General features: G+C 60.6%; 1 protein-coding gene and 1 long non-coding RNA gene across 4 annotated transcripts; both read right to left on the reverse strand.

The window, feature by feature from the left end:
* Positions 1-4,592: 4,592 nt before the first annotated feature.
* Positions 4,593-8,502, reverse strand: LOC142820986 (uncharacterized). Its single transcript, XR_012898027.2, has 2 exons — positions 7,497-8,502; positions 4,593-6,809 (listed from the first exon to the last, which is right to left on the reverse strand). It is a non-coding gene; the product is annotated as an uncharacterized LOC142820986 (long non-coding RNA).
* A 4,518-nt stretch (positions 8,503-13,020) lies between these two features.
* NGFR (nerve growth factor receptor) lies at positions 13,021-59,941 on the reverse strand. Of its 3 annotated transcripts, none has more exons than XM_075911716.2 (6): positions 59,921-59,941; positions 40,286-40,424; positions 33,201-33,560; positions 24,827-25,070; positions 21,443-21,603; positions 13,021-20,905 (listed from the first exon to the last, which is right to left on the reverse strand). In XM_075911716.2, the coding sequence occupies exons 1-6, from the start codon at positions 59,924-59,926 to the stop codon at positions 20,604-20,606; spliced, it is 1,212 nt and encodes a 403-aa protein (XP_075767831.2). In that variant the 5' UTR covers positions 59,927-59,941; the 3' UTR covers positions 13,021-20,603. The 3 variants fall into 3 exon arrangements, with proteins under 3 accessions (XP_075767831.2, XP_075767829.2, XP_075767832.2); XM_075911714.2 differs by lacking the exon at positions 59,921-59,941 and adding an exon at positions 47,224-47,408; XM_075911717.2 differs by lacking the exon at positions 59,921-59,941 and adding an exon at positions 45,417-45,673.
* Positions 59,942-69,242: the final 9,301 nt, after the last annotated feature.

Below are 69,242 nucleotides of genomic sequence, written 5' to 3' on the forward strand. Positions count from 1 at the left end.
CGCCGACTCCCCACGCCAGCGCCCCTTCACTTAGACGAATACGGCTTGTAAGGGGGGAAGCTCTAGCCAATGGGAGCCGTGACGCCTACCCTGGACAAAACACTAGACAGCCCCCAGCAGGGACTCGCCATAGGTGCGGCTGTGGGAGATGGACCATTTCCCCCCATGTCTATTGCGATGCTGTGACAACAGTTTCGACCAGCAGGGGGCAGCCTGAGGCCCGCGGGTTGCAATGCAGCCCATCAGGGTTCTGTGTGTGACCTGCGACCACTGCCCACGCATGGGGCTGCCAGATTCTGCTGGTTTCCAGCCGTGTCGTTTGTTTCCTACGGTTGTTACTAAAGTGACATGCACGTGAAGCCAGGGCAGGTGGAGTGAGGTGCAGGCTAATTGGACCCAGAACTGACGGTGAGAGCCGGGCGCTCCCTCTGCAGCCAGTCACAGTGCTGCTCCGGTTCAACCTGCACATTCTAGGGATGCAAGCGCAGTGGGAAAAACTGCCCTGTCCCGGGAGAGTGTCTGAGTAACGACAATCCTGCGGGCCACTGAGAATGAGGACGGACACTCCTGCTGCCCAGCACAAGCCTCGGTTGCCTATAGCTGGCTAAGAGATTGGTATCGACGTTTCCCTTCCCACTTTTGTCCATCGTGTCTAGACGGTAACCTCTCTTGGGCAGGGACTGTCTGTGACGGGGTGCCTGGCACATCGAGGCCCTGAGCCAGCTCCCTTCTAAGGCCACATGCAAGGACTAACACGTCCCAAAAGCTGAACACGGGGACCTGTGAACCCTCCACTTGTCTGAGTTGGTTTTGTTTTCCAAGGTTCCCCGACCCGTGCAGAGGACGGGCTCGAAGGCCCCTGTGCCGGATCACGGAGCAGCACGGAGCCTTGTGCGAAGCAGAGGGGGCGTGGGCGCAGGAAAGAACGGCTGAGCTGAGTGCCCGTCTCTTTCTCCCCGTTTGGTGGAAGCTCAGCTGTGCGCTGCTGGGTCTGATCCCAGGGCCTGGCCAATTTCTGCAGCATGTGACCGCACGGTTCCCCTGCAGGCTGTAGCTACAGTAGCAAAGCACACGCCCAGAGGGGCTGGTGGCGGGTCCTTCCCAGTGGGAACCAGCGGAGTCCTGCAGGCCCATGGGGCACCTCAGACCCACACGTCACTGCTGGCCTAGTTGGCCAAGCTGCGGCTCCGTGTGAGGGTGTGGCGTGAGCATGAAGCTCTGTGGCAGACAGGAATGCTGCTGGGAGGGGGGAGATTGCACGCGCGTGTGAAATGCTTGTGTAAGCTGGTGGGTTTCCATACTCTCAGGGCCTGTGTGTTGGCTTCTAGGCCTGGATTTCAGTTGTGACTCTGCCACTGAGTTGCTGGGAGCCCTTGGGCCTGTCCCCTTGCAGGACTCGCTGTACACAAACCCGTCCCCAGGTGGTGCTGTGATCGAGAGGCGGCGCAGGCTAGAGGGGTCGAAGAAAGCACAAGCAACTGGCAGCAGCGAAAGGAGCCCCCGCACCTCCACCCCAGAGTCGGCAGCTGGTTTGTATCTCACAGACTGGGCGGAATGGGATTGGCATGGCTACAGGCCTCCCTCCCCCCCCCCCCCCGAGGATTCTCCACATACAGACAAAGCCACCTGTTTCCCCAGGGACAGCGGGGGCCGGAGACACATTCCAGCTGGCTCCCGTTTAACCCGCTCGATGCCACGGCCCTGCGAGGGGCAGGAGCCAGGTAGGTTATCTCTGGCGAGCGGAGTCGCACACCAACGCCCTGCCCGGCAACCGTGGGCAGAGCTCCTGCGCCTCCGGCCGTGGGCACCTCGGAGGGGCTCATGTCGGCTGCGGCCTCGTGGGAGAAGGACACGGCTGAACTGGCCACGCGCTGGCCGTGGGGCACTCCGGCCGTGGGCACCTCGGAGGGGCTCATGTCGGCTGCGGCCTCGTGGGAGAAGGACACGGCTGAACTGGCCACGCGCTGGCCGTGGGGCACTCCGGCCGTGTTAGCAGGAGAGTCACTGAGTCGTCGCTTTGTCGCGAGCCCCCGACGCTGGACACTCGTGCCGGGGCCCTGCGCCCATTTCAGACTCTGACCTGACGTCCAGCTGCTGGGCTCAGGGCCCCCGGGGACGCATCCCATGATCCTTTGGGCCAGTTCCCAGGAGCGCTCCAAGAGATGCCGGTCGCGCTCGGTGCAGGGTCCTCGGGGGGCTGAGCGAGCCCCCTGCAGGGACAGGCCCTGGCTGGGCTGTGAGCAGAGTGTCTGTCCCAAAGACACGGGCAGGGCTTCCTGCGGAGGCCCCCACGCGCCGGGGGCAGGCCCAGGCACGAGCAACGTTGCGTCCCTCCAACCAGGGGCCTGCACCACCCGTTTCCGCCAGCGCGGGGACTTCCCCTCTGGCGGGGCTGGTGGCAGGGACCTGGCGGGGCTGGTGGCTGACGGGCTGGGGCCTGGCGGGGCTGGTGGCTGGGACCTGGCGGAGCTGGTGGCTGACGGGCTGGGGCCTACTCCCAAGTGCGCCCATCCGCTGGGGGAGGGCAGACGCCGCCTACGGCACCTGCCCCGGGATCATGAGCCCGGCTGGGCTCCGCTACCCCACGCACAGGCCCTGCAGGTGTGGGCCGAGGCAGGGCAGAAGGGGGAGCTGTGATGGAAGCAGCTGACGGAGCCGGGGGGCAGCTCCCTGGGGCACCCCGTGGCACAGGAGACCGTCTGGCCGCAGGTGCCCTGTCCGGCGGAGGCGAGCTGCCGATCTTATCTCCCCCCGAGACTCTCCCCAGTCGCCAAGCCCCGCTTTGCCGGGAGGGGATCAAAGAGCCGCCGGTGCTGACACGGCCTTGGGGCAGAGAACCTGAGCCCCTGCCCCATTGTGGGAGGGGAAACCTTAGCCGGGGAGGAGATGGCTGGGGGGAAGGAGGCCCAGGAAGGAGCTGGCAAGGGGGTGTAATTTTGTAACCCGAGCGCCTTTCCTTTCACGCCGGACAAAGGGGGCGAGCGCTCCAGCGGGTCCGGCCCCCTCCAGTGGCGCGGAGCAGCCGGCCCGCTTGTGCGCTAGGGCCGCGACCCGACCCGGCTGCTTCCCCTGTCTGCCCTCGCACACACACACACAGACGCAGACACACACGCAGACACACACACAGATACAGAGACTGACACACACACACACACACACACACACACACACAGACACACACACACAGAGACAGATACAGATAGACAGAGAGACACACACACACACACAAAGACACACACAAACACAGAGACAGACACACACACACACACAGACACACACACACAGATACAGAGACAGAGATACAGAGACAGACACACACACAGAGACAGACACACACACAGAGACAGATAGACAGACAGACACACACAGACAGACACACACACAGAGACGCAGACACACACGCAGACACACACACACAGATACAGAGACTGACAGACACACACACACACACACAGACACACACACACAGAGACAGATACAGATAGACAGAGAGACACACACACACACACACACAGAGACACACACACAAAGACACACACACAAACACAGAGACAGACAGACACACACACACACAGATAGACACACACACACAGAGATACAGAGACAGAGATACAGAGACAGACACACACACAGAGACAGACACACAGACAGATACAGATAGACAGACAGACACACACAGACAGACACACACACACAGAGACAGACAGACACACACAGATACACACACACACACCCTAGCTGACAAAACAATTTCCATCCACAGTGGTCAGAAAGTACAGAAGGACGAAGCAAGCGACATGCTGCCTGAGAAACCCTCAGTGCGTGATTTAAGGAGCTGGACTGTGGATATTTGCTGTGATGTTGCTCCAGCCGAACAAATCGCTGCTGAACGACCAGGGGCGGGCGTAGAGCTGACACGGGTTCCCCGACCACCCTCTGCCCGGGCACGCGCCCCTTGGAGCAAGCATTGGGGCTAACCCAGCTGAGATGCCGAGGGAGGCCCCGGCTGCTCTCTGCCAGTGGGCACAGTGACCACACCCGGCGCAGGCCCCGCTGGCCTGGCGAGCGGCGGGTGACACGTGGGGCCATCGTTGTGGGAGATGGGGGGTTACCGCGTGAGCGCCAAGCGAGACCCGGGGGGCCTGTTGGCTGGGTGGGATTAAAGGCTCAGGCATGAGCCGAGCAAAGGAAACGAGAATCCAGTCGGCTTCTAGCATCTGCTGGAAATGGACAGGCGCATTCGTGGCCTGGGGGGGCAGCGGAGGCTCCGTGTGGGCGCCGTCCCCAGGAAACACCTTCGACGCAGATTTTAAACTAAGGCCCTGCCGCCTCGCGCCGTAAATTCAGACGCTGGCAGGCTAGACCTGGGGCTGGCACATGCCTGGGACACGGCTTCATCCCCGCTGAAATGGCTCTGCCCCGGGTCCCGTGTGCTGCTCGGAGCTCTGGCCGGCGCTGCCAGACATCTGGGTCCCCTCTGGAGGAGGCAGGGCCGCAGAACAGGAGTAGGAAGCGGCAGGGGGTGGACATTAAGACCCAGCGGTGCCCCACATTTTCGGGAGCCCCACGCAGATGCCTATTGTGTGTATGGGTAAGGACGGCCAGAACCTCGTTGGGAGGACACAAAGGACGCCCCTTTGGGCAGTGTCCCCTGGAGGCAGAGCCCAGAATCTACCCCCAGGTCTTGGGGTGGGACCGAGGAGGGTCCTCAGGAATGCATGGCTGGCTGGCTCAGTGGGTGGAGCATGTTGTCTAGGGCCCAGCTGGGCTGAGAGGGCCGGAGGTGACTGGGGTCCCTGGGGTTTGTCTGGCTTAGCGGGAGGAGGGGAGTCCGGGGCTGGCTAGCGGCTGGGGAGGGTGGATGGCCCGAGGCAGCGAGCAAGAGGAAACCAGAGATGCGGACGAGAGGGGCAGCGCGGAGCTGGCCCAGCAGAGCAGGGGGGAGCTGGCGCCCTGGGAGAACCCACCTCCCCGCGAGCCGCCGAGCGGGCGGAGGCAGCGCTGGGTCCTCGGCCACGGGGGCCACACGGGGACACAGTGCCTGGGGGGAGAGGGCAGCCGAGGCTTGCGCAGGGCTCGGGAGGGGGCAGTAGGAAGAGCCGAGGCCTGCGGGGAAGCTGCTACCAAAACCCAGCGCCGAGTGGCCGGGCGGGGGGGACGCGCTGGAGGGGAGGCAGCGAGTCGAGACTAAATGAGGGCAATTAAATAAAAACAAGCCACCTGGAGACTCCCCGGCTCCTCCTGCGCCCTCTGCTTGCCCTGGCGTCGCCGCGCCGGCTCGCTCGGGGCCTGGGCCTGCCCCCTCGGCTCCTGCGGCAGGCGGCCGCCTGGGCGGATGCAGCCGGAATCGGGCTGCCTGGACCTTGGGCGAGTCCCTTCCCCCCGCAGACAGCGGGCGCCGGGGGGCGGTGACAGTCGGCACGTGCAGCGCCCGGCGCGACAGAAGGGTCAGCGTGGTCGGCCCTTGCAGGCACGAGGAGATTCACGACCCCACAGCGTGTCCCCTCTTCTCTTGGCTCTGCGCTTCCTCCTCTCCCGCTTCCCGGCTCCCGCTGCGTCTCCCCCGCCCCCTTTTTCAGCTTCACCCCTGCCCCCCAGCATTGCGCACGGCCCCCCCAGCAGAGCCTGGCCTAAGGGGGGGTCTGATTTGCTTTAGAGATCCCACCAATTCCCCTCTCACCTAATCCCGCCCCCAGCTCTCCGGTGCCTTGGTAGCCCCATCTCCTGACCGCCTGCCGGGATCTGCCTCCTGCCCCCTTCCACATGCAGTGGGTGTTGGGGTGGGTGGCTGTGGGGCCTGTTACGTTAATCACAGAGCGCATTTGAACCACAATCTCAACACACAATGGGCCCAGTTAGTGGGCTGGGGGGTTGCTGTTCGGTTTGGTGCTGAACGCCGCAAAGCAAACCCATGTGGCTGGAAAGGCTTTTCCTGGGACTTTGGCCTTGGCTCACTCGTGCACGGCCCGGCCTTTGCACTGGGGTGTAAAACGAGGGTGTTTCAAGGGAAGCGGTTCGCTCGCCCCTCGCGATAGCTGCCCTGTCAGCCCGCCCAGTGTCCATTCAGAGCGGGGAGCGCAGCCAACGGTTGCATGATGAGACACGTCTTGGGTTTTGGAGTGCACTTTCAAATTCCTGCTCTGCCACAGGCATCTTGGGTGACCTCTGGCAAATCACTTACTCCCCCACACTGTAAATAGAGGATTCATATCTGTCTGAGCTGCCCCTCGCGTCTCACAGTAGCTGACTGCGTCGCCTTCTTTAACAGATTCAGCCTCACACCATGCAGGTGGGAAACCGAGGCCCGGAGAGGCTACGTAACCTGGCCACATTCTCACGGGCCTTGGAGCAAGGCCAGGACCCCAGCCGATGTCTCCCAAGGCCAGGCAGCCCCCGAACCTCTGGGCTGTCCTTCCCAGGCTGGCGCCACGAGGATCAACGCGCCATCGGCGGTGACTTGCTCAGATGCTGCCGGGCAGCGGGGGAGTGGAGAGGGGGGTTCGGTGCAGGCCGTTCGAGGGCAAAGGCAGATCCCTGGTCACTCCCAGCAACATTCGGACGGTCCTGCAGAGTCACTGTGGGCAGCCGGCTCTGCCCCTCTCTCTGCCCCACGGGGGCCAGGTGCGGGGCTGATCAAAGGGAGCCGAGGCTTTGTGCCGCAGAGCGAGTTCCTGCATTTTGATTATCCTGGCAAGAGTCCATCGCTCTCTGGGAGCTGGCTGGGGGAGGGGCGCCGGCCCAGATGTGCTGGAGTGGGGGGGGGGGGCAGCGTCTCCTGGGCTGGGCCTGGCAGAGAAGGACGACGACCCCTTTAAAGACAAAATACTCCAGGTGGGTAGTCGACAGGGGGGCAGGGTTAAGGGCGCGTCTGTCGCTAAAACCAGCAGAGAGAAGCTTTGCCCTTCCCCTGAACTAATGATTCCTTGTGATTCCTTAATGCCTGTTGGCTCAGTGCTTTGAGCACATGGACAGGTGAAACCTCCCAGCGCCCCCTCCCCTTGGGGCAGGGAGTGGTTTGTGAGCTGGCCTTCCTCCACAGCCAATTGCTAGATTAGATAATGGAGATTGCCTGTCTCCTAGAACTGGAAAGGACCTTTGTCATGGAGTCCAGTCTGCTGCCTTCACATCAGGACCAAGTACCATCCCTGATGAATTTTTGCCCCAAATCCCTAAATGGCCTCTGCAAGGATTGAACTCACAACCCTGGGTTTAGCAGGCCAGTGCTCAAACCACTGAGCTATCCCTCCCCCTCCTTCACACCCTCCTTCCCCCTCTGTGACTTCCTGTAAGGGGGCAGCCCTCACCTCCCGCGAGTGCCCCCCCGGCCGAGTGTGTGAGCCTGCCCCCCCCCCCTTCGGTTTAAAAGCCTCTCCAGTGTCTCGGTGACCTCTGCCGTGTCTCTCTGAGTCTGCTCCCTCAGGCTGCTCCCCAGAGAGTCGTGTCCCCAGGGTTTCTCCTCCTGGCAGCAGCATCCTCTCCCTTATCTCAGGCTTTACCTCCGAGTCCCAGCCTAGCCCATCAGTCTCCAATGAGCCCTCCACTCGGCACTATCCGTGGTGCTGCCGTCCCCTCAGCCAGCCGGTCTCCCGTTCTGCCCACCTTCAGGTCTCCAGAGCTACTGGCCCACTCTGGTCCTGCAGCTCCTTTTATAGGGCCTGCTTGGCCCCTAGTGGCTGAGTCCTTGCAGCCACTCTAGCCTCCTGGAGGACTTCTCTATGGCCTCTCTGGGATGGGGCAGGGCAGGACCACAAGGTCTCCAGCAGGGGCCTCAGGGCCCGATCCACCCCCTCATACTTCCTCGTGGCCACACAGGGACACAGCGAGTCTCAGCACCTTGGACGACCGGGCTCAAACTAGCGTGGCAAAAACAGCCGTGTGGAAAACCAGAAGGCCTTTCCCTCCTCTCTGCCTAGGCTCTGTGCCCCTGTCTGAACCCGTGCACCACACAGCCATTGTTGAGCACAACGACTTGAACCCCAGTCTGCTGACACGGCCTCGGAGACGCCCTACCCCGGGCTGCTGCTGGCTGCGTGCAGGTACCCACAGGCCGGAGCCCCGGTTCCCGCCAGGGCCAGACGGAGCGTTGATCATCACGTGGCAAAGGCAAGGGATGCAGGAGCATTTCTGAGCCGAGGTGCTGAGCGCCTGACGTCCGCTGCCGCTGCGGGTGTGCCGCACGCTTGAGAACCCTGGGTCTGTCTGAGCAGCCTGGCCGGGTGGGCGGAATCACTGACAAGGCCGGGAGATCCACTTCTGAGAACAGAGGCCCCCGTGGCTACGTGTCGCCTAACGCTGGCTGGCTGGTGGCAACTGCTCAGGGTGTTCCTGTGCCAGCTCCGTGGCTCAGCCCATGCTCCGGGGGAGCGCTGCAGAGGGAGAGAGCGGAGGGCGTTCGCCATGGAGCCGGCTGCCCCTCCCGCAGGAGTCACGGAGGGGAAACAGCCCGTCCCCACAATTTCTGCAGTGCAAAGCGCCCGAGTCGGTGACACCGAAACACGGTGCGAATCCGTGTCCGCTTGGCTGACTTGTCCACTGTCGGCAGACAGGCTCCTGGGCTAGATGGACCTTTGGTCTGACCCAGTACGGCCGTTCTTATGTCTTGTTTCAAAAAACCAAACCCACCCCAAAAAACGGTTCCCCTTTTAGTTTGGAAATTTCCTTCCATTTTATTTCATTTCTTTTTTAAAGAAAAGTTTGACGTGCAAAGGGAATGGTTTTGTTCCACCTGGTCCGATGCCTTTCCAGCTTACTCCGTTTGCTGAAGATGTAAGAAAACGATTTGTTTGGGGTCAGGCAGATGCTAATTTTTTATTTGTATTTTTTGACCTGCCTGTGACCCCCAAAATTCAGTTATTTCCACCTCCCTACTCAGAAGTAACCTGAACCTGACCGAGGGGCAGGGCGCACATCTGGGGTGAGTTTTACCCACTCTCTGCCAGGCCTTGGGGCTCTCTGCTTCTAACGTGACATACGCTGCTCCCTCCCAGGCCGGGCTGTGTGGGATTGCTTTGGCTGTGAGATCTACAGCGCCAATGGCGGGGTTTGGCGCTCGGGGGCAGGGATTAATCGTCTCCCTGTCGGGTCTGTACGTGCCTCGCACGAGGCAGCCCTGGTCTTTGGCCGAGCTGCCCGAGTGTTAGCGCAGACCAGCTCGCCCAGGCAAGGCGCACACAGGTTGCACTTTGCCCTTCTGCACGGGGTCTGTTCATTTTCCCTGCAGGCCTTGCATGGCCCTGCCGCCTCCCTCCCCTGCTCCGCTCCAGAGATCTGCTCACGCCATGTTGTCCATCACCTTCGCCTCCCCTTACTGCACCCGCTGCAGCCTGGGCGCACTCTGTACCCGTGTCCTGCAGCTGTGCTGGCCGGAGGTGCCAGGGTAAAACCCAGCCCCGGAGCCAGCGCCCGCCCAAAGGGGGGAGTGTGGGGAGAGGTGGGGGATGCGCCCTCAGAGCTCTGTCCTCTCCCTCTCGCACGGTGGGAGGGGCTGGACCCCCAAGAGACCCACCCAGTGCCCCATGGAAAGGGACGTGCACTCGGCCGCATGCTAAAGCCTCTTTCTCCGGCCCTGCCCGGCTGGCCTGGCAGCCCTTGGCCAAACTGGGCGTTTGTCCCAATCGCTCTCGTCTCATCTCTGGGCAAGAGCAAAGGGAACCCGGGCCGGTTTGGCCAGGGAAGCGGGGTGCAAGCCCTGGGGGGGATGCAGAGACTGTTGGGGGGGAGGGGCGGCAATGCCAGCCGGCCCTGCTAGGCCCATTGTGCACGGCAGAGCGAGGTGGCCGGGGCCCCTCACCGTGGAGCCCTGAGCTCCCGGAACAGCGTCAGGCCCGGCGGGTTTTGCCCGGGGAGTTCCTGGCCGCCCCTTCTCCAGCTTCCAGCGGGCGGCCGGAGGGTGAGAGGAGGGAGCGGGCCGCTCTCTCCCTGCTGGTCCCCCCGCTCCTGGGTTTCCTGGGCCCGGGGGGCTCGCACTTGGCACGCGGCGCGCCCGGCTTTGCGCTCTGGGAACGCGCGCGCTGCTGCGCATCTGGCAGGCAGATTGCACCCGGGGCGGGGAGCAGGGGGGCTGCTCGGCGCCAGCCTCTGCCCCCCGCGCCCCTCCGGCCACAGGGGCGTGGCCTTGGGCTACCAGGGGGGCGGGCGCGGCCCGGCCAGCGCCAAAGGGCCAGGGACCGGGCCAGACGCTGCGGCGAGAGCCGGGGGTGCGGGCGCGCTGCGCCTTGGCCAGAGGTCCCGAAGCCGCCTCGTCCGCCTGCCTCACCGCGGGCCCGGGCTCTGGGAGCCCCGCTGGGTTCGAGACACCCCCGCGGCCAGTGTCCAGCCCTCACGCCTGGCCAAGGGCCCGCGTCCGCCTTAAGGCGCAGGAACCCGCCTCGCCCTTTCCAGGCAGCTCGTTGGAAATGGCGCTTCGGGCCTGACCCCGGCGCCCGGACATTTGGGGCTGAAGGTTTCACAGAAGCAACGTGCGTGGGGCTTGCCCGGGTCAGGGCCCCTCCTTCCCCTTCCCCTGCCCCTGGCCCTGGCTAAGGCTGCAGAGGTAATTAGCCCTCATCACCCGCCTGCCTGCGCCCCCTCAGCAATGGAGTCTAATTCTCCAAGCAGCCCCCCCCCGTAGAGACTTGTAGGCCCAGAGTGGGCTAAGTGAGGTGCCCAGTGTCACTGGGGAGTCAGTAGCTGAGCTGGGAATTAGACCCAGGTCTCTCGACTCCCAGGCCAGCCATCCACTAACGGTCTAGGCTGTCTGCTATGTTCTTGGGGGGCCCAGTCACCCTGCTGCCGTCCCCTCCCCGCTGTGCCGCTGGGCGTAGGCTGTGACCTTTGCTTCTGGTGCGGGGGCGGCGCTGGGCACAGGGACTTGGCCAATAGGGTGGGTGCCGATGGCAACGCAGGGGGTTGATGCCATGAGCAGACTTAAGGGGCATGACCAAGGACAAAGCAGCGAAGAGGTGGCATCCTGGCCTCGTGAAATCAAAGGGGAGCTGGGACAGTGACAACGCCGGGCTGTGGGGTTTGCGCTGGTGGGGGCAGGTGGCACCGACTGAACCTCTCCAACCCGGCACTCTCTGGTCCAGCAACATCCGTGGTCCGGCAGGGTGTTACTGAGCCAAATGCCCACTTAGCAGGGGCCAAATTTCCTTCAGTCCCATCAAGTTTGTTTACAGCCCCCCGGCCTGGCTCTCAAGGGTCTGTGCTGTTGTTCAGCTCTAATTGACCCTCACGTTTTCTAGGAGTCCAGCGAGCCATGGCCGTGCGGGCGGTTGGGCAAATTCTCTGGTTCGGCGCCGGGCAGGGCCCAAGGGTGCCGGACGAGAGAGGTTTGTCCGGTAGGAGGGATCTGGCGCATGAGTGGGAGAGGCTGGGGACACAGCGTTTAGCGGCGGGGTGCAGGGGCAGACCACGTGATGTAGGGGTGCAGGCGGGCACTGGCCACCAGGAATCGCCGACAGAAATCAGATCTCATTTGTAGCCTGGAATTCCGAGCTGGGGGGTGGAACATGGGGGGGTCTCAAGAGAGTGGGGGGAGGGGTCTGGTGGCGATTTGTTTGAGGCAAGGGGGGGCTGATCAGCGAATAACAGCGTCAGTTAAGGGGCCATCAGTCGCCTGACGCTGGGGCTCATTACAGCACATGTGCGGCAGAGCCGGGGGCCCGCGTCTCGCTCTTCGGGGAGCAGTAAACAGCAGAAAGGAAGTTGTCCGGCCCGCTTCCCCAGCCCCTGTCACCACTGCACGGCGAGCCTCTGGCTCCTTTCCAGGCCTGAGTGCTAATATTTTTCCTCCTGCAATAGCCATAAATTGGGTTTGTTTCCCAGCGGAATGGGGGGCAGGTTACCCAGCCGTTCCCACGCTTGAAGGCCACCTTGCTGAGTCCCGCCTCTCCCCCACTCAGGGCTCTGCATCTGGGGAAGAGATGCTGGATGTGGGGCTGCTGTGAGCCCCCCTTGGACCTTTGCCGTTGGGATCTTCACCTTTTGAGTCGGGGCACAGGAAATGGAGAGCCCAGCCCACGCACCCCCCAGCGCTTCAAGACTTCTGGGAGCCGGGCCCCTTGGAAATGCCTTAGAAACCCGGGTCACAGCAGCGGCCTATGGGGCCCGGCTCCCTCGTGAAACGGCAGGAGCCCCCAAGCCTGAAACCTGGGGGGAGGGATCTTTGCTCAGCTGCTGAGGCTGCTCAGACTCTGTCCGATGAGCCCCCGAGAGAAAAGTCTGCGTTAAAGATTCCTCCGCCCTGCGGCTTTTATTGAGGGTGGGACCCCAGGACACAGCTGACGCTCCCAGGACAGCCTCTCTCCAAACAACAAAGACCAGAATTTATTCTTCTGATATTTTTAAGGTTAAAAATCAAGCGGAGGGAGGGAGGAAGAAAAACAAATGGGCCTCCTTCAAAGACTCACTTAAATCCCCCTTTCTTCTATTAAACATGGGGAAAGAGCACAGTTCCCACTACTTAAAATCATTGGAGGGCCACCTTTAACTAATTTAGCCCAAGAGCACCATCATCACCTTAGCAGGGACACTGAGGCACAGACTGCCAAGGCAACTTGGCAGAGTAAATTTGGAGGTAAAATCGCCATTAGAATCCAGGTGCTCCCAGTTCACGAAGCCTGAAAAGCCTCATGACTGTCAGTGTTGCCTCTAATCGTTTCCATCCATGGGCGATTTTTTTTCCATCCGTGTGTGGAATATTTTTTTATGTGCACCAGGGCATGTGCACCACTGGTAGAAGCAACAAAACTGAGCTGTGGGTGCTCTGCTGCTCAGCTGGGCAGCATCTGAATCGCTCCTGAGTGGCTGCACAAGCGCCCAGCTTACAGGAGTGCAGATCACAGGCCAAGCAATAACACCAGCAGGCACATACTCCCAGTCCCAAGTTCTAGTGTGACACACACATGTGGACACAAGCCTGCACACACACGTTGTATGACCCACCAGTGCCCTCACACGTGTGTGCTGACAAACACTATTACAAGATCACGTGTCAACAAAGGCAAAACAATCTCACACAAAATGCAGCCAAGACACATCAGCGCTGTATGCTGTTTATTCATGGCTGAAAATTACACACAGATAATGGCCCACACAAGCACAAGTTCATTCACGGACATACAAACACAACCTGTTGATGCTGACACAACCACGTCAGCCAGCCACCCGAACTCCCCGGCATGCCGCTGACACTGAGCCCGGCAAAAGCCAGGGACTAATCGGCTGTTTCTGATACAGGAATATTTATTCAGTCAGAATTTGTAATCGATCGGCATTTCTCGTCTCACAGAGAAACCCGAGGGATAACAACAGGTAGTAACAAGAGGAACGTGCTGTCTTTGTACAACAAAACATTATAAAACGCAACAAAAAATCTCCACGATCATTAACTTTGGCTTATTTTTTCCTCGTTATTTTTGACTCGCACCAGGAACGGGAGGCGTCCTTACCCTCTGCGCTGCATGAGCCCTTCTGCTTGGGATGCACCGAGGGGCTTTTCCCACAAGGCAGCTAGGACCTGAGACCTGAGCACTCTGCTCGGGAGGTACGAGCGTGAGTTTTGCTCCCGGCTGCACACACTGTGTAGTACCCGGTTAAAGGAAAAGGGGACTGGAAACTGGGTTAATTCAAGGGGTGCGAAGCCCAACTCTCCCCCTGCTTCAATCCCATCTGTAGCAGTTTCGTGGTTCCGGTAAATGCAACACGCCAGCCCCCACGGCAGCACAGGCTCTGCGGCAGCGCTTCCTGTACCGAGGGGAGGGGTTCTAACCCGCCTCTCCGCGGGGCAGGCGCTAGACCCAGGGAAGGCGATTACTGACCCGCCGTCTGCACGGAGAGTTAGGCCGCGGGAGCTGCAGCTGCCGTAGCCGAGTCGATTTTAACGTCAGAGCGCAGCCCAGGCCTCGGCGAGGCCCCGTGGCGGGACGGGGGGTTGGTTTTGAAATGGATTTGAAGGAAGCCAGTGCACGGTCCGGGTGCAGACAGGACGCAGGGCGTTGGGCATCTCTGGGATTTGCACCAGGGCGGCTGGGCCGGTGGGTTTGGCATTGCAGCTTCGGGGAACCGGCTCTTCCTGGGGACGGGTCGTTGCTCCTTGTCTACAGAGAGATTTGCACGGAGGCGGGCTCCCCAGGGCTTAAGAAGTCATCCTCCACTGAGCCACGGCTGCCCTGGCGTGTCCACCCCCAGCTCCTGCATGGGTCCCTGGGCCGGGGCAGGCAGAGGGCGAGATGGAGGCTGCTTCTCTGGCTGAATCCCTCCTAGCAAAGGGCCCGGCCTCCCATGCCCGTTGGTACGGCCACGCTGCATGGAACCAGTCTCTGCCTTCCCCTGCCTGCCACAGAGCCACGGCCCCCATGGCCTGACTCCGCTCCTCTTCCCAGCCCTTTCCTGATCCCGTGCACTTAACGCCCCTCTTCCCCTGGAGACCCCAGCCTTCCACGCCCCCCGCCTGCTGCCAGGCCTGCCGGATCCTTCCTCCTTCCCGCACCTTGCTCCCAACACCCCTGAGTCCTCCCTTGTTCTGGGGGGGGGCAGGCCCTCCCTGCACAGCTGCCGTGAGCCCCCGGGGTCCCTGCAAACGACCTTCGCTGGCTTGCCGGGGATTCTGGCAGGCAGCTGGGCCATTATGTGAAGCTGCTCTTGCAAGGGACAAGCGTGAATGAGAGCCTGGCTGTAAATGAACCCTTTCACCCAGCCCGGAAGGAACTCGGTGTTTCTCCTCCATGGCTCGTCAGGATTTATGGGCCGTGAGTTATCTGGGGATCTGTGATTAACGAGGCCTCTTTTCTGTTGTCGGCTTTGAGGCATCACAGTTCACATAATATAATCGAGTCCCTCTTTGTGGTGCTGGGTGACTTCTTGTGTAAGAAGGCAGATGAACATTAACTCAGAGTATTCCTTAGGCAGCGGAACATCTAAATCGCTCTTCATAGCAAAGGGCCTCTGGAGTTCTTCCATAAATGTCCTTTCATATTTTACACCAGTAATTTAGTCTCCCTGGATCTGTGTTTCCCATCTGTAAAATGGGAATAGCACGGTCCTGGCTTACAGAGTGGGGATGATCAGATACAATGGTGACAGACATTCCTCCATTGACTGTCCGCGGGTACGTTGCAAATCCCCATCCCAACCCCCAACAGAATCCGGTTTTCATGCCAATTTCCCACGTGCTTAAAACACGGAAACAACACAAACTACTGGAGCTGGTTGAAAATCTTCAGATAAAAGTTTTGTTCTGATGTTTTGTGCAAGGAATGTTAAAAAACAAACAAACCCGCAGAGTATTTTCATTTCATTCCAATTCAAATAAAAATGTTCCCTTCTCATGCTAATTTTCAATTTGTTAAAACCGAAACACAAATGGTCCTCTCAAATGAATATTTGTGTTCGGAAATTTCCCTTTGAAAAATAAAATAAAATGATATTAAAAACAAAATCTTCCTGTGATAAATTTCATTTTTGATGAAACCCTAATTCTCTGGTGGGAACAAAATGATTTAAAGAAACAAAACCCTTCAACCAGCCCTACAGAACTGAACCGAGGCTGCATTTCATTTTCAGAGTTCTCTGCGAGGCATTTTTGGCTGACACACAACACAAGTATGTTGCAGCTAGAATGTCCCCTCATAAAAGGCAACTCAAAAATTAAAGCTGTTACTTCACATACAATATCTAAGCACCACTGAGTCCCTGTGAAGAATCCCTGATCTCTTACATCCTGCTTCCGTTTCCGCATACAAAAAGGAGCATTAAGGTCTCGAGTGACATTTGAAAGCCCTTGTCTGTGTTGCTAATAACATCATTGATTATGAAAGATACAATTTCTCTGACTCAACTGGACTTTTTTATTGTTTCATCACTTGTTGATATTTCTCTCCGTTTGACCTAGACGGCTAAGCTGCCTGTTTTGTGTCTAATGCATTAGCCCAGCACATTGAGCCAAGATTTTTGCAACTGGGTATACCTGAAAGGGGCCTGATTTTCAGAAAATGTCCAGCACCCGCCCTCTGAAAATCAGCCCTTTTCCAGGTGTCTTCACTTGAGTACCTGAAGTCACTGGTGACTTTTAAAAACCTTGGCCATTGTGTTTACATTTCTAAAACCAAAGCAGGAAGGTTTGGATCGAATCCCTCCTTTTTCCATTGTCTTTTTTTGGTGGGTTTTTTGCTTAATATATCTGGGACATTTCTACGCACATCAAGTTTTCTAAAACTTAAAAAAATATAACACTACACAGGTAAAACTTTTCAGAAGCAGAGGCCAAAACGATCCTCTCCTAAAGCCGTATTTTGACAACCAATTATGTGGCCAGATTTTCAGAGGTGCTCGTCTCACACTGACCTCATAGGGAGCTGCTGAGCCCTGAATCGTAAATCAGGCTATTGAATTGCCTGTCTTCCTAGGGCCACGGGGGTGGCATTTTCCAAAGCACTTTAAGGGACAGAGGAGTCCTGCAGCACGTTAGAGACTAACCGATTTATTTGGGCACAAGCTTTTGTGGGCAACGACCAAATGCTTGTGCCCTGATAAATTGGCTCACCCCTAGGGGCAAATCTACACTAGGAAATTATTTCGAAATAACGGAACGTGACTTAATAACTCCCGATTTTACAAAATCGAAACAGCGTGTCCCAACTACGGGAAGCCTTGAGATCACTCCGAGGCAGGCTCTATTACTATGGACCCTCTGCCCCGACGCAGAGCCCCAGGGAGCATGGGGGAGTGATTAGTTCCAATTATTCTGGGGAGTCGTTATTTCAAATTAGCGTCCTCCCCCGAGGAAAGGAGAAGTGCAGATTTCGAAATAAGAAGCCCCTTCTTTTGAAAGAACGGGCTTGGTCGTGTGGACGCGCCGCTTACACATTCGACCGCAGGGGGGTTATTTCGAAATAACGCCCTTGTGGAGAGCCGGGCTAAGGTGCCACAAGTTTTGCAGACACAGACTAACATGCCCACCCCTCTGGGAGCTCACGGGACTTGTACCCCCAGAGTAATGGAAGGTTGAAGGGAGCTGAGCTCTTCTGTCAATTCCATTCTAGAAAACCAACTCTTAGCAGACCCCCCCCTTCCTTTACAGCATAATGGGCAGCGCTTTCCAAAGCACCGACGAGAGTCAAGTACTCCACTTCCACTGACTTCCAGTGGGGCGTGGGAGCCGTCTCACAGCCGTGGGCACCTCGGAACGTTTCAGCCTGTCCCTTTAAAAAGGCCCGAGGTTCCACCCTGGATCTCTCTGCTTTGGTCAGTTACGTAGGGCCTTCCGCCTCAGCACGTCCTCCTCCAGGAGAGAACGTGTGCGAAAGCCCATTGCCCTCCCCTTCGTCTCCAGGCCGGGATCGTCACAAAACCCCTGAACTCAACCCGCCACGCAGGGACACAGGCAAACGGAGCGTTGCCACGCCAGGCAGGCCAGGCAGGCCCCAGGGGCTGAAAGGCACCAAGTATAACACGGTTCGTGCGGGAACGGGTGGCCCCCGACGCCGTGCTAAGGCAGCGTTGAACCGAAGCCTCGAGGAGCAAACCAAGGTCTCCTTCATTTCAGCATCGGGATCCACTTAGCAGGGGTCAAACCGGACAGTGGCATTTACAATTCTTAGTTCTCTCAGTCGGGGTCCCCCTTCCTCATTCAATACCAAGGGATCTGGCCGAGCGGGGGGCACGCCGCAGCTCTGGAGTGAGGTGATAACTACACGGCCAGCCATCCTCCGCTGAGGGAGGCCTGCCTCTCCGATTTCCCTCTGCAGGGACAAGGTCAGCACCGCTGGAGCCTGTTGGAATCAGAGCCCGTAGACATCCTCTCCTGGGGACACGCTGTCTCGGGGTCGGCAGGAAGCGGCCAGACCAGAGGTGTAAAAGGCAGCAGGGTGAGGGGAGTGTGTCTCCTCCCAGTTCCGCGACATTTCTTCATTAGCTTCCAGCCAACAGAGATCTGCAAGGGCCGGGTCAGCTTGTAGAACCGGAGACATTGGGAGCCCGATGTTTCCTTGTGCTCAGTAGCACAGCTGGCCGGCCATGTTCCAAAGAAACTTTTTTGCCCATTGGAAAAGGCTGAGTCTTGGAAACAGAAACCCCTTTTTTGCAGATAAGTTTTGACAAAGTTTTCTACTCAGCATACGGGGAGGGCGGGTTTCAAAACTCGTCTTTCATTTTGACATTTTCCAAATGAAAAATCACAGTTGTCCAGTTTACAGTGACTTTTCTCATAGACATTAAGCTAACTGTAGTATCCACCCCCTCACAAGCCCTTAAAAGTGCTCGACGTTACAAGAAAATGCTTCAGAATGATTGAAATAAAAGGTTTGGCCCTGGACTGAACTTTTTTTGCTGGATTTTTCAATGTGCAAAAAACCGCTGCCTGTTGGACTTTTCTTCTCAATTTGGGACGAGAATATTTTTCAATAGCTCGAAACCTTTCCTGGGATGGGGAAATCGTTCCCAAGCAAACCCACGAATGACCTCCCATCTCCGTCTTCTGATGCTCGCGGGTCTGACCAGACGTTGAAGTCACGTTTTCTCTGCAGTTGGGCTGATTTCAACAGGTCCCACGTTCTACAGTCACGTTCACATTTTGTATTTTCCTCGCTCCACGGTCTTGGTAACTTACAAGTTCTTCCTCCTTGACGCCTCAGGGGGGAGGGGGGACACCTCGTCTGTAGCTGCTGGACCCCCCGCCCCCCGCAGTGGCGTGGTCTGCAGACACTGGCCTGCTGCGGTGCAGGACACTCCCACCCACATCTGGAGTGACGCAGGATTCCCAGCACTGTCCGGTGTCGCATTATGGCTCCTGCAAAGTCATTCCCGTTCTCCTGCCGGCCACAGCGGGAGTCCGAGGGGTTCAGGTCAAACTTCCACTCGGGCAAGGGGGCGGGAACTCGCAAAGCAGGGCGAGCTGCAGGGCTGGGAGGCGTCTGCTGAGGGAACTGGGCAGGGAACTGGGCATAGCTCCCTCGGCTTCCTGCTGGCGGGGGGCTGATACGGGAGCCCTTCCGGTGAAGGACGGGAGGTTCCTTCGAGTCACCCTGGAGCCTTCTAAGAAAGGGGGCCCTGTGGGCACTTGCCTGCCAGCGACCCTGGGCTGCCCCTCGCCTAGAAAACATCCCTGGTGCGCCCGGATCCTGCAGCGGGTGGCCGTGGCCGTCTTCCGAGTCGGTGCTTTCAAGCATCCTCTTCCAAGGAGGAACCGCTAGGGAGGGCCAGGCCCCTTGCTCAGGCAGAAGCCCAGCCCAGCTTTCTCCCGAGCCCCCGTCCACCGCGGGGAACCCCCGTGGAAAACACTCCCCCGCCCCTTGTGCCTTTAGAGACGTTGCCGCGGCTGCCACACGACTCCCTGGGTCTTCGCGTCGCCGAGGGGCCTTTCCGGTTCGGCAGAGGCGCAGCCAACGCCGCGAAGGCAGCCGGGCCCAGGGCGCACGTCCAAATCCCTCCCCCCGAGCCTCGTGCCCAGCACCTCAGCTCCTACGGCAAGGAGTGTGGCCAAGAGCCGAGCGCTGACGGGGCGAGGAGGAGGCAGCGCGGCCGTCGGCCCAGGTGTTCGTAAAATCAAGACTCGGCTTCCTGGGACGGAGCGGCTGGGGCGGTCCAGGCTCCCCGCGGAGGCTGCTCTCCACGCTTTGGCTGGCTCGCCCCCCGGAAGGCCCCCGTCGGTGTGTCTGGCTTGAGGAAGGGCGAGGCACGGCAGCCGCGGCGTGATGGGCGAGGACTGGTCTCGACGGGCTTCGTCCCACCTCGTGAGCGCTTTGCGGTCCTCACCCAGCGCCAGGCAGCTCTGACGAGGGGGCGTCCGCCAGGAGAGCGCGGGGCCTGTTGACCGCTGAGCCCCACGGTGGGCAAGCCGGGTTTCCCCCTAAGTAACTAGACTGGTGCTTTCCTGCGTCAGGCAGCCCGGCTGCTCCTGGCCCAGGCGAACTCTTCCAGGCCTGGGGATGGCGCGTCCCGCGGGGGCGAATGGGCCACGCTCTGCAGCACACGCTGGGCACGTCACAATTCACAGTGTAGATTGCGCCTGCTAGAAACCAAGCCCCCCCCGCCCGCGCCAACCCCCCCAGCAGAGGGACAATGGGTGTTTCTACCAACAGACCCCCCCTTTGCTCCTTCTAATTTATACCCCTCCGCCCCCCCATCCCACTCAATAACATCTTCAGTCCAACGTTAGTCACGAGCTGCAGCCCGTTCTCAGCCGGGTCGTCCTGCCTGGCTGGGCAGGTGCAATCCAAAGGGGGAGCGAAGGGGCAAACAGAAGGGGGGGCAGAGGAAGCTCTTGGGGGGCGAGGCAGACAAAGAACGAATGGGGGGAGAGAGACCTGAGAGCGCAAACGCGGCCGTTGTTCAGCCACCGGAGACGAGCCGTGGGGCGCGTGGGGGCGGGGCCCGAGGGGCGCGTGGGGCACTCCCACGCCGTCGCGCTCCTCGGCCCCACTGGGACTGAAGGGGCCATGGCCCGTCCGCCCTGCCAGCCCCCCGCTGAGCGTGGGCGGCCGTGGCGAGGCGGGTGGCAATTGGGACAATACTGGAAAGACGAGGTCGGTGCCTACGGGATTGTTCGTACATGGCGGGGCCCCGCGGCGGGGGCCCCCGGTTCCTTCACTTCTCGCGGGGGGGCGGCAGGGGGTGCCCCTCCCCCCTCACACCGGCGACGTCGCGGTCGACTCGCTGTACAGACTCTCCACGATGTCCCCCCGCTGGATGCGGCGCAGGGCGGAGAACAGGGCGTCCATGGTGGCGCTGTCCTTGCTGGCCCAGTCGGCGAGCAGGGCGCGGACGGGGCACGCCTCCTGCCGGAAGGAGTCTATGTGATCCTCCCTGTAGCCCAGCTCCCCCGCCAGGTGCCGCCAGGTGTCCTCCGGGGAGCTGGTCAGCAGCTTCTCCACCTCCTCCTGCTTGGGCGGCGGCAGGCTGGCGTAGGGGTGCCCCTCGCCTTTCAGGGCTGCGCGGGAGGGGCAGGAGCAAAGCAGGGTCACTAGGTGGCGGGGCGAGAGGGGGCGCAAGGCGCAGACAGCCCCAGAATCGGGGGGGGGCAGTGCTTCCCAAGGCAGGGGCGTCATTTCCCCAGTCCGGGCCCAGAGAACCCCAGGGGGGCAGAGCCCTCGGGAGGCACCGTGTCCAGCCCCCGGCCCGAAGCAGGACCAGCCCTGACTCAGCCATCCCGGCCGGGACTTAAACACCTCGAGGGATGGAGATTCCCCCCTCCCTCGGGAACCATCCCCGTGCCTCATCCCCCATCCTAACCTCCAGCCTAGATCCCCCGCTGCAGAGAAATTCTTGTGCCCCCCAATAGCCCTTGTAGCATCACCCCACTGATCCAGTCCTGGGCTCCCCACTGTCCCCAGCCCCTGGCCAGCCACTCCCCCCAATCCTGACCCACCTCTCTGTCATGTCTGACCCTCCCAGCTCCTCCAGCCTGGAACCGCAGCCCCCTCTGCATCCCCCCTGCGCTCTGCCCGCGCCCGGCTGGGGGCCTTACCCTGCACCTGCGCGGTCTGCGTCTGCGGCTGCTGGTCGTGGAGGCTCTGGCTGTCCACGGAGATCCCGCTGTCGCTGTGCAGCTTCTCCCCCTCCGGCGAGGGGGTCTGGTTCACGGGGCGGTTGTTGGCGCCCTGTTTGTTCTGCTTGCAGCTGTTCCACCTGCGGAAGGGACCCGCGAAGAGGAGTGAAACAGCCGGTCCAGCCGCCTCCGGAGTTTACCGTCACTCAGCCCAGGGCCTCCTCCCCCCGCCCCGCCCCACCGGGCCCAGTCTGCCTTAGGAATGCCGACCCCAGGGCACCGTGGCACAAAGCCAGACCCGATGCCCTTAGAGCGCCAGGCTCCACCATCCTGCTTACGCGGCGGAGCCGTCACACCGAGGCCTGGACCGAGATCTGCAGGGTGCTAGGCGCTGCACAAACTCAGCACTGCCCCTTGCTGGCTGAGTCGGAACTGGGCCAGGTTCGTCTCCGCTACAGCGGCACAGCTCCCGTGCGGCAGACACTTGCTATGGAAGGGGGGGTGTTTCGCCTTCGACATAATGAACCCACCTCTCCGAGCCATCGGTCTATCTACATCTGCCGGGGGGTCCGGTCTCCTGCACTACGTCGCACGGGGCGCAAATTGTCGCCCCGACTCTGAGTGACGTAGCTAAGTTGACCTAAGTTTTAAGTGGAGACCAGGCTTAACTCTTCCACCAAAATCAGTCGTGGCCCGGAGGTGCGTGTGGCCCCCGCGCCGGCTGTGAGCCCACTGCGATCAGGAAGGAAGGGTTCAGTTTGCTCCTAGCGTTAGCCAGGATGACTCAAAAGATTTAAGCCAGAATTAGTCCTTGGGGCCGACTCGCGGCTTTTCTCCCCCGAACTCACCGGCAGGGCCTGGAGTTCCCTGTCAACGCAAACTTCCCTTTAACCAGACATGTATTTTGTTTTTAAATGGGGGATGAGAACCGGCCTGCCGGCATGTCTCTGTGCTCAGGCAGGCCTGTGTGCACACAGCTATTAGGTACCGCTCAGCAGGTGAACACGGCTTCGTATCTCAGGCTGTGTCTAGACTACATGCCTCTGTCGGCGGAGCCATGTAGATTAGACAGATCGGCAAAGGCAAATGAAGCCGCGATTTAAATGATTGCGGCTTCATTTAAATTTACATGGCTGCCGCGCTGAGCCGACAAACAGCTGATCAGGTGTTTGTCCGCTCAGCGCACTAGTCTGGACGCTCCCCTGCCGACATCAAAGCCCTTTGTCGGCAGCCCCGTTATTCCTCGTGGGATGAGGTTTACCGGGGCTGCCGACAAAGGGCTTTGATGTCGGCAGGGGAGCGTCCAGACTAGCGCGCTGAACTGACAAACACCTGATCAGCTGTTTGTCGGCTCAGCGCGGCAGCCATGTAAATGTAAATGAAGCCGCGATCATTTAAATCGCGGCTTCATTTGCCTTTGCCAAAACAACAAATCTACATGGCTCCGTTGACGGAGCCATGTAGTCTAGACGTACCCTTAGAGACGAACGTTAACGCGGAGCTGTGTTAGGTTCACACTTGGCCACTAACGTCAAGGGCAGCACCAGTATCCCACAGAGCGAGACACGACATTTAACGTTGGCAAATATGAATCCGGTCAAAATCAAGGGCCAGGAGCTCTGGGAGGGTGTGGCGTTGTGGCGTTGTGGCGTGGCACGGATTGCTTTGTTCAGAACCAGGACACACGGGATCAGGCCTGCTGGCCGAGGGGGGCAAAAGGGACAGTTGACTCAGGGCCCAGCAATTTAAAAAGGATCCGAGGCTTCAGGCCACCACCTCGGCAACCAGACCCTTTAAATTGCTGCTGTAGCCCCGCATGGTTTGGTCAGTGGTGCTGGGGGGTGTCCGGAGCAGGCTAGCCCCGAGTCCTGCCTCTTCTTCCAAGGCTCCACCCCTTTGGGGGCGGAGCTGAGTCCTCCCCCCTGCATCTGACGCGTCTAGCGCCAGCCCTGTACAGGGAGGGGCACACCGTGGTAGCAGGACAAAAAGATAAAAAGGTGAATTTTAGCTGCCTGCTTTTCACTTGCAATGGGTCTACCACCAAAATAGCTAACGGGGGTTGTAATCTGAGAAGCAAACCTACTGTGTGAAGTGCTCATGGTGCAAGAAACAGCTTCCTGGAGAGAGTGGAATGGAAACCTCCTTTTCTACTTGTCTTTGGACGCTGAGGCTGGTCCTGGGGGTGTGCAAGCACGCTCCCTTGCAGGCCTGTGACTCTGGTTTAGTCTCTTGGCTGCTCGTTAGTAATGCCCGTGCGTGTCCGTCGGATGAAAGGGCTACATTGTGAACCATGCTCCAGCTGCGATTTTGCGGGCGCCTGTCCATGCATGTCCGGCTGGGCACGCACGCATGTGAAGGCATGTGTTTATGTGCTTGGCGTGCACATGGAAATTCCTGTGAACCGGCGTGTGGGGGTGTGCACGTGAATCACTGCACCAAGCAAAGTGCATGGCCCCGGGGGTCTGTGTGCGCGCACATGCAAGTGAATGTGAATGCAGTGACTCAGTGCCGGGGGGGGAGTATGCGTGGCCCCATGCGGTGCGCCAGTGTGAACACGCTTGGGGGACCTAAGGGAATGCCTCGCGGGGGAGGGTCGCGGGGGGGCTGATCCGTGGCACCTCTACTGGGATCGCCCAAGTCAAGGGGAGCTTCCTGGGCAGCAAATTCAGCCTCCTCCCGAGCAAGGGCCGGGCCGAGGGATTATTTCCAGCGTGTGGGCACGTGGAAACGTCACAGCCCTTGGAGCAAACGCTGAGCCAGCTGCAGCCTGCATTGGCTCCAGGTGCAAATCCCAGCGAAACGGAGAGAGGGAGCCAGGAGCAGGAAGTTTGGGGATTACGATCACGGCCAGGGCCTATTTGAAATCTTCTAAAAGCCCCTCCCCAACCTTATGGGAGGGACACTGGACCCATGTTCAACTGATTGCTTGGGACAAATAATGACTAAAGGATCAAGGAGTGCGGGCTAGAGGTTCAAAATAAGGGAGCCGGATGGGGACACCAAGCAGAGAACCCCGGACAGCGCCCACTGCTCCTCAAAGCTGTCGATGGAGCCAGTGGACGCCGCCCAGAGGAACTCTGCCCGGATTCGTGACACGAGGGAGGAACGGAAATAGGCCCCACAGTCGCAGAGAACCCCCTCGTCTAGCATCCTCCTCCTGCTATTAAAGATGGCAGCTTTCGCTAAGGCCAGGAGGAGGTTGACGAGGAGGTCTCGCGACTTTCGGCCAGGGGAATGGGCCGGCTAACGAAAAAGCAGGACAGGCGGAGAGAGAAAACAGCTCATGAGCCCCCCACTCCATTGCTCAGTCTGGGCCTGGCGCCCCCCCCCCCCGTCTCTAGAGCCCCTCGGGGCCCTGCCTACCTTTTGAAAGCGATGTAGGCCACCAGCCCCACCACCACGGCGGCCAGGATGGAGCAGTAGACCGGGATGAGGTTATCGGCAGTGCCGCGGCTCACCACTGGCTGGGAGCTGCCCAGGACGGTGGTGACGGTATCGGCCTGGGTGCTGGTGATGCCTTCGGTGTTGTACGGGTCTTTGGTGACAGGCACGGGGCTGTCAGACCCCATCAGGGTCGGGGTCTGAGGTGTCCAGCGCGGGTGAAGCTCTGCCAAGGGGAAGGAGAATGGAGTTAGCAAAGCACCCCCTTTCTCCGCTCTGGCCCGCCGCAGGGGCTGGGAATAGCCCGGGCGTGAGGCGAAGCGCGGTGCCGCTAGAGGTACGGGGCCGTAAGACTCGCCACCCTCTGAACAGCGGTAGCCAGCTCTCTCCAAGGAAACTCCGCGGGTACCCAAGGGGAGGGGCCAAGACAGGGCTCCGCCCCCTCCTCACAGAGACACGCCCCTCAGGGTTAGCCACCTCTGCCCTATTGACGGCTGAGCTGTGAAAACAGAGACATTGACGCTCTCTGGGTGGGGCTCGCGGGGGAAGGAGCCTTTTTATCTCAGGTGTAACTAACCCAGCCAAAGGAGAGCTGGGACGTCCCGGCAGAGGGGGGCTCCCGCAGGAAGCCTCCAGCCCCCCAGCTTGCAGCCGAGCCTCTGTCTGCCGACCCCAAACAGGCCACGCCCTCCCGAGCGCTTTGGGGTCATCCCTGGCCAGGCAGCGGGTCACGAACCTCCCGCCCTCCCTCTCAGTCGCCCTTCTCGTTAGCGCCCGCAGGGCAGCGGCGCACCCATGGGTGTGGCATTCCAGAGAGCCGGACCTTTTCCACGCCCCGTCTCCACCCCTGAGCCGCCAAGCCCGCCTGGGGCCGCTCTGAGCTCTTCCGCGCTTGCTCTTCTCCAGATTTGTCTGGGGGGGTTTTGGCCTTTTTTTGTTTGCATGCTCCAGGGCTTTGCCGACTCGCTCGCTAACGGGCGTGAAATCGGAGACATGCCGACCAAATCGCAAAGGGCAAAGGGCTCTGGGATCGCGGCACGACGGCCAAACGCCAAGGGCGGCGTGGGAACGGGGAAGGGCTGGCGGCGGCAGGGACGATCAGTCAGCCTCAGCCACACGCCCAGGAACATCCCGTGGCAGTCGGGAGCACGGCTACTAGGCCGCCTAGGGCCTGGTCCGCTCCGCAGCAAAGCAGCTGCGTCTCCCTGAACAGACAGCACTTCTGAGAGCTTCGGGGCCTGCAGATCGCGGGCATGAGGCTGTGCCGGGGGGCAGCACGCCTGGGAAGAGATCGAAAGCGTGGCAGGGAATCAGCTCAGCCCTGTTTGCGGTAACCCAATGGCCTCCCGCCGAGCGACGGGCCGCCACCCAGGAAGGCTAAATGCAGGGAAGACGCCAGCTGCCGGCGCGCAAAGCACTGCCGATTCCTAGCAAGCACGTGGAGCAGGCTACGTAGCACTGTTCGCCCTGAAGGATCTCGACGGCCACCGCAGTTTACCACGGACACCGAAACTTGTTCACCCACCGCTGAAATGCAGCCTCCTCTGGGGTGGAGCGAAGGCCAGCTTTTGAACAGTCTTCAAAGCGGTCAGCTGTACCCCCTAACACACCTGAAACACACCTTGGTTCAGGGTTAGAACTAGGGGTCACCAACGGTATGTCTAGACTGCATCCCTCTGTCCTGGCCATTGATGGGCCTAACCTCTATGAACTTATCTATTTTTTTTAACCCTGTTGGGTTCTTGCTCTTCACAACCTCCTCTGGCAGGGAGTTCCACAGGTTGACTGTGCGCTGGGTGCAGAAATGCATCCTCTAATTTGTTTTAAACCTGCTGCCTATGAATTTCATTAGGGGTATGTCTAGACTGCATCCCTCTGTCAGCAGAGGGATGCAGATTAGGCAGGTCGACATTGCAAATGAGGCAGGGATTTAAATATCCCGTGCCTAATTTGCATAAAAATGGCCGCCACGTTTTGCCGACTCAGTACTTTGTTGGCAGAAAGCGGCCGTCTTGAGGGGGATCTGTCAAGGGAGAAAGCTGTTTTTGACAGATCCCTTGTAGCTCCTCCCTGGAGCTATCATCCCTCGGCAGGCGGACTCCCTGGAAGACAGTCAGGAGCAATCCTGCAACGGCAGGGGATTAAACTAACAGGCCTACGGCTCAGCTAGCTGTGCCATGGGTGCGAGGCCGGAACCCGGTTTAGGAGACGTGCCGCAGCCGGCGTGATTGTCACAAAGGGCCAGCTGTTCTCCTGCGATATCTCCCGCCGTAGGGCTGTTCTGGCCTGACCCAGCTTTGCTGACAAACCCTGGCTTGCTCAGAGCCTGAGGCGAGAGATGTTCCTTCTGCTGTTCCTCCTCTCGGCCCGCTGCGACGCAGAAGCCGTAGCTGGCCTGCTGGGGTTGTTTGGTGGATCGGCGCCACCCAGGCCCCGGAAGGCACTGCATTGTGCAGATACAGCAATTTGCTCTACATAGGCAGGGTGGGCTTGTGGGCATCAGAGAGGGGTTCAGGTCCCACCCTGCCTCAGCCTCTCTTTGGACCTCAGTTTGCAGTCTGTACAATGGGGATAATACCATTTCTTCCACACCACCCATCTTCCTTGTGTGTTTAAGCTGGACTTCCTCAAAGCAGTGATGCCAGCGACTGGCAACCGAGGCTCGTGAAAGAGCTGCACAAGTGGCGTCCTCCATCTCAGTGGGATGTAAGACTGCCGTAACCAAGAGATCTCCCGGGATACAGCAGTTTTGCTCACTGCGCGTGTATGCCTAGAATGTGCTGTGGGTGCAGGTTGAACTGGAGCAGCACTGTGCCTGGCTGCTGAGGGAGCACCCGCCGCTTCCCGTCATTGCTGGGGGCAATCCCCTGGCACCTCTCTTCACATGCCCTGGCTCTATGCATGTGTCACTCTAGTAACACCGGTAGGGAAAAGAACTACACGGATGGAAACCAGCAGAGTCGGGCAACCCGGGTTGATTTAGTTGGGATTGGTCCTGCCTAGAGCGGGGGGCTGGACTTGACCTTCTGAGGTCTCTTCCGGTTCTATGGTTCTATGAACCCTGCGCATGGGCAACGGTAACAAAACGACTCGTGGGCCACATACAGAGCCCCGATGGGCCGCATGCAGCCTGCGAGCTGCATGTCGCCCACCACAGTGTTATGCACTTAACTCTCACTGACACCCATGGGAGTTAGGTGCATAAATACCTTTGGGGATCAGGCCCTTACTTGTCAGGGGAAGGACTCTCTGACCCCCCGTCCATACGGGGCTTCGCGCAATAGGGCCCCAACCTCAACGAGGGCTCATGTTGCAAATACCTAGGAATATTGCGCTATCCAGCCGCTCTGGGCGTTTAGAACGCTTCCCGTCACTGGTCCATGGCCTCTAGGTACTAACGTGTCGCAACGGCACCATCTGAGCCAGACGCAACTGCCTCGCAGCAAACACACGTTTGCCGGGAGCCCTGTGTGCAGCAACGGCACCTGCCTTAGCAACACACATGGAGCCAGGCCGGGAGCGCGGGTCATCTCCGGCTCCATCCAGGTGTTCCTCCCCTCCCTCCGGCTCCATGGCACCTGCCCGCTCTCCAGAGTCGGGGAGCAGCAGCGTTCCCGGCTTGTTCTCCCCTTTGCGCCCAGGCTCTCCTGTCTTCCAGGCATGCCCAGCCAGCTGGATCACACCCTGGTCTCTGCGCTCCGGAGAGGAGAAAAACATTTTCCCCATTGGTTGGTTCCCCGTGTGCAGCCAAGAACCGCACCCAGACATGCCTGGTGAAGAAAATGTGTCTCGTCTTGTACCCGGGAAGCAGGGAGGGGTCCCAACGCTTCGTTGCTGGGGAAAAGGCAGAACGCAGGGCGGGGCTGTTACGAAAGGTGGCAGGGAGGGCGAAGGCAAGGCCCGCGGGCCTGTGCTTTTATGGTGCCTAGCAAGAAACAGTCTCTGACACACCAGTGTCCCACTGCCAGGAGAGCGCGAGAGCTGAGCTGCCATTTGGCTCCCGTCTTAGCGCTCCCCGGTGCCACCCATCCTGCCAAATCGGCTGCTTTCCTCATTGCTCAGCGCCCTCGGCTGTCTGCTCGGCGAGGATGGAGCAAGCCACAGTCTGACTCCAGCACCGGCATGTAGGCTGTTCCGCGCTGCAGGCTGTGGGTTCTAGGGCCAACAACTGGAATGTCCCACTGTAGCCTGGGGTTCTAGCACCAACCGTTGGAATGTTCCACGCTGCACCCTGGGGTTCTAGCACCAGCTGTTGGAATGTTCCACGCTGCAGCCTGGGGTTCTAGCACCAACCGTTGGAATGTTCCATGCTGCAGCCAGGGGTTCTAACACCAGTCGTTGGAATGTTCCACACCAGCCGTTGGAATGTTCCAAGCTGCACCCTGGGGTTCTAGCACCAGCTGTTGGAATGTTCCATGCTGCAGCCTGGGGTTCTAGCACCAGCTGTTGGAATGTTCCACGCTGCAGCCTGGGGTTCTAGCACCAGCCGTTGGAATGTTCCACGCTGCAGCCTGGGGTTCTAGCACCAACCGTTGGAATGTTCCACGCTGCAGCCTGGGGTTCTAGCACCAGCCGTTGGAATGTTCCACACTGCAGCCCGGGGTTCTAGCACCAGTCATTGGAATGTTCCACGCTGCAGTCCGTGGCGTTAGACCCGTGGTATCTTTCACCCTAGGCTGTTCCTGTGCACGAGAGCAGGACAGACCTCAGCAGTGCCCTTGCAGTAGCTGCCTGAGTTCCTAGCCTGGCAGGCCCAGCTCAGAACGTGCCTGCACCAGGCTGCACTCAGACAGCTGTGTCAGAAACACGCTGCCGATGAAAACTTGCTCCAAGCGAGATGCCGTTCATAGCCCTTAAAACCCCCTTTGTCCGTACTCAGGGTGCACAGGCCACTCGGCCGCTGAACTGCTGTGTACGCAGGGCACGGCGCCTGGCGAGGGCCCGATTCTTGCCACGGGAACAGTCCAGCTGGCGCACCGCAAGGGACCTGGCACAAGGGAACGAGGCCAGCCCAGATCCAGAGGGGAGTTTCTCAGCCTGGCCACGGTGCACCGATGGCTGCTCCCGGCTCCGGCTTGTACTGACTGGCAGCCCTCCCCACCCTCCGCTGGACTGGCACAGACCCCTCCTGTCGCGTCCCGCGCTGCCTCTTCAGAGCCCGGCTTGGGGAGGCCTTCGTGGCCACTTCCTGCTGGGCTCCGAGCCCGCCCCTCGTGCCCCAGAGCGTAAGTCCTGCTAACAAAGCCCGCCCTTTGTGCCTCGACTTCTGGCTGCATTTGTTCAACCCTGCAGAGGGAGCAGCCGCCCCGCGCTCCCCCTGCCTTGCCGCAGTGAATCACAGGCGCCCCCGGCACAATGGTCTCTTCTCAGCGTCTGTTCTCGGGGCAGGGAGCACGGCTCCATCTCCAGCCCAGGGGGAAATCGGTGCCCTCCCCCGCCCCTGCCACTGGCCCATTGCGCCATTCATGCTGCTAACGAGCTTTCAGAACAAAGGGCGGCCCCTCGCGGGCTGCTCCCTGGGCCCCTGCGGGCGGCGGCGCCAGCGCGGGAACGGGGGCGACGGCCGGGCTCGGCTCGTGTGCGCCGGGTTCCTTCCGCGCACCGCGTCCCTCCCCGCCCCGGCAACAGCGACAGGGCTGATCGGCACAGAACGTCGAACCGGGCCTCGCCCGAGCGTCACGCCGCACCAGGCCCACGCGCGGCTGTAGCATGGACCCGCGCGCCGTGGCCGGAGCGGTCCCAGCCTCGCCTGTCCTGGGGCCGGGCCGGTAGCTCACGCCCACCCGCGGGTCACATCTCACCGCAAACGTCCCGGGCCTGGGCCTCCCCCTTCTCTGCCCAGGCTGCCTAGCGGAGCCCCGGACATCTAGGCACCCCCCTGCCATTGCTCCTTCGAGGGGCTGTGGCAGAGCCCCAGGCTGGCATTACAGCCCAGCCGGCCCCGAGCGCTCACCCCAGAGCTCATGCCAGGCCCCGGACACCCCCCGGGCACCAGAGCAAGCAGGGAAGGAGCTGGGGGGTGGGGCCCTCAGGCAGGAGCTCGCGAGTCTGTTCTGTCCCACCCACCCGGCCCGGTTCCCTGCCCTGAGATTTGGTTTTATGGCCCCGTTCTTCCCCTGCCGCGCGCTGGAATAATCCCCTGGAGAACTGTCCCCCGGGCGCCCCCTCCTCCGCCCAGCGCCCCCCACCATGCAGCCCAGCCCCCCCACGCTGGCACGGCCGAGCCGGACGCAGAGGGCCCCAGGGAATCTCAGTCACCGACCCCGCGTCCCGCCATGCCCGGAGCCTCGCTGGACCCCCAGGGGGACCCTGCAGGGCTGTAGGCAGGGGCTGTCCCTGGGCCCAGCAAGAATCAGGATGCAGCCTCGTTCCTACAGCCGCATGCACAGGCCAGGGCGTCCCGGGGGGGTTCCACCCCATGTGCATGAGGCTGCGGCCGCACCGACGTCCCGCCTGGGGGCCCTGGCACATTGCAGCCTCCTGCTCCGAAACCAGGCCCCAGGATCTCAGAGCGGCTCTGTCCAGTCCCCGCCCCCGCCCGAAAGGAGCCCAGTAGCTGCTCCTGGGGCCTGGCAGCTCCGCGCCCCCCCCCCACCTGGCAGCCGCCCAACGCCTCACCCGAGCCCTTCGTGGTACGTTTTAAAGGCAGCAGCAGCAGCAATTAATTCCCACCAGAGGCAGCCGGCTGCCAAGCTCCGTTCTGCAGCAGGCCGGGTCGGCCAGGCTCCATCTGCCTCGAGCAGCCTCCGACGCCGCTCAACACCCCCCTTCCTGGAACTGCCGGCCCATTACTTTTATACGCAGCAGCAGCGGCCCCCGGGCACCTCACAGCCCCTCCCCCCGCCGCCGCCATGAGCCAAGATGCAGCCACTGCTGGGAAGTCACAGACCCCCTGGCACCACCCAGCGCGGCCCCCAGCCGGGCACATGGAGCCGCAGACACCGAGCCCCGTGGTCAGCGCGTGGGCTGGCTTGTCGGGCCCTGCCCGCGGAGCGAACAGCCCCCTAGTTCCCTGCGAGTCTGGGGTGAGGTCTTTGCCCCCCCCGGTTCCCCCTGGGCGCCCATGCCCCTGGCGGTGGGAGGAGACTGTGCCCCCTTCTGCCCCCGGCCAACCAGGGTCTGGGGCGGGGGGCAGGCGCCAAGTCTCCTCCTGCCCTGCCAGGAGCACGTGGCACTTCCAAGCCCCGCATGCTCCTATGAGGGCAGAGGAGACTTGGCGCCTGCCCCCCGCCCCCAGGCCCAAACTGAGCTGGGGTGGGGAGGGGCAGGGCCTCCGTGGGCTGGATCAACCTGCTTGTTGGGCCCAGGGCCACCCAGAGGGGCAAGTGGGGCAATTTGCCCCGGGCCCCACAGGGGCCCCCACGAGCATGTCTGAGGTCTATAGTATTTTTTTATGGAAGGGGCCCCCGAAATTGCTTTGCCCCAGGCCCCCTGAATCCTCTGGGTGAACCTGGCTGGGCCGAATCTGGCCCATGGAGGCCCCGGTTTAGAACCAGCACTCCGACCCCCGGCCGTCCAGGCGCCCCGGCCTAGCGCCCGCGCCGCGCACCGAATTCGGCTGCCGGCTGATCCATCCCAGCCCCAGTGAGACACGGAGATTTCCATTGGTAGCGCCTTTGCCTGGAGCACCCCAAAGCACTGGAACCAGCAGGACGGAGCACCGTTATCCGCTTTATGCACCAGGGGAAACTGAGGCCCAAAGATGCTGAGGGGAGGGTGGGCTGAGTTCACACAAGGCGCGCTCCCCTGATCTACTCGCTGGGCCGCAGGGCGAACAATGAACGGCCGCCTAAGAGCATCCGACGGCGGGGAGGTACCCGGCCCCCTGCGTCCGATACGGCGTTCTCTCTGCCTTGGGGCGCGAGTGGCCCCGACCGTGCAGTGGGGCGCAGACTCACTGGTTCCTGCGCTGGTCTGGGAGGCCTTTCTACATCTGCACTGGGGGCTGGGGAGAGCAGGTCTGGAGAGCTCGGCATGGCCCGCTTTACCGGAGCGCCCTGGGAAGCGGGGGGGGGGGGGGCGCGGGGGGCGGCCCTGTGTCCCCAGCTGGCTGGGCGGCCTAGTGGCCAAAACAGGACTCCTGGGCTCAGGGCTAGGCTATTTGAGCAGTGTCACAATCCAAGCGGGGTGCTGGGAGCATCATTCGCCTTGTGCCTCAGTTTCCCCTTTGGTAAGGGCGGGGGCTAATGTTCCTGCCCTGCGCTTGGCAAAGTGGCTGGGGAGGTGGGAACGGGCCACTCACTCCTTCCACCTGGCCGTCCCTGTCCCTGACCTGGCTCAACTCCCATTGATGTGAACGGGGCAGGACTTGGGGAGCGACCAGGACCCACCGCACCGGCCCATGGGGGCCCCTCACCTCTGCACTCGGCATCCGAGACGGGGGTGCATTCCTTGACCAGCACCTCGTTCTCCTCGCAGATGGTGCAGGGCAGGCAGGGGTCCACGTGGTTGGCCTCATCGGAGAAGGTCCCCTCGGGGCACTCCTCACAGATGGTGTCCTGCGTGTCCTCGCACGGGAACACCAGGCCGTAGCCCACCTCGCAGACCTTGCACACCTCGCACTGCTCGCTCCCCTCGTCCTGGTAGTATCCGTAGGCGCATTTGCACACGGCGTCGTCCGACTCCACGCACGGGGCCGACATGCTCTGCAGGCCCACGCACTCAGTGCACGGCTTGCACGCCGCCGTGGCGCTGACGGTGTCCGAGTAGGTCACGCCTGCAGGGGGAGAGCGCGCGAGCAAGAGATCAGTGTGGGGCCGCGGTTATGCAAGGAGCCCGCGTCCGGCGGAGATGGGAACTGAACCGGGGCTCTAGACGGGGCGACGGTCGCGCCAGGCCTCCCTGCGCTAGGCGCTGTACAAACACCACACGGAGAGACAGGCCCCAGCCCGGAGGCTTTCCCCTCCTTGCCCGGGTGGGGCTGGGTCCTGGGGGCTCCCCAGCCCCCCCCCACTGGCCACCTGGCCCTTTGTGTTTAGCTGCAGCTGGTCCCTGTCGAGGGCTGACGGAGACCAGACTCCGGAGGCAGGCGCCCCATGGAAACACCAGCTTGCCCTGCTAGTCGCCGACACTCGCCCCAGCCTTGGGCTGCGGTTTCGGTGCCAGAACACGGATTCCTCCGTGTAAATCAATCTCCCCCTCCCCCGCAGGGTCACTGCCCTTGCCCCTCCCCCGCACCTCCAGGACTCCCCGACTCAGCCTTGGAGGCCAGAAGGGACCATGATGGTCGTATAGTTTGGTGGGTGTGAGGCGGGGGAAGGCCCTGCCCGGCGTGGCCCCGCTCTCGGCTCTCCGGCTGGGTCACCACAGACTGTGCAGCTGGCAGGGGCCGGGGGCTGTCCTGGGGGCAGGGCTGGCGTGGCCCAGGCCCTGCTGGACAGAGACGTGGGGTTGCCTGCTCCCCTCCCGGCCCCCAGCCCGGCCCCACATGCAACAGGGAGGGCCGGGGGCTAGGGGCGCAGAGCGCAGGAGGCCTTGCCTTGCCCCCGCGGCTACCGGGAGGAGCCCGAAGCCGGGGAAGAGGCGTTCGAGCCGTGGCCTGTCACTGCCTCCTTTGAATTCACTTCTTCCGGCCCCGCCAGCCTCCCTCCGGGCTCGGAGCCTCCCCCTGTGCAGGGGAGAGCCGGGTCAGGGAGATTAACCTGAAGCCCTGCTCGGCCTTTGGAAAGCGATGAACCCGCAATTCCCCGGGTGATCTCCTGAGGACGCTCGCCGGAGACGGCAATTACCCGGCTGAATGACAGGACGCAAAGTACTCAGTGTGCCCAGAGCGCAGCCATCCCCGCCGCGGCGCCCGAGTCTTGGTTACACCGGCCCTGTCTGGCGCTTCGCGGGCGAGCATCTCCCGGCCTCTCGCGCCCGTTCCTCCCCCGGCCTCTCGCGCCCGTTCCTCCCATGCCCTGCTTGGCGTGTCCAAATACCTTTGAGGAGCTGAGCCTAACTGACTTGCCTAAGGCCAGGCGGGGAGTCTGTGGCAGGGCTGGGATCGGAACCCAGCTTCATTCAAAGTGAGCAGCTGTGGGGGGCTTGGTCTTTGCACCTTCCTTACGAGCTCAGGACACGGGCGCTCGAGTAAGACCTGGGCGTCCCGGTGCGGTCACAGGAGGCGGCTGCTAGATCGCAGGTTGGCTGCACTGAGGGTGATGCCAGATCGCTGTGATAGCCCTGAAATCGCCAGCTGGGGGCAGGGAGCCTGGCATGGGGCTGGGCAAGATGCCGGACTGGACCATCATGGCCGTGCCTGGCCTGCCGCTCTGCGAGTAAGGCGAAGAGGCAGCCGGCCGAAGGAGATGGACCTGCTGAGATTTGCGTGCACTGCAATCGAGCGCTGGCGCCTCCCTTGCCACCTTAGCTAAGGTGGAACCTCTCTAGTCCAGCACGCTGGTCCGGCAACCTCCGTGGTCCGGCGTGATGTGCGTGAGCCGGATGCCCCTTAGCTCGGTGGAGGCCAAGTTTCCCACGGCCCATGAGGTTTGTTGTGCTGCTATTTAGCTCTAATCTACCCCTCGGTGCCTTCCCAGAGCCGTGGCCGTGCTGGTGATGCTGCCAGACAATATCGACCCCCGGGGTCCGGCAAATTCTTGAGGCGGTGCCGGCCAGACCCCGAGGGTGCCGGCCTGGGGAGGTTCAGCTGCAGTAACCGCACCCTCTGTACCGCACCAGCCCTGGCCACGGCCTCGGTGAGGCAGTGCCTTGTCCCCGGCTGGGTGGCACAGCTTGGCAGTGAGGGGCCGACGCGCCGGCCAGGGTGGGTGTGCGTGACTGAGGGGGAGACGAGGGCAGCCACGGATAACCCATGGGGGAGGGGCGCCTCGCCCAGGCCCGGGGGGAGCTAGGCACGTCTGAGGCCCTCGCGTGATTAGCCCTTGCAGTCCCGCCCATGGGCGGGGGGCCCAGGGATGGATGGGGCAGGCGGCCAAGCGCCTGCGGCTCCGGGGTCTCGCTCTTTCAGACAGCGACATAAGTGACTGAGCAGCCTGGGTCCTGGGGCCGCAGCGGCCCGGGGAAGACGCTGCCGGCGGCGGATGGCGGAGGGGCCCCCGTGGCCGTGCGGCACCAAGCCGCTCATGGCCGTTAGCTTGGCTCTTAAGGAAAAACATCGGGGCTGGAAACCGGGGTCGGGGCTTCAGTGTGTCCGCCCGGGGGTAGCACCGGGACGGGGGCACTGCCGTTTGCTCCACCGCCCGGCACAGCTCGTTCTGCTGGGCTGGGCATCCCCACGCCGCTGGCACCAGCCTGGTATTGTCCTCCACCCCCCGGTCCTCATGTGCTGCGGCCGTGCGCGAGCGTGAGCGTGTGAGTCTGAGCATGAGTGTGTGAGCACGTGTGTGAGTGTGTGTAAATGTGTGTGAGCATGTGTGTGCGTGAGCACGTGTGTGAGCGTGTGTAAATGTGTGTGAGCACGTGTGTGAGCGTGTGTAAATGTGTGCATGTGCATGAGCGTATGTGAGTGTGGGCATGTTTGTGTGTGAATGTGAGTGTGCATAAGCATGTGTGCATGAGCATGTGCATGTGTGAATGTGAGTGTGCACAAGTGTGCATGTGCGTGAGTGTGCACGCAAGTGCCAATGTGCGTGGCGAGAGAGATCGCTGCCCCCTACTGGCCCTTGGCAGATGCTTCCATTCCCCGGGGTCTCCACCCGGGACATCCTCCACTCTGTGGCTTTCAGCACCTCCCCCCCCAGCCTGCTCAGGGAGCGTGGAGTGGCAGCACCTGTGCCTTGCCAGGCGGAGGGGCAGTGGGAGGGGAGGGCCACGCTGTTGATTCAAGCTTCCCCCACTAGCACTGAGCGGGCACAGCCCGGCCGGACCCCTCCCGCCCTCCCCCTCGCCTGTGCCACAGCAGCACCCGAGTCCGGATGGAGCTCAGAGCCCGCCCCAGTCTCCTTTACTGCAGCCTGGCCCCCACAGCCCTCCCCCACCGCTCCCATTAACCCGGGTCAATTCCCCGCCTGCCTCTGAATTATTGATGGGCGCCATTAGCCGGGCAGGAGACGCGTTTGGGCCGCGGGCGCATTTCCCAGCTGAGGATCACACAGGCCGGCGGGGCGCTGCCTGCGGGGGAGGCGGGTACAGAAATCTGGAAAGGCCCGGCCTGGTGGGGCGGGGGGTCTGCAGCCCCCTGGGTCTCCAAGGGATTTGCACGCCCGGAGCCACGCTGGCTGGGAATGCCCCACGCAGCCGGGGAGTCATGCGGAAAAGAGGGGGCCCAAAATCCGGCCTGGATTGTGCAGCCTGGAGCAGGTGTCGCTCCCGGGCTCCTTAAGGGGCCAGCGAGAGCAGGACCAAGGCAGGGGGCTCCCGACGGGCCGACCCGGAGCAGGGCCGCCCCATCTCCCATGGGGCTTGCACTCTGGGATTGCGCCCTGCGGGAGTCTCCAAGAGCGGCCCATGGAATTAGAACTGCCCCCGGGCTCGGAGACAGGCCCCCCCGGAAGCATCAATGCTAGGAGGTGTTTCCTTTGGTGGTTTTAAATAGGGACCTCCGATAGTTGTTACACCCCCAACACCTGCCCCCGCCTGTGAGGCACGGTGTAGATCATTAGCCCCCTCTGAAGATCCACACCCTGAAGATTTTGCAGTGCACACAGACATGTCAAACAAAGGGTGGGGAAACTGAGGCACCGAGCGGGGAAGTGACATGTCTAAGGTCACCCAGCACATCAGTAGCAGAGCCTGGCCAAGATGCAGATTCCCTGTTTTCCAGCCTGGCGCCTTATGGCTGGCTCAGTTGCTTGATTTAGGAGAGGCTGAGGGATTTGGGCTTATTCAGTCAGTGGAAGAGAAGAGGGAGGGGGGATCTGAGAGCAGCCTCCAACTCCCGGAAGGCGGGTTCCAGAGAGGCCGGCGAGAGGCTGTTCTCAGTGGGGCAGGGGGCAGAACGAGGAGCGATGGGCTCCAGCTGCAGCGGGGGAAGTCCAGGTCGGATATTAGGGGAAGTGCTGGGCTGGGTTCCCTAGGGCGGGGGTGGAGTCTCCATCCCTAGAGGCTTGACCAAGCCCTGGCCGGGTTGATTGAGTCGGGGTTGGTCCTGCTCTGGGCAGGGGGCTGACTCGACGACTCCTGAGGGCTCTGCCCAGCCTGGGGCTCTAGGGTCTGGACCCTGCGGTCCCTCTGCCGGAGCCTCTGCTCCCAGATAGTTTTGCGGCACAGGGCTGGGGAGGGGACCCCGCAGGCCTCGGGGCGAGTGTTCTGTGTCCCAGGGACGGAGCAGGGAGCAAAGCCAAACTTCCACCCGGCTTCCCTGCAGCGGGGGTAAAGCGGGGGGGAGGGGACAGGACCCCCAGCCTCCAGCCTGGGACGGGGCCTCCGCAAAGACATCGCAAGGTCAGCCAGGCCAATAAACCAGCCCCGCCAGTATTTATACACACGGATTAACGGCCTTCCGACCCTGCCCCCTCACCGCCCCCTCCATGCTGCCCGCGGGCATCGCACAGCCGGGCCGGGGAAGGCTCCGCCCCCGGGGGACAGCGCGTGCCAGCCCTGCCGGAAAGGGGGGGAGGGGGATTAGCAGAAATCGACACGTCTCACGCTGAGCCCCTCTGGCATTGCGAGGCTGGGACAGACTCGAGAGCCCAGAGCGGAGAGCGAGCGCGTCGGTGATGACAAATACCGACATCTGGGCAAGAGGCCGGAGCCAGGCACCCAGACAGGCTGCAGGCACAAAGCTGCCTGCCTGCCCAAGCCAACAGGCTGCAGCCACAAATACTGCGAGCGGCTGCAGAGACAGCCTGTCCCCCCTGCCCAAGGAGCCACCCCCCGCAGGTCCATCCCACAGACCTAAGCTGAAGAAGCCACCTCACTAACCAGCAGCAGTAGTAGGCTGCTACCCTCAGAGGACCCACCACACAAAGGGGGGGGCACATCTCACACTTGTGCAAGCACCAAGCCAACAGCACGACTCACTCATCTGCCTGCACAAACAAGTGTGCGCCAGAGTAGGGGAGTTAAAATGCATGGAATTAAGCACCTGTCCCCTGCATCAGAGGCAAGCGGCTCCCCCGGAGCTGGCTTAAAAGCCGGCTCCCCGCACATACCGGGACCTTGCATGTAACCGTGAAAGGTATCGCCCATCGGTTACCTATTTACACGGTTACACTTTCACATCCCTAGTCCGAGGACACATCCCATTCACATCCACTCCACATGGACTGCTCCCCGTTCCCTCCGGGGGGGGTGTCGTTTTATCTTTTCTCCAATCCACCTTTCCTTCCGGAATGCAGAGGCCCCGAGTCAGCCAGCAGCTGCGCCGCCCATAAGAAAGCGGCAGAGGTCGGGGCCTGCTCTCCGGCGGGGGCTGGCTGCCTGGGCTCCCCGGCTGAAGCTACTTTGCGCAGCGCTAACCTGCGTCTCCGCCAAGGTCAGACGGGGGGGCCGGGATCCAATATCCCCAGGCCTTGCTGCCGCTCGCTCCGAGGTTAAGTGCCATTCATTGATTTTGCAGGAAGGGGGATATTTTTAGCCAATGCGGTGCCGAGCTTGGCCTAGCGGGGAGCGCTTGCTGCTCGCTTGGCAGATCACCTGCCCCGCACCCGCTCCGGCGCAGCGCCCTCGCCCCAGAGATCGCTCCTTCCGGGGGAGCCGAGTCTGCAGGGATCCCCGCCCTCCGCAGCATCCTCCGATTTGCCCTGGGGCATTCCGCACTGCCCCCCCACCCCCAGCAAGCGCTGCAAACACTGGAGCCTTCGGCGCGCTCCTCCCCCAGGCGACACTGGGGTGGGCAGCATGGGGGGCATTTTACTTCCTCCACCAAGCCCCACGCGCAGCCAGGGCACTGTGGAAATAGCCGCCCAGGCCTTCATCGTCGGCCCCGGATTGTCCGACGGGACCCTTCTCACCCTCCTCCCCTGGCTCCTGGCACTGGACAGGACCCCGGGGCCTCCTGGGAACTGAGCCGAGGGCGCGCCATCGCCTTCCGCGGAGGGCGAAGCTGCTCCCGCCCGCCAGGGCAGAGGGGAGCAGGGAACGAGCCAGCGTCCCGGGGGGGCTGTGGGGAAGAAAGTGCCCCAAACCCCTGCGCGTCGGGCAGTGCGAGGCACTTGGCTCAGGCAGGCCCTGGGGCCCCAGCGACAGCCGCATCCTCGGGCGTCCGCAGGATTGCTGAGCGTCTGCTCCGCTCGCTCCGTCCCGCCGGCTGGGGGATGCAGGACGCTGGGGGTCCCGGATGCTCATGTGGACACAGGAGCCACGGCGGGTGGCCAGATCCGGAGCCTACAGCCCCCCAGGCAGAACAGCTCCGGAAATGGCCCTTGAGAACACACCCAGGGCTCGGCCAGAGAACCGGGGGGACTTTATGCCAGGTGCCCCCGGCTTGTCTTCCCGAGAGGACAGTGCGCACCAACAGGCTTTTCACCGCAGCCAGCTCGGCGCCCTGTGCCCCCCCACGCAGCAGGCTGCAGGAGACCCCCCAAGCTGGGGTGAGACCGAGGGCGAGGTACTTACTGTCCAGGCACGGCTCGCAGACCGTCTGATTCACCCCGCAGGGCTGCGCGACCCCCTCGCCCAGGTTGCAGGCTTTGCAGCACTCCCCGCCGGCCGTGTACATCTGGGTGGGACACGTCTCGTCGGCCCCGGCCGGCCCCTGCCACACAAGGGAACCAGAAGGGCCCGGGTCAGTCTCTTGTTCGCGGGGGGGGATAAATGGATCCAGTCCCCCCTGTGGGGAGGGGGGGTCCAGAGCCATCCTACGCCCCAGCCTGCCAGGCCCTTGATTGCGAACAGCTGGGCCGCAGATGAGCTCACCTACTCGCCATTGGAACATCAACGTCTGGGGAGAGGAAGCGCTGCAGTGGGGTGGGCTCCCGGAGCCGGGTCCAGGCCTCGCCCGGCGCAGCACGTGGAGGGGCCTGGCTTTGTGTGGGCGCCCCCACCCCAGGATCTCAGAGCACGTGGCCAGCAGCAACCCCCCGGCCTTAGGCCACCCCCCAGCCCTAGGCCACCCCCCCAGCTCTAGGCCACCCCCGCATCCAGCGCCCGGCAGAGGAAGAAACAGGCGGGGTGACGGGCAGCAGCCCAGGGGGAGCTGGAGAGCGAACCCCACGGCAAGCCCTGCCTTCCCAGCCAGGCTGAGGCCTCCGCTGCCGCAGGCTCCTGACTAGGGATGCAAGTGGAGTCGATAACCGATTATCCGCTCAGCAAAGGCGTAGAGGTTAATGCTCTGGACCACACACATCCCCCAGACAGGGGCTGCTGCCACCCTGCGCTGCTGCTTCTGAATCAGAGGCAGCAGCACAGAGCGACAAGCAGCCGGTCACCCAGGGGGGCTGGTTTTTGAACTGGGTCTCCTTGCGGACCAGCTCCCGCCTGGCACCCCGCGTGGAGGGGCGGGGGGGTCCTCGGAGTGGGGTGGAGAGCACTGGCTGCCAGCCCCGCCCCCCGATATTTCAGGTCCCTCCTCCTCGGGCCGGTTCGCTTTGCCGGGCTCGCTCAGCGCAGCGCCAGGGACGCCGCTCCCCCCTCGCCTAATGGAAGCACCAATCTTGGGGGTGTCTATAAACCCTGCCTGGGCGCAGGGAGCAGCAACATGCCCCGCGCTGCACGGCGGGGGCTCGGGAAAGGGCAGGGGCGACCCTCCCTAGCCGGCCAGCGGCAGCCCCCCCCTTTGCCAGGCTGAGGGAGCCGGCGGGGCTGCCCGAGTTGGGACAAACAAGAGAGAGGGGGCGATCGCTTGGCTCAGGGCTCTCGGGCCCACATCATCAGAGGTATCTGGGCCCCTAACTCACATTGACACCAAGGGGAGTTAGGCGCCTCGGCACTTTTGAGGCTCTGGGCCCCCATGTTGCCCAGAAAGGACCAAACGGTGCTGCTGCCTGGCGGCTGTTTGGGATGAAAAGAACTTGGCAAAGCTGGGCCGCTTTCCATGGCGCTACCGGCCATGTGCCGGGCCCGGAGAGAGGCCCAGGAGCGCACGGGCCGAAGGCCGAAATTCCCATTTCCTCCTCCTGAGCAGTGACCCTGCAGGGCCGAGCAATGCCTGGCAAGCCCTCCTGGGCAGGGCTGGCCGTACATGAGGCAACTGAGGCGGCCACCTCAGGGGGGCAGGAGGACCCAGAGTGGAGAACGTGGCTGGGCTGCTGGGGAGATGCAGAGCTGGGGGGTGCGGTGCTGGAGGAAGGGGGCACAGGAGACAGAACAGGCAGGCAGGAGAACGGGGCACGCGGGCGGCATTTGAGCTCCCGCCGCAGGTGCCGAAATGCTGTGGGCCGGCCCTGCTCCCGGCTCGCGCTGAATGGGGACCGTTCGGGGGGGGGGCCGCTCTGGGCCACCGAAACAAACCTACTCACTGCGCTGGGGGCTGGGACTTTGTGCTTTACCCAGTAGAAGGGGCCGGACGCCAGGGCCGGGGGAACAGGGCTCCAAATCCAAGTGCTCCGAGCTAACCCCTTAGAGCCAGCGACAGGCGCGGACACGCCCGAGCTCTACTCAGTCCCAGATCCGAGCTTTGCTGAACCCAGTAATGGCCTGTCTGGCCTTTGGCCTTTGCATGGCCCAGCACTGTCTCCCCTTTGGCCTTTGCATGGCCCAGCACTGTCTCCCCTGGCGCCTTTGCATGGCCCAGCACTGTCTCCCCTTTGGCCTTTGCATGGCCCAGCACTGTCTCCCCTTTGGCCTTTGCATGGCCCAGCACTGTCTCCCCTTTGGCCTTTGCATGGCCCAGCACTGTCTCCCCTGGCGCCTTTGCATGGCCCAGCACTGTCTCCCCTGGCGCCTTTGCATGGCCCAGCACTGTCTCCCCTTTGGCCTTTGCATGGCCCAGCACTGTCTCCCCTGGCGCCTTTGCATGGCCCAGCACTGTCTCCCCTGGCGCCTTTGCATGGCCCAGCACTGTCTCCCCTTTGGCCTTTGCATGGGCCCAGCACTGTCTCCCCTTTGGCCTTTGCATGGGCCCAGCACTGTCTCCCCTTTGGCCTTTGCATGGGCCCAGCACTGTCTCCCCTTTGGCCTTTGCATGGCCCAGCACTGTCTCCCCTTTGGCCTTTGCATGGCCCAGCACTGTCTCCCCTGGCGCCTTTGCATGGCCCAGCACTGTCTCCCCTGGCGCCTTTGCATGGGCCCAGCACTGTCTCCCCTTTGGCCTTTGCATGGCCCAGCACTGTCTCCCCTTTGGCCTTTGCATGGCCCAGCACTGTCTCCCCTTTGGCCTTTGCATGGCCCAGCACTGTCTCCCCTTTGGCCTTTGCATGGCCCAGCACTGTCTCCCCTTTGGCCTTTGCATGGCCCAGCACTGTCTCCACTTTGGCCTTTGCATGGGCCCAGCACTGTCTCCCCTTTGGCCTTTGCATGGCCCAGCACTGTCTCCCCTTTGGCCTTTGCATGGCCCAGCACTGTCTCCCCTTTGGCCTTTGCATGGCCCAGCACTGTCTCCCCTTTGGCCTTTGCATGGCCCAGCACTGTCTCCCCTGGCGCCTTTGCATGGCCCAGCACTGTCTCCCCTTTGGCCTTTGCATGGGCCCAGCACTGTCTCCCCTGGCGCCTTTGCATGGCCCAGCACTGTCTCCCCTTTGGCCTTTGCATGGCCCAGCAATGTCTCCCCTTTGGCCTTTGCATGGGCCCAGCACTGTCTCCCCTTTGGCCTTTGCATGGCCCAGCACTGTCTCCCCTTTGGCCTTTGCATGGCCCAGCACTGTCTCCCCTTTGGCCTTTGCATGGCCCAGCACTGTCTCCCCTTTGGCCTTTGCATGGCCCAGCACTGTCTCCCCTTTGGCCTTTGCATGGCCCAGCACTGTCTCCCCTGGTGCCTTTGCATGGGCCCAGCACTGTCTCCCCTGGCGCCTTTGCATGGCCCAGCACTGTCTCCCCTTTGGCCTTTGCATGGCCCAGCACTGTCTCCCCTTTGGCCTTTGCATGGCCCAGCACTGTCTCCCCTTTGGCCTTTGCATGGCCCCAGCACTGTCTCCCCGCAGGCCGAGGGCCGCTGCTCCTGACACCTACACGCCTGGTCCGTTTCATGGCGGCTGGGGCAAGAGCCCTGTCGGTTTCTGTCTGGCTGCAGGCAGGGCCCGAGAAAGCCTCTGAGTTATTCGGGAAGAAGGATCCCAAGTGTGGCCCTGGGGAGAGGCCGGAGAGCAGGAATCCGACCTGCCAGCAGCAGCCAGCGGGGCGCGGGGGTCGCTGAGCGGGCGGGGAAAGTCCCTTCCTTTCTGCGTAATAAATTCCCCGTTCGCTGCCGCCAGTAGCCGGGAGCGGCCACACAAGAGCACCCCGGGGAGAACTCCCAGCCCCTTCCCAGCCGTTGGGAGAGGGGCTCCCGGATTCTCACCCCCCGCTCCCCTCGGCCTGCCCACAGGTGCTGGAAGCCGCCTACGGATCGGCCTCTCGTAGACTGACCAGCGGTGGGAAGGCGGGTGGCCCCTCCCTGCCGCACCCCTCGTGCGCACGGGCCCTAGCAGCGCTGCCCACAGGCCCCCAGCCACCCAGCCATGAGAAAAGGGAGGCTGGGACGCTGCTTTCCCGGCTGTTTCGGGACCCCGCGCCCCTCAGGGGACCTGCGCCCCGCGAGCCGGCAGCTGCCACCCCCGGGCCGATCAGCCGCCTCCTTTCCCGGTGTCCGCTCGCCACACGCTGCGCGGAGCGTGAGACACGGCAGCGCCAGTTCGAGGCATTTGAATGACAAAGGGCTCCGGTTACGCAGCGCGGGGAGCCAGGGCGCTTCGGCGCGGCGCTGGGCAGCCGGCTGCGGCTCTCTGCTGCGCAGCGGACTAGCGAGAGCCTGGGAACCACTGCCCAGCCCGCGGCACCGGGCCTCGCAGGCTGGCGAGACGCGGGGCAGACCCGAGCGGGGTGGCTGCCCTGGCTTCGGCTGGGGCGCTGGGTGCGGGGAATTTGTCCGGCTCAGTCCGCAACGTCTACCCGGCTGGTCCCCGCCCCCCGCGAGCTGTCTCGCGGCCCTTTGCACCACACTGGTGAGCCGGTGTTGCACTACTCTGGTGAGCCGGTGTTGCACCAGCCTGGTGCGCCAGTCGGTTATTTGCCCTGCAGCACGGCTTGCCAGCGCCCGGGACTGAGCTAACGCTGGGAACGCACCGGCCCAGGGCAGCTGCGCTCTCGGTCTCTGCGCACAGGCCGGCTGGGTCTGGAGGAGGCGGCTCCCCAAGAGCCAGCTTCTTGCCCCAGCCGCTGCCGCGGCTCCGAGAGGCTGGAAGTGACATAGCCAGGCCGGGCTGTGGCTGGCCCCTTGCAATCCGATGGCCGGGAGGCAGCCTTGGCTGCCCGCCCCGCTGAGACTCCTGCCCGGGAAGGCCCGACCGAAAAGAGCAGCGCCCCCGCCCCCCCGCAATCCCGCCCCTCCGTGCTACTAAACGGGGTGGAAAATGGGGCCCCCAGAGCCTCTCGCCCCGCAGTCGCCCGCGGAGAGTAACGCGCGTGGGGGGGGGGAGCGCACGGTACGCAACGCGCGTGATATTCACACAAGTCCCGCTGGCGACGCCGCAGGTCTGAGCCCCATAACGCATCGTGCCAGCCGGGCGAGCAGGCGCAGGGACCCCCCGTGCGGCTTCAAGGGCCTTTCAAGTTGCGGCGGGGGCGGGTCTGTTCCACGGGAGAGGGCGAGCGACCCTCCGGGACAGATTCCTACCTGGGCCACGGCAGCAGGGCGCAGGGTCCGTAAGTCTCGGGCGCGAGAAGGACCCTACCCAGGCCGGGGCAGCTGGCGCAGAGCAGGGGCTGGAGACGGGCCCACCTTGAATCCTGGAGCCCCCCCAAGTTTACGTTCCTCATCCCCCGCAGCACCAGCTCAGGACAACCCCAGCGCTCCGGGGAGGCCTGGACTCTCCACCCCGGTGCCCAGCCCCAGCGGGCAGTTCCTCCCCGGAGCCTGGCGCGGGAGCGCGACCCGCTCCCTTCCCGGCCGAGCCCCCCGGGCCAGGCCTGCGCGCAGCCAGCGGGGGAGTTTCTGCCCACGGAGCGGGGCAGGTGTTCTCAGCGGGGCTCAGCCCCGGCTCGGGGGCAAATGCCGCCTCCCTCCTGGCCCGAGGGCGCGGGGGCCGGGCGGCTGCGTCGGCTCCGGAGCTCCCGCTGCGGGCTGCCCGGCGCGAGATGCTCTTAGCAAAGGCCGGGAGGTTCCGCCTGCGGGTCCCTGCCGCGCCGGGCTCGGCCCAGGGCCCTTCCCTCCGGCTGCCCGGCTTGGCCGGGTCGGTGCCACCGGCTGCTCGCGCGCCCCGGGCGTATTTTAACCCCCCCCCCGACCAAGCAGGGTGGGGGAGGGGCGCTCTGGCTCGCAACCCTCAATTTCTCTACGACCCTGTAGCGTCTGCTCGGGGCCAGCCCAGATCCCCGGGGGGCAGACGCCTCCCGCTGCCACCGGCCCCGAGGAGAACCCCGCTCCCTCTTCCCCTGCGTGTGAAGGTCATGGGGGGGGCTGGGGGCTCGGGGAGCCCCCCAGCCTGAGGCTGAGCCGAGCCAGGCGTGGCGACGGCGCCTGGAGGCTGGTACCGTCCTGGGGCTGCTGGGCGGGGAGGGGTCTAAGAACATTGGAAAGTGCCGCTCGGTTAGATTCCTGGCGGGAGGGGGGCGGGGCGGATTTTGCCTGGTCCCCATCTCTGGGAATGGGGCAGCAGCGTGTGTGGGGGGGAGAGGCGGTGGAGTGTCTGGAAAGGGGCACAGGAGGTGAGGGGGAGGGGTGGGTCAGGAAAAGGGCCGCGGAGGGTGGGGATGGAGGGGCGGGGCAAGGGTGCAGCCGTGGGTGGGGGGATGGAGGGGTGGGGGGAGGGTGCAGCCGGGGATGGGGGTTGGAGGGGTGGGGGGAGGGTGCAGTGGGGGATGGAGGGGTGGGGGGAGGGTGCAGCCGGGGATGGGGGTTGGAGGGGTGGGGGGAGGGTGCAGTGGGGGATGGAGGGGTGGGGGAGGGTGCAGTGGGGGATGGAGGGGTGGGGGGAGGGTGCAGTGGGGGATGGAGGGGTGGGGGAGGGTGGTGGGGGAGGGGTGGGGGAGGGTGCAGCCGGGGATGGGGGATGGAGGGGTGGGGGAGGGTGCAGTGGGGGATGGAGGGGTGGGGGAGGGTGCAGCCGGGGATGGGGGATGGAGGGGTGGGGGAGGGTGCAGTGGGGGATGGAGGGGTGGGGGATAAAAGGGTGGGGGAGGGTGCAGCCGGGGGCTCAGGAGGCGGGGGAGGAAGGGGGTGGGCGCACCGCTCGCCTCTCGATCCCCAGTCCAGCCGCCGTCCGGAAGGCGCCCCAGGCGGCGCTGAGCCCGGGAAGGGGCCGGAGCGAAGAGCCCGCGGAGGGGCGCAGGCTGCAGCTCAGCTGGGCTCTCGGTGCCCCCCTTTGCCAGCTGCCAACCGCTCTGCGCCCCCTGCCTGGCCCCCGCCCGCGTGCCCGGGGACCCGCCCCGCCGCCTCTCCCGTTCCCCACCCGGCTCCAGCCCGCGCCCGCCCCGCCGCTCACCCCGGGGAGCAGCAGCAGGAGCAGCGGCAGCAGCAGCCGGGTCTCCATGGTCCCCCGCGGGGCTGCGAGCGCAGGAAGAGCCCGGCCCCGGCTCCGGCCCGCTCCGCTCGGCACAGGGACGCGCCCGTCCGGCTGCGGGGCAGCACCTGCCTCTGAGCCCGGCTCAGCCCCGCGGGAAGGGAAGGATCCAGCCGCCCTCCCACCGGCGGGGCGGCTTTTGGAGCAGCCAGTCACGGCAGCAGCTCCTCCCCCGCGCCCCACCCCCGGGGCATCACACACGCAGTGACACTGACACACACATACAGTAACACTGACACACTGTCAGACACACACACACACACTGACAGACACACAATAACACTGACACACTGTCACACACACACACACTGACACACATTGACACTGACAGACACACACTGACAGACACACAATAACACTGACACTCTCTCACACACACATTGACACTGACAGACACACACACACTGACAGACACATACAATAACACGGACACACTGTCACACACACACACACACACACACACACACTGACACACATTGACACTGACAGACACACACACTGACAGACACACAATAACACTGACACACTCTCTCACACACACACATTGACACTGACAGACACACACACACTGACAGACACATACAATAACACTGACACACTGTCAGACACACACTGACACATATTGACACTGACAGACACACACACACTGACAGACACATACAATAACACTGACACACTGTCACACACACTGACACACATTGACACTGACAGACACACACACACTGACAGACACACACAATAACACTGACACTGTCAGACACACACACTGACACACATTGACACTGACAGACACACACTGACAGACACACAATAACACTGACACACTCTCACACACACACATTGACACTGACAGACACACACACACTGACAGACACACACAATAACACTGACACACTGTCAGACACACACACTGACACATATTGACACTGACAGACACACACACACACACTGACAGACACATACAATAACACTGACACACTGTCACACACACTGACACACATTGACACTGACAGATGCACACACTGACAGACACACAATAACACTGACACACTCTCTCACACACACACACTGACACTGACAGACACACACACACTGATCCCCACTGACACTGAAAGACACACTATGACACTGACAGTCTGACACACACACACACACACACTGACACACACACACACACACACACACTGACACACTCTCTCCATCTGAGGAAGTGGGTCTGGCCCACGAAAGCTCATCATCTAATAAACCATCTTGTTAGTCTGTAAAGTGCTGCACAGTCCTGTGTTTTGCTTCAGCTACCCCAGACTAAGGTGGCTACATTTCTATCACTACTGTCTCTCTCTCTCTCACACACACTCCCCCACCCCCCCAGCTGGCATCTGCCTGCTCAGCCAGAGTCTCTTTGGAAAGGAGCCTGGGAGACAATTAACTGGGGGGGGGGGGGGGGGGATCGCTCAGAGCCAGAAACCCGCTCGCTGCTCCCTTCCCGCGCCGGGGCCCATTCATCTCTCCGGAAAAGCTGAATGAGGCTCAGGTAACGGGCAGGGTTTCCGGGGACAGCGCCGCACAGGCTGGCCTAGCTCCACCCGTCAGTACGATCCCCCTCCCCCATCTACCCAGCCAGCCCGTACAACCCCCCACACCCACCCACCCACCGCAGGCCTAGCCCCACACCCACCCAGCCGCCTGCCTGCGCCTTCTGGCTCCCGGGGCGCCGGCTGACTCTGCGCTTGCCTCACCGTGGCGTCTCCTCGGGGCTGACGCCGAGGGGCGAGGGCGCCTGAGAAGCCCAGGAAGGGAGAAGACCCGCACACGGAATCCCCCCTTTCCCCCGCCCGCCCCGGCTGCGCTAAGACCCAGCTCGCTGGCCCCAGAAGGCTGCCTGCACGGAACCCGGCTCGGCTTCTCCAGGGGGCGGGGGGCTCGGAAGCGGCCCGTGGGGCTCTACGAGAACAGTCCCAAGCGTGTGGGGCAGTGCCTGGGGGGGCCGCTGAGACATGCCCAGTCCAGTCTGGGCGGGGGGAGGGGAGCAGGGAAGTGGCTCGTTCGCCCTCCTGTAGCTAGGCCAGCTGTGTGCAGCCGGGGTGTGCAGCATAATTCAGAGCAGCTTGAAGGCTGCTCTAAACGATCCCAGCTGCTAGTGTCCCCAGGGGGGCTGATCCATCAGCCAGGGACTGCCAGCCAGGCACATTCCTTCCCCCCAACCCTTGCCCTGCATCGGTCGCAGGAAGGGAAGGGGGGGAGGAAGGGGAGCTACTCAGTCCCTAGCCTCCAGCCAAGCCCCTGGTTTTGGGGCAAACGCTGGCACTAGGATGGCCCAAAGGAGGCCTGCACGACTCGGGAAGCGGCGCGGGCCATATTCCTCCAAAGCAAACAGCTGCAGGCCGCAGGTGCGGATGCTCTCCCCAAAAAGACCGAACACGCGGACAAACATGTTTGTCTCCAGCCTCTCCTGCACCCGGCCCCTTGGTGTCTTCCCCTTTCTCCTGACCTGCCCCCTCCCCTGAGCACAAGCCCCTTCCCAGCTTCTGCCTTTTTTAATCCGGTGGTCGCTGGCCGTGACGTCACGCCAGCCCTCTGGCTCGCGCCGGAGCTGCACGCAGGCCGCCCGTCGTCGTCAGGGCCACACCGTGAGCCCCGGCGGGCCGCATGCAGCCCTTGGGCCGTATGTTGTGCAGGCCTGGGCCCAAAGGCTGGGGCGACGGGGGTGACCCTGCTGCAGGGCAGAGTGGGAAGAACGCTGTCCCACCCGAGGACCATTCGAATGAAACATCATTGCGCCGTGTGGCGCCGCTGCGGAGAACACGGCGGGGCCCCTGTTACTGAGGCACAATTCTTCCCTGGTGCACGAAGATCTGGGCTCATTTCTGCAACTGCCTCCTTGGGTGACCTTGGGTGACCTTGCGCAAGTCACTGGGAAAGAATAAATCTCCTGCTTCCGTTTCCCCATCTGCAAAGCAGGAGCAATGCCGCCCGCGGTCCCTGTGGAGGGCCAGCTGTCCGGAGCAGGGGCTGCCTGCGGCCAGGGGTTGTGCAGCCCCGTGCACCGCGGTGCCTGGAGCTCAGTGGGAATCAGGAGGCGCCAGAGCAGGAAGGACAAGGGGAGCTGACGTCTCGGTTCGCCGCAGGTGGCTGGGTTCTGCAGCCTGCTGCTGGCCACCTGCCCTTCCCTTCTGCTGCTGGGCCTGAGCGCAGCGTCAGCAAACCTGCCTTGGATCCACCCCTGCCGTGCCCTGGGGCTGCTCCTCCGGCTGAGCCCGAGGCCTCCCAGAGGGGAGCAGGCGTTCCCTGCCTGGGCCTTCGCTCCGGCGTGGATCCCGGGGTCGCGCCCAGTTACCCAGCGCGCTCTGGGCCTGTCGCCTCCCCGGGCACCGGGAGCTCTCCAATGAGTTGGCTCCAGCAGCAAAAGGCAGGCAAGGCCGGGGGGGGGGGGATTGACCCTCCCTACGGAACAGAGGGGAGTCAGGATGAAACGCCCGCAGGTGTGTAGCGGGGGGGGGGGGGGGAGAGGCTGGCCGGGGGAGGCCGGCCGGGGGGGGGGGGGGGGCATCGACCCTCCCTACGGAACAGAGGGGAGTCAGGATGAAACGCCCGCAGGTGTGTAGCGGGGGGGGGGGGGGAGACTTCCTTTGTGCCTGCCGCTCCCCAGTCCTTCCGGGGAGGCAATGGGGCTTGGCCGGGGCCGGGGGGGGGGGGGCAGAATGAAGGAGCTGGCCCCTCTGGACTTCGCCGTGAATGGCTGAGTGGAAAACCGAGCCAAAAGGAGACTGGTTCCCATGAAATGAACCTCCCCCCCCCCCCCGCCCTCCAGCCAGGCCTCCCACCCTGGCAGCATCTCGCCCGTGCGGGGGTTGGGGGAGAACAAAAGGCATCGAAATGGGCAGAGCCCCCCCCCCAGCTCAGGCAGGGTTCCCCCTCCTCCATCTCGCCTCCGGCCCATGGCCCCCTCTCGGCCTAGTCTCTCCCGCAGGGCGTTTCACTGCCCCCATCCGCACTGGGAAATCCCTTTCCTACAAGACCCGCAGCGGGTCCGAGGCCCTGTCCTCAGCTGGTCCCCTCCCCCCTCGTTAGACCCACCCTCGTGCACCCCCCCCCGTGTGAATCCGCGTCCTTCCCAGCCCTTGCCCAGCCGAGAGATTTAGCCCTTTTGATCTCTCCCTGCCACTCGCCAGCGGTGGTTTGACGCTCCCTTTGAACTGCCTCCCATGTGTCTCCAGCCTCCTGGTGGCGAAGCGCCCCCCAAGCCCCCAAGGCCAAGGAGCGGGTGTGGTTTTCACCCCAGGACTGCAGCGCCGGCTTCTCGCCCGTCACCGCACCTCGCTGGGCTGCAGCACACGGTGTGACGGGCTCTCTGTGCCCGGAGCCGCTGGGCACGCGCCCAGGGTAACACCTCTCCTTCACCCTCTGGTGTGGCGGGGCTCACCTCGAACCAGCAGCAAACTGAGCAACCCCAACGGCTGACTTGGAACGAGTTGATTTTGAAATCGGGAGCGTCGACGCGGCCCTGGTTTCGCATCTTCCCCCGACTCCCCTTCCTCCTCGTGCCAGGAGGCTTCCAGGAGGCGGAGGAAGAAGTCCGCCAGCTCGACAGCGTTTGGACGTTCTTCCAAAATAACGGCCAGCTGCGTGGACCCCGGAGGAAGCTATTTCGAAATAATGTTGCTGTGTAAAGTCCCGAAGAGGGGGGACGTCCCCGCGGACAGCTCTGGGCTGCCTTCCTGCCGTGGCTGGGACCTTGTCCTATCGGCCGGCCCCGGCTGCATGTCCTCTCTCAAGCGCGAGCTGTGGGCCTGCCAAAGCAGATGGGGGTCGAACGGCAGAGCCCGGGCAGCTGCGTGCAACTGGGCAGCCCAGTCTGCTCCGCCAAGGAGCCCCAGAGGAGCCTTCGGAAAGCCCCTTTGTCCACGCCAAGCCACATGGAATAAAGGACGCGCTTTGTTCTGCCGCCTCCCGCGGGGCAGCCGAGCCAGCCCGGTTTGCTGGCTCCAATCTGGCCTGGCCAGGGCGAAGCAGGGGGCTGAGTCTCCACCTGGCAGAGCTGACCCCCGGGGTACGAGACCAGCGCCCACTCGGGGCCCAAGCCTCCGGCGCCGAACCCACGCTCTGCTCTGGCTGGCGTGGAGGGGATTGTGATGCAGAGGCTGGAGGCGGGGGATGTGGGCCAGTGGGGAGAGCAGCAGCATGATTAAACTCCCTTGTGCTCCCCCCTCCCCGATTTCCTCCGGTAACACCGGTCCCCTGGCCGCTCCGCAGGAGCACGTCAGACTGGGGAGAAACGGGGGGATGTGAATCGACTCCAAGGCTGCGGCTGCACTGCGGGGTATTGGGGTACCCCAAGCAGCTCTTGAGCCCGCGCGCTCCTTTGCACTGGAAGGGGCTGGCTGTCCCGGCGTCCCCGGAGGGGGAAGGGGCCTTCGGAGTAGCGGGTCATTCCCACATAGCGCCGTGCGGACAGCGCCAAAGCAGGAAATCAGCGACGCCATTTGCATAGCTCAGCTGGCGCATCTTCTCTCGCGCTCGGCGCAGTGTAGACGCCCCCACGGGCCCTGGATCCTGGGACATCCCCAGAGGCCTCCGGGCTGAGGTCCGATGTGCCAGGTGGGTCTGGCAGCTCGCACCCTTCAGGGCTGGAAACGGGCAGCATGGTAGGGAAAGAGGCTCCCGGGAAGGTTTCGGTTCAATCGGCTTCCCTCCTCCGGTGCCTGCACCCACAAGGAGGCCCAGTTTCCCTGCTTGTTCCTGACCCTCCCTCGGGTGAGGCAGGGTCTCCAGCGTGGAGAGCACCGTGGGGCTGGAGAGGCTGGTGGGCGAGAGGCAGGCAGGGGACACGGGTGGGGCGGAAGTTCAGGGGAGCAGGGGGGCTGCAGGGAAGAGGAGGGGGAGGAAGGTTTCTAAGGGTGGTGGGCACAGCCCCATTGCACCCATGTGTGCGGTCGGATGCCAGGACCCGGCAGCTCCCCTCAGCTCATAAGAACATGAGAGCGGCCAGACTGGACCAGACCAAAGGTCCATCAGCCTGGTGTCCTGTCTGCCCACAGCGGCCTGTGTCAGGTGCCCCAGAGGGAGTGAACAGAGCAGGGAATCATCCAGTGATCCCTCCCGTCGCCCATTCCCAGGCTCTGATGAAGAGAGGCCAGGGACACTACCTGGCTAGCAGCCATTGAAGGACCAATCCTCCGTGCATTTATCTAGCTCTTTTTTGAACCCTGTTAAAGTCCCAGTCTTCACAACCTCCTCTGGCAGGGAGTTCCACAGGTTGACTGTGCGCTGAGTGATGAAAAACTTCCTTTGGTTTGTTTTAAACCTGCTGCCTCTTCATTTAGCAGAGTGACCCCTAGGTCTGAAGTGCATTTGCAAAGGCGCCAGCTAACATGCTGCAGCCATGTGTTCAAGCCCCGTCTCTCAGGGGTTCAGTGTCCTCCCTTCATTCCACCTGCTAGCTCATCCGGAGTACTGGGGAGCAGTGTTCCCTGTGCGCTGAGCTCTTGGGTTGCCGCCCAGGAGAGATTCAGGTGTCCCCCAGCTGATTAGTAGAGGCCCACAGCCAGCAGCCTGAGTTTCTACTGGTGGTGCACATCCATGCACACCTCAGTGCACAGAACAAAATTTATTCCGCCCATGGATGGAAAACATTAGAAAGAGAGGGCTTGTGGGACATGCACCGTGCCCGTTAGCCTTCAGGGCATGCTGGGAAAAGCCAGCTGGGAGGGATTTAGGGGAATGTTGCTAAGGAGTTGAGGGCAAAGGGGGCGTTGCTGTTGCGTTGGTTGATTGACTGGCTGAGCTCATTAGTACCTGCCTGAGATTATTTTATACTCCTGGGCAGTCACCCTGACGGAAATGCAGGTCTCAGGGACTGTTAACGCCGCAGAAGGGGCTACATGGGCGTTTCCATCAGTTGCTGCAGGACCAAACCCCGCTCCGGGCTCTGAGCGCGGCTCCATCCGGTATGGGGAGGTGCTTCATCTCAGTTAGACAGGGGTCCAAGCTGCAAAATTCAGGGCCGGATTTGAACCCCCCTGAGGCTCCAGAGGGAGTCGGGCTCGGGGGGTGGGCTGAGCCGAGCCCCCCTGCAGTGGGAATGGCACATGCCCTTCCCGGACAAGAATAAACCACTTCCATGTCACTTCCAGCCAGCTTTCCTGCGGGGGAAGGGAGCAGCACCCGACTCAGCATCTTCCAGCGGACAGGCATGTGCATGGAGCTCATCCCATTGAATTCGTCAGCCACCGAGTCGGCACCTCCCCAGCCGGGAGGGGAGGAGAGGGAATGAAAGAGCAGCACGACCAGGAGGAGAGAGCAAAGAGAGCAGGTTGCAGTGCTGGCCTTCAGGAGACCAAGGCTGGCAGGCATGCAAGAAAGCCAGGTGCTGGATTTTACTCTTCTCCGGTAGGAAGCGACCAAGGGAGGGTGCAGAAGCCGCCTCTCCTACCCAAGTGTTCTCGGCAGCTTTTGGCCGGATTCACCGCCAAGAGGGAGCGATAGGCAGCCCCACTGCTCACAGGGCTCTGGGTCGGGACCCAGGTCCCCCTACCAGGGGCTAATCTCCAGCGTACTGACTCTGCCTATTAGGCCAAACTGCCCTGAAGCCAGGAGGGCTTACTGACTCTGCCTATTAAGGCCTACTGCCTGAAGCAAGGGCGTTCACTGACTCTGCCTATTAGGCCCTACTGCCCTGAAGCCAGGGCGTTCGCTGACTCTGCCTATTAGGCCCTACTGCCCTGAAGCCAGGGCGTTCACTGACTCTGCCTATTAGGCCCTACTGCCCTGAAGCCAGGGCGTTCGCTGACTCTGCCTATTAGGCCCTACTTCCTGGTGAGTAGGACTACTCACGGTCTTAGAGTTGTGTAGGGATCACGAGACTTATGCACTAGTGAGACGTCCGGCGACCAATCAGGCGGTGACCACCCCGGAATGACGCCATTCCTGGGACGGGGTGGGCCTGGGCCACCACAATACGCAATTAGCAAAGCGCAAATTCCGTGCCTTGTTTTGAGCCGAGGGTGCTGTGTAGACGCACCCTCTTACTCTGGAATTCGTCTCCTCCGGGGGAGTCAAGGCCTCTGCGTACAGTGCATAATGTTTGCTGGCGATATTCAAGATCCCTCCACCCCCTTGCCAGACTGACGGATGGATACTCCCTTGTTCTGAACTAGCTATTCGGGCACACGCCGTGTGTGGACACGCCCGCTGACACCTTCCTCCTCGGCCTATTCGGAGGGTGAGTTCGTTAGTGCCTGCCCATGCAGGGTTGTGCACTCACAAAGCGCTTTGGGAGGCATTTCGCAAGGATGGAGCCCAGCTTGCCTGCAGCAAGTTGTCATCAGAGTTCTCTCTCCTTCGCTCCCCTGCCAGACACCAGCCGGGGGTAAACACTGGGCTGCCTTTCTCTCTCCAGGCATGACAGGCACGCGGCCCCGGCGGCCTCCCAGAAATAGGTGGCGTTAAACACTGCGCAAACTCCAGCCGTCAACCTTCTCATTGATTTGACTCCACAGCCAGAGGTAATTACAAGTCCAACAAAGGCAGCAGCACATTACCGTAAGTAACACATCCTGATGAATAAATAATACCCACACAGAACGAGGATACGGCGGCTGCGCAGCCTGGGGCCGAAACAAAGTCAGCTTGCTTGGAAACAGGGTGCACTTCCCCTTGCCATTGAAAACGGGGCCTTTTAGAGAAGCCTTCAGCTGCCGTTTAGACACTCCTGAGCTCCTAAAGCACCTAGGGTCCAGCTCTTACTAAGGGACTCAGGTGCCTAAACCTCCTCCCCTATTGAAACCAATGGGAGTTAGGCACCCAAAAAGCCTTCGGGGATCTGGGCCCATGTGACTTTGGTCAATGAGATTTGTACATCTAAGTCACTTAGGTGTTTTGGGAAATTCCGGCCCTAAAAACTTCCTAAGGGGGTTAAACACTAGAATAAATCGCCTGGGGGGGAGGGGTTGTGGAGTCTCCATCTCCGGGGATATTGAAAAGCAGGTGAGACAGACACCTACCAGGGATGAGCCAGATGGTGCTTGGTCCTGCCGTGAGGCCAGGGGACTGGAATATGAGCACGGCAAAGAGGGTGAACTAATATCTTTGGACTGGACCATCTTCTGTTGCTGAAAAAGGCTTTCAAGCTACGCAGAGCTCTTCTCTGACATTAACTCACCGACCCTCACAATAACACTCCCGTGCGGTCGTTGAGTCTTTATTTTTATCCCCTCTTAAAATGAAGGATTATTATAATTTGCCCCTAAACTGGAAAGGCCCATAAACCCCTAAATCCAGAGCGCGTTGGCTTGTGATTGGATAGTAAAACTGCTAAACTGAATCTAAATCACTGCTCAAGACACAGGAGGTTCTTCCCTTCTTCCCTCGCGGGTCGTCTCCTGATCATAAAGGGGGCGGGTTTTGAAACCATGCGCCAGCCGAGACGCTGGATGGAGGAAGTGAGTGAGCGGCGGGGTCAGCAGCTGTGCTTTGCAAGCGCTGGTCTGTGCATGCCTGGGTCTGTGCTCTGCACTGGAGCCTCTTTCCAGGGCATGCTCTGCTCTTGCAACGTGCTCGAAGATGCCAGCTCCCGACGAGGATTGTTTCAGAAGAGGCGGGTTTTGGTCTTTTGGGGGTTTGGTTTAAAACAACAGTCTTTTAAAAAAAAAAAAAAAAGTCCCACCTCTCTCCCGGCCCGTCAATCCGGGCCCATGATCAGACAAACTGTCTTTGGAATTAGTCATGTGAAGCAGTGGGCTGTGCCCACGAAAGCTCCTGATGCCATCGACATGTTTTGTTAGTCTAGAAAGGGCTACTAGACTATTAGTCTAACAGGAAAAACTTAAAAAGCAACAAACTCGGCTCCCTTTGGAAGCTTTTCGAATTGGTGGTTTTTAGACAGTACCGAGCACCCGGTGGGACCCTGATCCCTGATTGTCGCATCGGTAACAGCACTAGTCATCGTGAATAAGCACAGGCTTTGAAAAGAGCACAGGGCTGGGTAGCCAAGTGCCCTGTTTGCACCCAACGAAATCTGGCCAGTTATTTAGAAGCCTAGAACACTAGAACTGGAAGGGGCCCCGAGAGATCGAGTCCAGGACCTCTCCATATACTATGGATAATAGAATAATTTTTGTCCACAAAGACTTTGGTTTTAATAAATCCACATTTTTCAGAAGAAAAACATTCCACAAGAAGTGTTTCATCTAGTTCTAATAAAGACCACGCCGATGATGTCAAAGAAATTGCTGGGTTTAGAAATACCGGTTGGCTATAAACTACCAACAAAAAGTTAGACTATGGCACCATAATTGTTCATGGAAATGTGCTTTATGATGTGATTTTTTTTTTGGAAGAAAAAAACCCTTACTTTTTTTTTTATTAACCCAACCCAAAAATCTGCCACACTCTGACTTACACAGCAAAAGTATTTGCCTTCTGAAGTCACAACCTGTGAGGCCTGTTGGTCTGATGTTTTAGATGAACCGATTTTGCTCATCTCTCTCGACAACAGAGACTGGGCCAATACAAGCGATTATTTCACCCACCTCGTCTCTAGTATCCTGGGACAGACACCGCTACGAATACGCTGCCTACGGTAGGGATGGAGCAGGCTGAATTGCTCACAGAATTTATAAGGACAGACAGGCCCCGAGGAGCTAAGTTGTAACAATATGGCTTTTCTGTAGAAAAGAAAGGGATAGAAAATAAGACACAGAATATCTTTCTGCCCCTGTATAAAACTATGGTACATCTTGAGTACTGTGTACAGATGTGGTCTCCTCACCCCAAAAAAGATATTTTGGCCTTGGAAAAGGTTCAGAAAAGGGCAACTAAAATGATCAGGGGTTTGGAACAGGTCCCATATGAAGAGAGGCTAAAGCGACTGGGACTTTTCAGTTTGGAAAAGAGGAGACTGAGGGGGGATATGATAGAGGTCTATAAAATCATGAGTGGTGTGGAGAGGGTGAATAAAGAAAAGTTATTCATTAGTTCCCATAATAGAAGAACTAGAGGACACCAATTGAAGTTAACGGGTAGCAGGTTTAAAACTAAGAAAAGAAAGTTCTTCTTCACACAGCGCATAGTCAACCTGTGGAACTCCTTGCTGGAGGAGGCTGTGAAGGCTAGAACTATAACAGAGTTTAAAGAGAAGCTAGATAATTTCATGGAGGTTAGGTCCATAAAAGGCGATTAGCCAGGGGATAGAAATGGTGTCCCTGGCCTCTGTTTGTCAGAGACTGGAGAGGGATGGCAGGAGACAAATCACTTGATCATTGTCTTTGGTCCACCCTCTCTGGGGCACCTGGTGCTGGCCACTGTCGGCAGACAGGCTACTGGGTCGGATGGACCTTTGGTCTAACCCAGTACGGCCGCTCTTATGTTCTTATGTAGGAAGGCTTGTGCTAGGCCTGAACCAAAGCTGCCTTCTTTAGCCAGACTGAAGAGCAGCAGCCAGTACTGTAAGGCCTGGAGTCACATCCTCACAGTTACAAAGTGTCACCCCAGGCTGTGAGGAGGGGACTTTGCCCTGATCGCTCCCCCACTGTCACCAGATAAAAAAACAGATCCCAAGATGGGTAAAGAAAACTGAAGTCATCCCATTGTGTCTGGCAAGAAACTGCTTCTCAATAGAGAACGGTGTGGAATCCTCATCCTATGATCATTGTCACTACACTGTCCTATTGTGTGACTGTGTGACCTCTGTCTGGTGTGTAACTGTTTCTGTCTGCTGGATAATTAATGTTGCTAGGTGTAAATCAATTAAGGTGGGGGGTATGATTGGTTAGGTCATTTTGTTACGATTGTTGGTTAGTAAAATTATACTAAGAGAATTGGTTAAGGTCTAGCTCCAGGTTTCATTATATAAACTGGGGTTCAAGAAGGAGAAAAAAAAGATCAGAAACAACAAAAGGAAGAAAAGGCTGGAAGAGGACCGGGGGGGAGATCTGGAAACCAGAACTCACCTCAGAGACACAGTCTAAGACCAGGGAAATTGATATTGCCTGACCAACAGGGGAAGTCTGCCTGATTGTATCAGGATTGGTGAGCATGACCCTGCGTGCTTAGCACGTGCATTCTGCTTGTTTGGGAATTGTCAATACATAGAGGATCGGGATATTACTGTGTGAGGCTCTTTCAGTGGCTAAAGATCCTGCCAGCCCGCAGGAAGATACGCCCTGAGCTCTAGGAATTGGGTGAGGGTGGGTTAAAACAGTTAACCAGTTAAGTGCTATCCGTTCACCTGTTCATTGTTCCAGCATCCCCAGCCCGGCCAGAGGAAGGAGATTGAAACAAAACCCCTCCCAGAACGCATGGGCATCGGGGGGGGGGGGATCTTCCTGACCCCTGCTGGAGCCTGGCTCAAACCCAGAAGCCTGATCGTTAGGACCGTAAGACACAAAGCAGAAGTGAGCCCGGGGCTGCTGAGCTCTGCTTTCCCTCACCACAAGCAGCCCCGTCATCCAAACAGAAAAGGATTCAGGCTTATCTCTTTCAGCACTGCTGACTCATCTCCACCCCGCCCCCTTCCTCTTCTCCAATTCCCCCGGGGGCTGTAAAACTCAATCCAGTGGGGGTAGAGGGAACCGACCACCAAACAGGCCAGAAAGTCTGGCTGAGAAATGTATCGACTTACCTGCATTCCTGCTTCTGCCTCATCGGAAGCGGGTAGCGGGGCCGTGGGATCCCGACATCTCGCTGCACCTCGTATCACCTCTGCTTTTGATTAAGGACCAAACATTTTGGAACAATTACAAAACAGCTCTTGATTTTGTGAGAAACCAGCCCTCTCCTGGCACCCGCCAGTCCCGGGGTGTTCCCCATTCGAGCCTGGATTACCCCTTCCTGCTGCCCCGGGCAAGAACTGAGCATGTTACCTGCCCCCCAGGTCCGTCCCACCAAAGGCCAGGACATAGAAAAGCCCCCAAGGCCGTGGATTTGAGAAGCAGATGTTGCTAACACGGGTTGAACCTCTGTAGGCCGGCACCCTTGGGACCTGGCTGGTGCTGAACCAGAGAATTTGCCGGACCACGGAGGTCAATATTGTCTGGCAGCATCACCAACATGGCCACTGCTCACTGGGCTCTTGAAAGGCATTGAGGGGTAGATTAGAGCTAAGTAGCAGCGCAGAACCCTGAGAGCCAGGACTGGGGGCTGTAAACAAACTTTATGGGACCGCAGGAAACTTGGCCACCCCTGAGCTAAGGGGCGTCCGGCTCACTCAAATCACACCAGACCACGGAAGTTGCCGGACCAGAGAGGTTCAGCCTGTAGTAACATTGTACCGTGGCATGGCCGCCGCAGGAGAGCTCTCAAAGGAGATTGTACCCCCATTCTGCCATGCCTCCCAGAGCGCCGCAACAAGGGACCGTCTCTGCCCTGAAGGGCTTACGATCTAAAGCCGTGGTCACCAACCAGTAGATCGCGATTTACCAGTAGATCTCAGGGGCTCTAAGTAGCTCTTCAGCCCTCTCTGAACTGCGCGCCTGCGCAGCACATTTACATTAGATTTCCTCATTTGAGGAGCAGCTACTCACTGAGCAACAACACAGGTGAGTAGCTGCGAGGAATGGTGGGAGCTGGGAGGTCGGGAGGGCTGAAACATCCTAGCCAGCTGACTGTGGCTTTCAGCTGAAAGAGGCTGCCCTGCTCCATCTGATTGGCAGCTTCTCCTCTGCGCCTGCCCACGTGGAGCTTGGTGCACCCTGGCTGAGCGCCATGGCCAGCTGGCCGGGCAGCCACTTCTCTTCCCTCCAGCCCGGCTGCCCTGCGCTCAGCCCAGGGAGGCTGTGTCTAGCTCCAGCTGTGCTGGAGCAAGCTTCCCGTGCTGAGCGCAGGGCAGACGGGCGGGAGCGAAGAGAAGTGGCTGCCCGGCCAGCTGGCCATGGCGCTCAGCCAGGGTGCACCAAGCCCCACATGGGCAGGCGTAGAGGGGAAGCTGCCCGATCAGCTGGAGCGCGGTTCAGCCTCCTCCGGGCTGAAGGCCACAGCCAACTGGCCAGGCAGCTTCTCCTCTGCACCAGCCCATGTGGAGCGTGGTGCACCCTGGCTGAGCACCACTTCCAAATGTTGGAAAAACATTTTTTTAAAAAAGCAGCAGTATAAGGATTGGGGATAGCAAGTGATGGAGAGGAGGAGAATAGAGAGGACGGGGCTTCAAGGAAGGGGCGGGGCGGTAGATCTTGGCTTGGTCTGTCATTTAAAAAGTGATCTTGGGTGTAAAAAGGTTGGAGACCACTGATCTAAACAGACAAAGGGTGAGAGAACGGGAACAGGAGCTGGAGGTGCCCGGATCACATCCCAGCTGTCTTCTTCGCGCCAAACTGGGCACAAATTCTATCCTGGCCATGGCGCTGTCCCGCAATATTGGCCTCCACAGTGCGTGGCCAGGCGCGGCTTAGAGGGAAAAGCTCTGTAGGGACTTTTCACGTCAAGATCCGGCGTTGGACCACATTCCAAATTCTCTGCGCTCTTCTCAGGCCCTGGAACGATGAGGGGCGGAGACCTGGAAGCCCTGATCAAGATGAGATTCGATTATATTAACGAGCAATCGGACGTGGCAGCCGTTTCGATTACAAATCCGTCACTTGGCTCCCCTTGTTAAAAGGATTCCTGCGTGGCCTGGACGCCAAGGCAGTTGGTCTAGTGGCAGGTTCAGCTCTGAGAAAGCCAAAGTTTGGGTGTTGAGGAACAACTCCGTCCACGAGGCTCGGGGCAGGTGGATAAATCTGCCCCATTATTTACTCCATTGCCATTTATATGGCAACTTGAGAGCAAAACGGCTTTCTGTGGTTTTGTCCCTGAGGCCTTTTTTCCTACGATCTCCCAGAAAATCGAGTGTTTATTGGGAACGGATCCGGTATCTGACCTGGGCCGTGGCAGTCAGGAAGGAGAAAGCAAGCAGCCCAGTGTGGTTTATCTGCCTTCGGGGGTGGGTCCACGTTGGGATCGCTATCTACTTGGATGTTTCACGAATCTGGACTTCGTTAAGGTGGGTGGTAATACACGATGCGCGGGGCGCACGGGCCTGTGGTCACGGTGCTGTTAATAAATCTGACTTGGGATTTTAAAGATGGGGAATGAGACACAGATTTGACCCCAAGCTCATTAACATGGGTGGAAATCCAACCACTGTAAATTCCTGTTGCCTCTCAGGCTTGCAGAGATTAAACTGCAGGGACGGGAGGGGAGGGGCGTTAGCTGCAGATCAGAAATCAAGGAGCCATTTAAGTGCCAGAAGAGTACAAGGCAGAGCCCTGCTGTGCCTCCCCCGTTCCAGTGGAGGGTCACCCTTGCCCCTCCATTCCCAGGGCGCATTATCCCCCAGGCCCTGTTGGGGAATTCAGGCTCGAGACCCTTCCCTCGCGTGGCTCGAGGGAACTGCACCGTCCGTGGGCATGAGACCACGTTTTTCATGAGACTCCAGGTGCCTACAACTAGGAGTGTCGGGCGACGTGCACTCACAAGCAGGGTCCCTGTACGGTGAGCGCTTGGGCGGCAGCAAAGCTGATTAGAAGAGCGCCCGCAGCATGTGGGCCTCCTGGTGGTGCACACACACACACGCCTCGTGCACATAAAATTTATTCTGCACATGGAAGGAAGAACTCAGGGGGAGCATTGGTGACTATGCCCTGTTTCAATGAACATTTTCCAACCAGCTCTATCTGGAGTTTTCAAATGAGCCCAAGGGAATTAGGCACTCAGCTTCCCCTGACATTTGTTGGGTTTCTCTAAAAATCCCAGCCACATGGGGTAACACATGAGACCTGAGGGTGGCTGTGTAGGTGTTGGCATGTGAGTGTGGGGCCTTTGGGTACCTGGATAGGGCTGGACATGAGGCCACGGGAGAGCCGGGGCGCTGGCGACGTTGTGTGCGCTTGTGCGGCTGGGCACGAGAGCCCCCGTGTGTATGTGGCACGGAGTGTGGGTTCACGTCGGCTCTTTCAGCCCTAAAGCTGCCGATGGTTAACGGCCCCCGTCTGTGTCCATCCTAGGTGGGGCACACGGGTCGGCTCCAAGCCCGTTCACAGCCTGTCGGCCTTTATTCTCCCTCCCCCCCATGGAGGGCACGGTGCTTTGCTGAGCCGTCTGCCTGCATTTCCCTCCTGGGCTCCTCGTTCCCCCCCACCCTCGCCGCCTGGCTCTTGCTGGCTCGCAGCTTGACTCACACGGCCACTGAGGTGCCCTGCCCCGGCCCTGCCCTGCCCCGCCCCGGCCAGCTGAGCCTGCTCTGCCCGGTGGGGAAGGGTTCGGTTCCTAGAGGCCTGGGGCTCCAGATCTGGCCGCAGCAGGAATTCGGCTCCCGGAAGATACGCAGAGGGGGCGGCCAAGCAAAGCAAGCCAGAGGGGAGGGCTCTCCCGCACTGTCTTCCAGCAGCACTGGGACAATTGTCAGGCTGGGGTGCTGAGCTGGCTCCTCCTTAGCCCATTTGTGTCCCTCACCCCCCAGGCTGGGGTGGAGTCCCCCAGCCTGCAGCTGAGCCGGCGGGACCCTGGGCGGCAGCATCTTGGGGGCTGGCAGACGGGACCCTCTGGAATGGGCAGCTGAGACCCCAGGACTGAGCTCCCTGAGTCTGCCCGAAGAGCAGGGAGGAAAACTTTTGCCAAAACAGGCTCTGTGGGAAGATGCTCTTTTGGGAAAAAAAGGGTGAAATGGAACCAATCTGCACAACATTTTATTGGAAAAAAAGTGTCAGTGTTTTCACACTGAAAAGATTCAATTTGTTCTTTCAAATTGACTTTTCATTTCAAAACTGACTTAATTTCATATTTTTAAAAGTGTATAATTAAATCGGGGAAACTGCTTTGATTGACCCTAAATAATAAAACATTTACAACAACATTTTGTAACATAAAAATAAAATCAAATTTTTGGTTTTTCATCCCAAGTCACGACATAAGAAACAATCCAATCTATTGACTTTTTTACTGGGTGGAAACAAAAATCCATTCTCTGGCCAACTCTGATCACTGCTCAGCAGCATTGGAGTCTGGATTGTCCTATGTCTGAAAAACCCAGACTTAGTAATTTTGCTAGTATGCGGCCCACCCTGAGGGTGCGTCTACACTGCACCGTAACTCGAAATAAGATACACAATTTGAGCATCTTATTTTGATGCTATTTTGAAATAGTTTATTTCATCATCTAGCACTGTCTACACAGCACCACATTCTGAAATAAAGCGCTATTCCAAAACGCCCCTTACTCCTCGTGGAATGAGGTTTACAGGGATGTCAGAATAGTGAGCCTGAAATAATGGGCTTGCTGTGAAGCCGCAGGATAGTGATTTCGGGATACTCCAGTACCCTGAAATAGCGTGGCAGTGTAGATATAGCCTTAAGCATCAAAGAATCAGTGAGATAATTCAGTGTAGTTCAGCGATGAGCAACCTGTAGCTTGTGCGACACATGTGGGCTGCCGGGGTTCTGCATGTGGCCCTGTGGGACATTTTGTTACCGTTGCCTACACACAGGGTTGCCAGGTTATGCTGGTTTCTGTCTGTGTACTTTTTTCCCTATCACTATTACTAAAGTGACACGCACGTGAAGCCAGGGCAGGTGAAGTGCGGTGGGTGCTGATTGCACCCAGCACTGCCGGTGAGAGCCGTGCGCTCCCTCAGCATCCCATCACAGTGCTGCTCCGGTTCAACCTGCACCCCCGCACATTCTAGGGACGCAAGCGCAGTGAGCAAAACTGCCCTGTCCTGGGAGAGCGTCTTGGTTACGACAATCCTGCATCCCACTGAGATGAAGGAGGGACACTCGCCCAGCACATCACTAGCCTCGGTGGCCCATCGCTGGTGTAGTCCCATTGATTTCAGCGGAGACATGCCCGTTTATCGTACGTGAATCTCTCACTCAATGGGATGATTTTTAATTACGTTCACTCTCCGACGTGTTTGACTTTCCCTCCTTTGTGTGTTGTTATTCCACACACACTAGAACTTTTACCACTTTGTTCCTCCTGCCTCTTCATTCTTTGGACCACTTTGCAGGGACAAGATGCGTCCCGGGGCCCCCCTCCTTTCTCTAGCCCCCAAACCTGGCTTCTCATTTGGCAGCCCGGTACTGGTGGACTGCAGCTGGAGAACCAGTTCACGTGGCAATTCCTAATGTGCTGGCCCTGGTGTGACAATTGCACTGCGCTCTGCCTGGCGTACGTGGAGCAATGCTGAGAATGGTAGCTTCAGACGAATCTTCATGTGACGGGTACAAATGCACGGAGGAAGTACAGGGATGCGGGGCAAAACCGGCATTTCTCCCCCTCTTTGCCGATGTTACATTCATGCCGAGAAATCCCGGAGGATTAATTCAGCCCCAGCAGCCTAAAACTCCCTCCGGAGCTCACCAGCGCTTTCTCAGCATTATCGGGACCCTGTCCCTGCTTGCGATTTCCAGAAAGCCCACCAGATCCGCGTCCCACCCTGTGAACGCGCCGGCGGTGGGAGCCTCAGAGATGTGGCAGGCCCTTCCCAGAGCCTGGCTAGATGCATTATCTCGCTGGCAGGCCTGTGGTTCTGGTAAATGCATTTCCATCCATCTCCCTGCTGTGGAGAAGACGCTCTGATTAACACTCAACGGCAGTGTCCCTCAAGGTCAGGAGAACAAGGGCTTTAATGGGGAAGGGGGCTCCGGGGCTCCTTTTAGATTCATTAATATTCCCGTGCCGGGAAATAAATGTTCAGGAAGAATTAGCAGTTCCTGGAGAGAAGGCCTTGACCCCGCAGCTGGGCGAAGCACTCACACACAAAGGCACCTGTTCTCCGGTGCGTCTCTTCCCAGGCCCGGCAGAGAACCCAGGTACGTGAGTGCAGCATGCCGGGGCCATGCCACCCCACCAGGTCGACTTGGCCATGAGTCCTTGCGCAGGCCCCTCGGTTGAGGAAAATACCATCGCAGGGGCTTTGTTTTAAGCACATGACGCCTACGGAGCAACCGCCGGGAAAGACCAGGAGTTGCGGGGTGGAAATCCGGGGCGTTACCCGTGTGCAGAACAGGAATAACGGCCCTGGGGCCTCTCACGATGTAGGCCCGGAAGGAAACTCCGGCCTGTTAGTTGGACACAACCTTCTGGGCTCTCTAAGAGCCCCCTTCCGAGCGTGGACCGGGGGCCAGCGGTCCGTCCTGAGGCGCTGACGGCAGGAAGGGGAGGGGAATGAGTCCCAATGGGGTGGCCCTTGGAGGAGGAAACGGATTCCGGAGACAGCTTCCAGCCTGCTGGCTGCGTGATCCACAGGGATCTGCCGCCGCCGCCTACTCGCCGGTTTCTGGCACCTTCGGAATCTCTTCTCGCAATGGAGCCTAATGGAGCTAATTTCCCTGTCTGCTGAGACAATGGCCACTAATTGCTGCCTTCGTTGCCAATGCAAATGAGGCATAGGCTGGCCCTCAGAACAAAGGGGAAAGCACCTCGGGCGGAGCAAGCGAACACTCGCAGCTGGAGGCAGTGGAGAGGATGCACCGATGCCACCAGCCAGTTTCAAGGGGCACACGCTGGGCTTGCTGCTGGCCAGTAATAATGTGAAGGTGCCTTGTCAGCAGCCTGCTTGGCTGGGGCACCAGCTCTCTCTCGGCTCCCTCTTTGTGCAGCCGGGCAGAAGGCGGCCTGGCCGGGCCTGGAGCTCCGGGTGCTGCCGCCAGCCAATGTGTAGCCAAGGAAGGTGGCGGCTGCACCAGGGAGAGTCACACAAGTCCCCTTGGGATCGTGCCCCAGTGGGTGATCATGACACTGATGCCGCCTTCCTGCTCTCGGGGGCTCCCCAGGGGCCAGAAGCTCCGGCCTCCCCTAGACAAGGCAGAGAGTTGGGGTTACCACCCCCCTGCAGAGCAACACAGACCCTGAGCCAGGTCAGCTCTGGGAGGACTCAGCACCCAGGAACCCGACTCTCGCTCCCCAGGAACCAAAGCCCCATGTAAATCCTAGTTACTCTGTGTAAAGCCCCAAAAGTCCACCGTCGGGATCAATGAAAGAGAGAGATGCACAGTGGCTGCTCCCCCTCCCCCGATAACGATTATTTACCTGGGGCTTGATGATAAGCAAAAGTGTTTTATTAAGTGTGAACAGTCGTCACTAAGTGGCTGCGAGGGAAACCAGTCTGATCACAGCACGTCACTAAACTCAAATAAACAAACCTGCCAGCTAGTTCTAACCCACTAAGAAACTTGTCACATGCAAGTCTTACCATAAAACAGCTGCTCTTATCTCAGGTAAAAAGCTACAAGTCAGAGCGAATCTTTACTCTGGCCTGGCTCTGAAGCTTTTCAGAATTCCTGTTCAGGTGGGCCAGGCAGATCCAAAGGCCAGCTGACGACAAAGGACTGACGGCTTCCTATGGCTTAAATAGACTTTCTCCCATGGTGGGAACCCTTTCTTCAGCACCCCCATCTCCATGGAGAAATAGCAGGTTCAAGATGAAGTCCAGTACCAGGTAGCAAGGTCACATGTCTTCCCAGGACCACTCACCACTGGGCTCATAGGACAAACATGACCATCCACAGGTCGTTGGTTTGAGCGCTGAGCCATTAAGTACCTGAAGTCTCAGTAACGTCTCTCGTTAGCACATTTAGGACTGGAAACAGACCCACACGTCATGGGTCTCACTTCACATACAAGGGTGATACACGCACAAAAGCAGGAGATCCAGATCCAGCAGAGTGTAAAATCGATACGTTACGTGAACGGTTTTGCCTAAAGCGTCTTCGAGTGATGCATGTTCATAGCCATAAGCCAGTTTTCCTAAAGCGTGGAGAGCCCCATGACAGTGCTCCTTCCTCCCGTTTTACAAATGGAGAAACCAAGGCACAGAGGCCGGCAACGACTTGCCTGAGGTCCGTGGCAGGAACTGAACCAAGGCCTGCTGATGCCACACGCCATGATTCACTGCCTCCTGCGTCTCTCTCTATATTAGCACCGAAAAGACGGGCCAGAAGGTGGCCTGGAAAGTGAGCTATTCCCACCGACAATCTCTTAACGTTTAAAGTGGGGAAAGGTGAGTGGCCGCCCAGCAGCCCCAGGAGGACATTGGGCAAGCGGCAGGGTGGGTTTCGTGACTCCGTGCTCCCCTTCCCATGCACTGGAGTTGGCTTGTGAGAGCAGATGAGGGGGCCAGCTCACAGTGGGGGAGGAGGTGGCTTCGGCTCCCTGGGAACCTGTCCACTAGGCCCTGATCCAGACTGACAGAGCCAGGTTTCTTGGGACCACAAAGTTCAAGATGTTTTGCAAACTTCCCTTCCCGTTTGCCAGGGCACTTCGGTTTCACCCTGACACCCCACCTCAGGCCTGGTGCCCAATCCCCCTCTGCAGCTGAGACTCCGCGCCCCCTCCCGCCCCGATCCCCACATGAAGTTGCAAACCGACGCTGAGTAAACTTGCCATACGTGAATCACGTGAACGCCGGAGCCTGGCAGTAATTCCCTCTCTGCTTGGCATGAATTTGGGATTTATGGAGCAATCCGAAAGAACAACAGTTGGGGCAGGGCTTGGAGGAACAGCCCCTCGGCCAAGAAACTGCTTTTCGGCTCTGGGAAATGGCTTGAGAGCTTAATGAAGGTCAATTGGATAAAGACGAACATATGGGAATGACCCAGCAACAATCGTGTAGACGAATCCTGCCTTCTCTCCGGGCTGGAATTCTCCAAGTAAACACAGGCAGACCCCGGAGGCAAGGGGTGACGGTAACATAGTCGGGAGGCCAGAGGGTGTTTAGCAAGATCCCTCACGTGACACCGTGACAGAAATTTCGCAACCCCAGAGTGAGCGGCGGGTCCAGGCCAGGGGGAAGCTGGGCGCAGAGAAGAGACGGGAGTGAGCAGTCGGCATGGGGGGAGGGTCACGTTAATGCTGCAGTAACACGGCGATGGGCACGGTGCGTGGCTCCTACGGCCACGGGGCGTTGTGAGACCCTGAGCAGGACACAGCAGCTCTCTCCCCAGCGCGGGCGCAAAGCACGTTTGAACAG

The sequence above is a fragment of the Pelodiscus sinensis genome, chromosome 29 (assembly GCF_052426305.1).
Source record: "Pelodiscus sinensis isolate ZL-2025 chromosome 29, ASM5242630v1, whole genome shotgun sequence".
Taxonomy (NCBI): Eukaryota; Metazoa; Chordata; order Testudines; family Trionychidae; genus Pelodiscus; species Pelodiscus sinensis.

Excerpts from the sequence above, each read along its gene's own strand:
- NGFR (XM_075911714.2), bottom strand. The coding sequence starts at position 47,271 with ATGGAGACCCGGCTGCTGCTGCCGCTGCTCCTGCTGCTGCTCCCCGGG. Across the intron at positions 40,425-47,223 it reads TCCTGCTGCTGCTCCCCGGG|GGGCCGGCCGGGGCCGACGA; the intron begins GTGAGCGGCGGG and ends CTTGTGTGGCAG. Across the intron at positions 25,071-33,200 it reads CTCGGATGCCGAGTGCAGAG|AGCTTCACCCGCGCTGGACA; the intron begins GTGAGGGGCCCC and ends TCCCCTTGGCAG.